The 72,089-nt window shown below is 37.3% G+C and overlaps 1 long non-coding RNA gene across 3 annotated transcripts; it reads left to right on the forward strand.

Annotated features, from left to right (window-relative positions):
• Window positions 1–27,113: 27,113 nt before the first annotated feature.
• On the forward strand, window positions 27,114–30,112 carry LOC113349851. Of its 3 annotated transcripts, none has more exons than XR_003360418.1 (4): window positions 27,114–27,191; window positions 27,308–27,747; window positions 28,055–28,416; window positions 28,672–30,112. It is a non-coding gene; the product is annotated as an uncharacterized LOC113349851 (long non-coding RNA). The 3 variants fall into 3 exon arrangements; XR_003360419.1 differs by having other exon boundaries at window positions 28,708–30,112; XR_003360417.1 differs by lacking the exons at window positions 28,055–28,416; window positions 28,672–30,112 and having other exon boundaries at window positions 27,308–27,891.
• Window positions 30,113–72,089: the final 41,977 nt, after the last annotated feature.

Consider the following 72,089-nt stretch of genomic DNA (forward strand, 5'->3'; position numbering starts at 1 on the left):
CGACCGAGCTATGCTCTAATACTATGTCTTCCCATACTTTTGACTATGTTAAGTGTCTTGGTTTTTCCTCAAAGGATAACTCCTTAGTTGATTCTTACGAATCCAGAGAAAGGGACGAGGCAATTGACAAGATGTCAGAAGTAGAAAGGAATCTCACTAGAACCAAAGAAAATTCAACAGAGACGATTGATTTACACAATCATTCTAAACTATTGTATGAATTTGAGAAGTCTCTTAGTGTAGAACGTGAACTCTATAAAATCATTGAATCCTTCTCCAACAATATTAAAAGACTCACTCAAGAAAATATGCTATAACAAGAAAAGATTAGTATCCTTGAGAATATTTTTAAAGAGGGAACAACTAGAGAAAAACGTTTGATTGAGACACCTCTCCGATTTTAACAACCTTCATGTTGAAACATAGAATATTGCTGCATCTCTTCACCTAGCCTTGTAGGTGGGGCAAAACGAGTTGCTGGTTTTAACGGAATTGAGGAGACGACCGTACGGAGGAAACTCCTTGAACCAAGCGAACTGTCAAACCTCACACAGATGCACTGCAATAAGGGAGTGCTTTGAATTCGAGAGATTAATCGTTAGTAGTCCGGCCTAAACCAAGACAATGGCCGTTCTAGAGTAAATTCGGTCGCAAGAGAGGATGGGTCGATCTGTAGGAGGGAAGCTGAGAAATGTGTGAGATCAATGTTGATCGAAGATTGTAGGTGTGTTATGTATTCTGAAAATAAGATAAAATATGAGTGATTGAATTTGCTTAGACGTTGAGTTGTTAATCTCGTGTTGTCTGCTTGATGTAAGATTGTCATGTCCTTCAATCATGATTCAGAGGCTTATTCATATTGCTAGAATTGTAAACACCATGATCCCGTGAAGTGTGACAGTTGATGGGATCAAAGAGTGGAGAAATGGAAATCGTGTGTTAAAACCAGTTGCTCAACGTGCAGAGACTTGGTCGATTTTCCATCTACTACTTTGTTAACTCCTTCAACTGATTGCACGATTTGCTCACATTCCCATCGTGTGTATGAACACACGTGTCGTAGACCGGCATACCAAAACCCTAGTTAATATCCCCCGATGTAACATGATTTATGTCTCGTGACTATGGAGTCTGCAAGGCAGACGTGTATTTAGTTAGTCAGTTGCTGACTTCATGGGACGATGAGTCCATATATTGCTGAATTGAACATGATTTGCAAATGTTCTGAAATTCATAAATTGAACATGTCTGTTGAGACAGAGGTATAATTCTCAAGTAAACGTAGATAGTTAAGGTTCATTCGATGAATTATTGAATATTGAGAGTTGAACCAATATTCCTTGGTTTGAGCAAATATTGCTCATCTGAGCAAATGTTGCTCGTTTGATGAATAATTGTGAGCGTGTGACCAGATAAAATACTAAATTAAGATACTGGAAATTTACTTGATCATGAGATCAACGTAAAATTATTAGCGTTTGAATCTGGGATTATGAACCTTGGATTCGAACCCTAATTTGATCAATTCATGGTTTATTGAAAATTAACCATGGAATGAAGGAGGTACCGGCTACGTGGGATGATGAATCCATCATATAGCGCCCAGATGCTCAAGTGAGAAAAATACCAAAGTCTCTTGAAGACGTTGAAAGGATGATTAAATATTGGTTTAATCATTTATTAAAATATTGCTCGTCTGAGCCTTAGGTGATAAAAACTAATTAATTATGACGGGATGAGGGACCTACCAAGGGGTCACGAGACCAGCCCTGGGTGGTCACGTGATCGAATGACGATCGTTTTATGAAGTTCCAAAATTATTTGGAAGAGTTTGAACCTAATATGAACAAATTAGGTCAAATGATAAAAATATGTGGGACCGGCCTTTTGCAAGCCAAGGAGCCAACCTTGGTCGGTCAAGGTAATATGCTCGCTTCACCAAAGTGTTCGTGTCTTAGTCCTGAGAATTTTAATATTTTCTGATGTGCATTTGAGCAATCATTTGGGAAAATATGAAGAAATCAGGGGTTTTTGCTGAAACAAAGGAAACTTCATGAGATGAAGGAAAAATAATAATAAAACGAAGGAATCATGAAGTGTGGGACCGGCCATGGTCAAGGCATGACCAGCCGGCCCGGTCCCATAGCATTTTTCTTAATTTTATTATATTTTTCATGATTTTATGAAAATATCATGAAATCAAGAAGTTTATTGAAATAAAGGAATTTTCATTGAAGTGAAGGAGTTTCCATGAGATGAAGGAAACAAATAATATAATAATAATAAAATAAGGGCATGTGGGACTGGCTTGGGCATGGTCGGCCGGCTAAGGCCCAGTCCCGTGAGTTTTCCCTAATTTTATGTATTATTTCCATGATTTGAAAGAATTTTCATAATTTGAAGGAAATACCATGAAATCAAGGAATTTCATGGGATCAAGAAACATAAAAATAGTGATAATAAAATAAAGGGTGTGTGGGACTAGCTAAGGCATGACCGGCCGACTAGGGGTTGGTCCTACGAGTTTCCTTAATTTTATCTTATTTTTTCATGGTTTGAAGGAAATACCATGAGATTAGGGAAATAATAATAAAATAATGAGGAATCATGAAGTGTGGGACCGGCCATGACTAGGGCATCGCCGGACGTCTAGTAGACACGGTCCCACAACACCTTTCTTAATTTTATATTATTTCTTTGATGTGAAGGAAACACCACGGAACTGAGGAGTTTCCTTAAAACGAAGGATATTTGTTCAAATAAAGGGATTTTCATGAGATCAAGGAAAATAATAAAAAAATATGATAAAATATAAAATTGGGTGTGGGACTGATCACGGCACGACCGGCCGGCCGGTGGGCACAGTCCCCCAGCGTCTTGGTTAATATTTAATTATTTATTATTTTCTTTCCTTTTTTGCATAGGTTCATTGTCCCGTCGTGTTTTGAGAGGTTCGTTCGTGAAATCAGATGCTCGTTAGTGCATTATTGTTGAGTACATTTGCATCATTTGTGTCGGGGCTTACTCGAAGGTAGCTCAGATGCCCGTACGTTGAATATTTATTACTAACCCATGGAGCTCTGTTGAGAAAACCATGAATTGAAGTAACGAAATATTATGAAAAACATTGAATATTTTTTCAAGGATTCAGTGAATGACTCTAATGATTAGGAATAGTTAACTGATGGCTCTATACTAGTACGATCATCTAGGAGTATTAATTATTCAGGAGTTAAGTGATATGAGCTTGTTGAAGCGTCATATTTCTTCTATACATTCAGGGAAAACATTGTTGCATCCTGAAGACGTTATTGTTCTATACTAGCAGGCAAGCTGTCTAGGAGCCGTCTAATCTTGCGATTCTATATGGAAGTGATCACTGAAGTTGATCAGTATTCATTAGATAATCCGTTGCCTCAGCTGAGAGACTACACATCTACATATACTCTGAGAGATAGTATTCTCAATCAGAGATTCTCTTGGCATGAGTTTTCACGCTTTCGATAAGACATGAGCCTCAATACTCGTCTGATTGCTAGATCATGAGCATATATAATTATGGGTTTACGATTTTATCCCTTGTCGAAAATCCACCATCTACAAGCCCAAAAACAGTCTATCTCCTTGACAAAGGGAAACACTGTAATGAGAAATTCTTCTGTGTCACGTGTTGATGCTCAATATGAGTTCCCTGACATGAAGAAAAACTTACCAAAGGAATTCCCTGCAAAATACAAACAGAAAACATCCAAACGGGACATTGGATTGAAGCAGTTACCTGTTAACAATTCACTTCCACAAACTTGTTCCTTATGTAGGAAAGAGAATCACTATGTTATCCATTATTTTGCTAGGAGGAAACAAATCACTAAACTTCATAATTTGATTCTCTCTACTGTCAATGGAGTAAATAGTCAGTCGACTACTGTAGTGAATCGCATGCCCACAGAAAACCAGAAACCTTATAAAAATGATCTCTTTTCTAGAAATCATCACAGGGTACAAGTGCATTCTAATAGTATAAATTGTGCTGCTAATGAACACATTCCCTGTGCTTATAAGAATGATTCTGGTAAATCTAAGTCTAGAAAATGGATCCCTCGTTATCCTGATCCTCTTGAACCAATCGCAAGAGGTCCTAGATTTAGTACTTAGAGAAAGACCTCTGACGGATATGCTAAACAAACTGCGTCTTACTCTTCTGGGATGAGTGTCAATCGAAGAAAGAAGAATAAACAAAGACAATGTTCATTTAATGAGATGAGGGCTCATACTTGTGTAAACTAATCACAAAGTCGAAATCTCACCTACAAAAAAAATAGTTGTATGAGAATTGAATAGGTATACTTTTGGCAAAGTGTCTCTGATTATCTAGCTATTTTCTTATCGTTCTTAGATAGATTGTCAGTCAAACACTTTTGCATAAGTATTTCATTTTGCGTGTTCTTTTCATTACTTCTTTCTCGTACTTCATTCTTGCTTTAGACCTTAGAGTTAAGATGCATGGGTTTTGTGCACACTATCTTCAACAAATAGCCTTTTTAGCTAGGTCTCTGTGGACCCTCCTTCCTATGGGTATACGTACGGTCTCTAGGTTCTTTCACAAACCGTGCTTGTAAACCCTAAGTCTGTTAGATATCATCTATATACCCTTCCTATTGAGTTGAGATATCTCACTCTAGGCCTTTTATTATCAATGGCGTCTTCTTCTTGCACCTCAGATGTACCTGAAGACTTCGTTGATAATACGGTTTATTTTGAGTTCGATAAAGAGAAGAGAACATTTGTTGAAGTTGAAAGGTATTTTCCTCATTCTCCTGACTCCTACTCAGATATTGAGGAAGTTGAAGAGATTTCAGATGAAGTGGTTGTTAACTTTCTCAAAAACTTTGAGGATGCAAAACAACAATTTGTTGATACAATGAAGTATCTTGATATGGTAAGAACTGAGTTGAAGAAGGTTAATTCTGACCTTGTTCTCATGAAAACTCATGTAAAGTAACTTCTCAACAAGGATATCCACTCTAAAGAAGCATAGGATGCTGTCAATCACACTCTCAAAAATCTCAAGTTTGAGGATCCCGAATCAGCTGTTTGATGTTTAGCTTGTATCCGTTTTTGGCTTGGTGATCTTATAATGTCTAGTAAATCTTCTTATGAGAATATTATTCTTGTTTTGTTTAGAAGAATAACTAGAGTTTTGAATAGCCATTATTGTGAATACACATAGCTATGTCCAACGTTTTCATCTTCATGTTTTTAGGTTTATTTGTTTAAATTCGAAAAATTTGTTTTCGAAGATGATGATTGCAGTACTAATATTTATGGTTTTATATATTGCAATATGTTATGGGATATGTGTTTGCGTCCGTGAACTATTATTGTCCCATACGATATCAAAAGTTATCTCGTTTATATGTCGATATGCATGTATTGATAAAAGAATGAATGAACTTTTGACAAACAAAAGTTAAGCCTATTATGTCAATTCTTTGATGGAATATAGGTTAAAATCTTTTGTTTACAAGGATTATGTCTATTGTATATCGTTATGCAAATAGTGATGGATAATAGAATGAATCCTTGTATATTCCGCAGTATTGATCTTTTTCTTTTTTTTTCTTTTTTTTTTTGATACGATCAGCGCAGGAATTGAACCCGCAACCTATAGGTTGGGAGCCCAATCACAACATTGATTTTCCCTGATCCATATTTTATGTATATACTGTGTGGCTCCATAAGTCTTATTGTGTGAGCATTTCCAACTAAACTAATCATAAATTCGTTTGTGATTATTTTGGTTGTGTATTCCGATTAGATTAATCATGGGTTCTCCTGTGGTTAATTTGATTGAGAATTTTTGGATAACAAAATCATTTTTTGGTTTTTGGTGTCCAAAGGAATCCTTCTTTTCTTGTAAAAGTAAGGTCGCTCTTGTTGTTCTTTCGGGAATGACATGAAATGGGGGAGAGTTCTTTTGAACTTGCGCTTACTTTCCATATCTTTGTGGGGAGTGCGGATGTGGAATATTTGAGGAGTTATCTTGCATCTTTATAAACTCCGTGATGAATGCATTTAGCTTCGGCTTGATGATTGCATCAAAACAAAGTTGATATGTACTTTTCTTTGGTCTTAAAGTGTTTCCATGAGAATTTCATTAGGATCCCGTTTTCGTACCTTTGCCAATTTTATTGATAGAAAGGGGGAAAATTAATATGTAGTTCACACTACAAATACATATGGTTTATGTGTTTTACAAATCATTATGTAAGGGGGAGTGGTTTTCGTGTTGAGACGAAGTATTGACTAAGGGGGAGTGATACATATCACCATAGTATTATTGACGAAGTTGTGATATGAAAACTTTGATGTTGTGTAATAATACTATGACATTGTATAACAATGATCGAGGGCTTTTGTTTTCTCATTCTTATGGCTACGGAACTTCAACAACGATGATGCTAAACTTAAAACCTTTGGAATCATTGGAGTACTTGGAAGTGACGAAGATTTCGAGTAATGTTGAAGCACCAAGGAAATCAAGCATGTGGACGAGAAGCTACAAAGTTTTTATCTATTTTGTAATCCATATGTATTGATAGTTTTTCCACTAAAATTGACAAAGGAGGAGATTGTTAGAGCATTTCTCGGTCGAACTCGCATGCGTTTCTATCTCAAGCATGTTTGTCAATATTAGTGATCAAAACTATATGTCTTGATTTCTAGTTTACTTATGACTAAGTCTCGGACTAAGATAGTCAAGTGTAGTTGAAGCTCCGGACTCCATGGCGATCATCTTACGAAGATGAAGAACTACTCGAGGAACCGGTGGAACTTCATCCAACTAAAATGTATGTGGAGACTTGAACTTATCTATAACTCAAAAGTATATTTTATCTCCTACTCTTGAAACAAAATCGTTTAAGTATGATAGTTTTCATTCATACACATTTGCTATTTCAAGCCGAGTTTACTCGCCTATCTTTTTCTCGAAATATGTGTTGGTAAGCTTTCGCTTTAACCATTTTCATCTTTACCCGTGACGAAATTCATGATGACATTTCAATCTTGAAAATAGCTTTGATGACGATAGTCGTGAATAACGATTGTTATAACATTATAGAAGAATGTTTCAATGGTTGAAATGTAGAGTTGAAATTACCATATATGGATATAAGCATATATAGTGTGTTTGCATATTAGTGTATAAATACATGTATTGGAAGCCAAGTGCGTGCATATGTGTGCATGCGGTATTGGTGAAGGAGACAGGTTGAGTACACGTACCCGTACGCGTTGATGAGCACTCAAGTGTGACGCATTTTCACCCATAACTACATTCGCTATGACTAATTTAATCACTAATAATCTTGTTTTAAGTCTTTTCAAGCAGATAAGCTCTTTTGGAAAAATAGCTCGAAAAAGTGTTAAAGGCAACCAGAGGAACTGATAAAGGCTCCCATCATTTCAGATACGGGCACCCAATAATTTATGGGAGATCTCAAAGATTTAAGGAAAAGATATCTTCTTGCCTACTATACAAGAAGTTTTCATATCTTGAAGTTAAAAGAGATAATATATTGATGAGTTTGTTTTTATTGAAAAGGAGAAAGAAAATCTGTGGTTTTATTTATAAATAAAAAAAGATAATATCCCCAGGATTTCATTCTAGCAAATAGAGGAAGATGTGTGATAAATGGAGAAAGAAATTATTCCTGAGATATCTTTCGTTAAAGAGAAGATCTGGTGGAGTTATGGAAGAATATTTTGAAAAGATGTTTGAGTAATGGGTTGTTGTGTATAAATAGGGTGCTAATAGGACCAAACAGGCATCGAGAGTTGGGAGAAGAACAGAGGGTTGCAGAACAGATTTCTCTGTTGCTGCAGAGAAGAAGAAGAAGAACACTTGACGCCTACAGACTGTCGCAGAGAACTGTCGTTTATTAACAGTACTCGTAACAGTCAGTTTGGCACACTTGCTTTGAATTTGTCACAATTTCTTGTAACGGTGACGTCTGTAACGCCAATACAGCGCTGCAAATTCACTATGTTATTACTCTTCTTCAATAAAAACACCTTTTGAGCTATGAATTATATTTTTGAGCGTGTTTCCAACCTAATGAGCTAAACCCCAACACTGGGACGACGGAGGAAGCCGAATTTCATACATGGGTAAATTTATTTTATTTTCTATATGACTTTTGCACTAATTAAAATAGAATTATGATTTGAATTAATTAGTTATTATTTTATTTGATGGGTCATGCTTGCTTAAATGTTTGATGTCCCATGCTTACGATTTATAACTAATATTTTGGGAATCTACTTTGGCAAAATAAGAGTCGATATTATTTTTATTGAGCGATAATTATTGAGAATGAGTAATTGAGCCTTATGATATGAATTCGGTGGAATCCTAGTCCCAGTAGCTCTCTTTTATTATTTTCATTAAACCTTTAAATTTAGTCTTCACAAATCTTAGAGTTCGAATCTTATATTACTACAACAACAATTAAAAATCACATCATGCGTACCCACAAAAGTTTTTATACCGAAAATTTCTGCTGGAGTTTGTAAGTTTGCAAACTAGTAAACCAATCACCTTAGGTACGCGTACCCATGGTAGTTTTTGAACCGAAAATTTCTGTTGAGTTTATAAACTCAAACCGGTAGCTAAGATACGCATACCCGTACGCGTACTCAAGCTGGTGATATCTCAAATCGGTAGTTCATGAACTTAAGACAATAAATTATAAGTAATGCAATCTTTTCAAACCATGTCTATATTGTTCATGAATTGATTCAAGTGTATCAAACCGATTTTGTTTCAATTATGTCTATGAATAAAGACCTAAGCAATTGAACAACTTTTCAACTAGTTCCTATGAGTCATTTGAACTAGTTATGAGAAAGATGAATACGGTTAATATGAAAGTGCTCATATGGCTAACCATTGGTTAACTATTTGTGAACCAACTAATTGTACACGTTTAGGTACGGTTACTCAAACCTAAATGAATACATTTCATTTGTGTGTCTGACAAGCTAAGTTTCCATCTAATAGTTGAAATATATTAGCTTGGTTGAATCATATTTTTCATCTAACGGTGAATATTGAATGCTTTATTACCAAGGTAACTTAGATTGCAAACCCTAATTTGAAAACTATATAAAGGAGACATCTAGCATATGGAAAAACTAATCCCCACACCTCCTGTGTGATACTAGCTGGTTTGCTAGAGTCGATTCTCCTTTAACCTTAGGTTTCTTCTCGAGACCCTGTAGGTTAACGATTGAAAGACTTCATTGGGATTGTGAAGCCAGACGAAACTACTTTTCTTGTAGTTGAGCGATCTGATCTTGCCATTTTTTATCGTACAAGTTCAACTGAATAATTGGCTTGAGATTATATCTCCGATGGGGCAAGATAAAAAGAAATCACAAACATCTTCGTCTCATCGTTTGTGATTCCACAATACCTAGTTTCGTTACCATACGATTTAGATTATTGTGAGGTGATTGATAATACTAGGTTGTTCTTCGGGAATATAAGATCGGTGTATCAATTAGTTCATGTTCACCTTGATTTATCAAAATACGGAACAAAAACTCTTGGGTGTTTCTGTGGGAGAAAAATTTATTCAATTCTATAGACTTTTCTGTGTGAGACAGATTTGTCTATCAAGTCTTCGACTTTGGGTCGTAGAAACTCTTAGTTGTGGGTGAGATCAGCTAAGGGAATCAAGTGCGTAGTATCCTGCTGGGATCAGAGACGTAGGAGCATAACTGTACCTTGGATCGATGTGAGATTTGTTGGGGTTCAACTACAGTCCAGACCGAAGTTAGTTTGGAGTAGGCTAGTGTCTGTAGCGGCTTAATACAGTGTGGTGTTCAATCTGGACTAGGTCCTGAGGTATTTCTGCATTTGCGGTTTCCTAGTTAACAAAATTTCTGGTGTCTGTGTTATTTCTATTCCGCATTATATTTTGTTATATAATTGAAATATCACAGGTTGTGCGTTGTATCGATCAATTGTAAAATCCAACCTTTGGTTGTTGATTAGAAATTGATTGATCCTTGGACATTGGTCTTCGGTACCATCCAAGTTTATATCTCTTGTATTTAATCAAGACTCGTAGATTTGCTTGAGTAAGAATTAAATCAAGAGATAGAGATATAAAACTCTTTGATATACTTTTCTATTGATTGAGTCTAACTGTCTATTTGATTCTCATAAAAGTATATTGGAGTTTTTCCATACAGATTGCTAATCGAAATATTGGGTGAGGTTGTTAGACCCCCGCTTTTTTACAAGGAAGTTTGGACAACAAGGAATTTCCAAAACCGAAAATATTCTCAAGATATGCAATATATTCCAGATTCGGTTTCCATAATTCCTGGAAATGCTTTATCCAAATATTGACCGAAAATATTTTGGAAAATCTCCAACAAGTAAATGCACATTACTAATTTTCCTTTTCCTAAAATAAAATTAAAAACCTTAAATAAAAGATTCTCAATTTATTTTATTCGATCTGGGATTTTCTTCCTTTAGCTATTAAGGAATAACTTTGAACAATTAAAGATTAGTGTTACTGCATATGTTCAAAGTATGTCGACATCCTTACTTTGTAAGTCCTCTTTCATACTTACAATCTTGAAACCGATTTGCCACAGTTCCAAACAAGTTTAGAATTGGTTCATATGACTTTCAAGAACTATGTGATTGATCAAGAACACTCAATCACCAAACATGGGTTTCACGGTTCTACCAAAACAAGTTTCGGTTCTACCTCCATATGAGTACTTTGCATAGTCACGCTAGCTACCAAAAATTCGGTTGACTAGGTACTAGGATCGGTTCCCCACGTATATATCGTATCTAACTTGTACTTGCTGCACATATCTATAGGATCGATTCCCCTTTGCCTAAAAACGTGTTGCACATGTCCATATGATCGGTTCCCCTTTCTATTAAAAACTTGTTGCACCTCATACAAGGATCGATTCCCCTTTATGACAGGTTGCACCTCTTACGAGGATCGGTTCCCCTTTACCCAGAGTCGGTCATACTAATAACACAAAATCGATCATACCATCTCAGGTGATTACTTAAGATCGGTTTCACTAATAAAAGTCATATCAATACAAAAGTCAGGCCTTTGTGAATAGTTTTACCAAGAACATAAACAAGTCATGAGCGGTTATACTAATCACACATATTGGTAGTTCAAAAGATATGCAATGAATAACAATACCAATTATGCCTGGCGATTTCTCTTTCGATTCACAAAACAAGTTCATGAATTTACTTCCTTAAAAAAATGTAAAACATTGTTTCCTAGGATGAAAACTTCACCTTATACCCATACATAATTACAATAGCATTCAAACGACTATGTCGATGTCTTATATACAAAGTTTAATGGTTAAGCAATAAACCTCGTATTGTATTCCTTAATACTATGTCTAACTAGAGTATAATCATTCATGCTTCGCAGTTTTGTTTTCAATATGCACGACTTGAAAGATACGTGGGAATAAAACAGTTCAAGTCAAATATCACTAACCTCAAGCGGAAGGATGATGTTGTCGTTGTAGATCCTTGCTTCTTCACTTCTTCAAGTCTTCAAGCTAACCTATACGAAGTTGACTCTAGTACATAATCAATCGACTCTTTAAATGAGTTTTGGCTCACTAAAATATGACAGCCAAACTTGACATACCAACGCTTGGTGGGTTCAACCGAGCTATGCTCTAACATAGACGCTGATGTGAGCATCCTTATTATTTTGTTGTGCATTAATTCCACTGCTTTGATGAAATTTGCATCTACGAATGGTATAATGAAGTAGAAATGTTGTATGGATGTCACATTCACTTTGCAGAGATGTCAGACGACAGCTATGAGACTGCTTCAATTGATGAAGAGGAGGAGTCAGTGATTAAGAACACTCCGAACACGAATGATGAATTTTTCGTAATTCAGTATAGACCAGAAAAACATCTTCCAGGCTCTTCATTCTGTCTTCTTTCCAATCCCAGTGACATTAGTCAGAGAAAGTTGGTGTCTCCTCAAGCAATAATTCGGTTATGTCTACAAGGAGAATATTATTCTGCTTCACTTGTAGAATTTAAGCTTTCTCGAAGACCTTTAGCAAAATTTTCTGGATGGTCAACACATATGCTGGGTCATGACCACGTTCGAGCCATGTTAGATCGCGCGCAAGTGATAGAGGCCATTCAAGCAGCTGTAAACCTGTTTATTTATCATGAGGTGTGAGGTATAGTAGCCTTGCTTTCTCGTTGGTGTATTTCTGCTCACACCTTTATATGCATATGGGGAGAGTTTTCCATCACCTTGGAGGATGTGGCAGTTTTGTTGCATCTCCATGTTATAGGTAGCCTTCCTGGAGAGTTGTTAGCAGAAGAAATGGATATGTCTAAAATTCTGACAACCAAGATGCACGAACTTCACAAAATCTCCAGCAAATGTTATTATGCCAAATGGTTGAGACATTGGTGGCCGAGAGATAAGGTTACCGACAGGCCTGCTGACGGTACGTTAACCATTGTCGTTTTCTTATCTTTGTGGTTGTCCAGAGACGTCCTTGAAGATAGTAGAATTTGTTGAAACCGTTCGTCATTCCTTTTTCCATTAAGATGGATAAAGGTGAGAGAGTTCCCGTTGGTAGTCTGTTCTTGGGATCGTAGTTTGGTAATTTAGACTCCTTGGTCGTAGACTCCGGCATCTCTAACGGCTTCATGAAAATTGAATCTTATGTTAATTCAATGCTCCTCCAAGCATTATTGTGTAAGCATTTCAAGAATTATGCACCCACTCCTCGTAGCATCTTGCAAGGTCCAAACGTTGATGTGCGTCGTGCTCTCTTGGAGAAAGACAATGCCAAAATCATGTGTTGGTCTACAAAACAACCTCGATCCAAGGTGAGCCTTGTTGATTTATTAGACAATGAATCTGAATTTAACTTTCATCCATGGACATCCGTTCCTCCTCCCGTTTCTCAGTTGATCACCTTTAATGCTGGAGAAAAAATCACATTTAAGTCTGGTACAAACCTCAGTGAAGGTGAAAGATCTTTTATGTTGAGTTGTACTCCCAGCCATTTGGTGTCCATAATAGGAGGAAACTTTTTTGTGGAAGAGTATAATATTGACAGAGCAGCACGTCAGATGGGCCTTGACCAGTGTGTTCCAAACGTTTGAAGAAATAAACCATCAGTTGAACAAATCAAGTCTCATTTAGATTTCACGTACGTGGATGAATGTGAGTATCTTTTTTCTTGCTTTTACCGAGTCGCATATGCAACCCCAGGTTATATAGACTTCTGGAATGAGCAACTTGAGCGTCTACATACTCTTGTCATGGTTGTTCAATCCACGGAACAAGAACCCCCTACTGTTGAGATGATTTCTACTCGACCGAGGTTGAAGTATCCCTCTGGTGATAAACGAAAAATTCTTCCGGAATGCTCACAAGTAAGTACTTTTCTCATGATTTTTATAAACATATGATAATTGCATATTAATTATTTCATCAACTTTATCACAGGATGAACATGTCGTGAAACCTCGGATCAATGTGGACTTCGTGGAAGTGGAAGAAAATTCCGGGGAGACCAGAAGAAAAACTTATAGAATGTTTCCAAACGTTATTAATTCTCCATCCGCTTCTTTGGTTAGTTGTAAACACCTCTTCCATCTTAACATTTTCTTATTCGTACAATTAGGATTGTGAAACAAATATTTATTACCTTGTTTCAGGATTTTTCTCCATCAAGTCTTGACGGTCTTCAATTCGTTGTTGCTGGACAAGAAGTTCCTGAATCGAGTGTTGAAGAAGAAGTTGATGTAAGTACTTCCTCGCATAATAATTCATGTTACTTCTTAAACGAAATGATAATGATTGCTATGGATGTATCCAGGAGGATATTTTCATGGATAAAGAAGGAACGTACGACGCTCATTCTTCTTCGAAAGGCAATGAGGAAGAAGATTCCCAAAATTCAAGACCGAATGAAAGAAATGATGTTCCTAATGGAAATACTGTCAATTCTGACTCTTCGAACGCTTCAGAGACCACCCAAGTAAGTATCCATCTTCACATTGTCTTCATAGAAGCATGAACTTGTTGATTCGTGGATGAATGCATGAGAATCCATATGAATTGACGAAAAGTTTTACCGAGATACGTCACCAGAAAATTCAGAACTCAATCTTTTAGCAAAAACGCCATAAAATCTTCACCCGTCATCATATTTTTGCGGCCCGCCTTGTTTTCTTATGCCCAGGAAATTTCCTATCTTTCGAAAAGAAGATCTTTGGATTTTGAGCATGTTAGGAGTCGAAAGCGACGAAACAGTAAACTTCCAGGAAGTTTTCATAAAATTTTCAGTTGTCATGTAGTTCGATGTTTCAACCATATGTTTCTGCTATTTTATTCAATTAATGTGAATTTTGGATGTGTTGTAAAGGACATTCATACGAAGATAATTACATATGACTCAACCTTAGATTCCTTACCAATTGCTCCAAGATTGTCGTCTTCTACATGGCAGTGTCAAATCTCCTCAGACGAGCTCGTTGTCTTTACGTTATTTGCTTGCGTCTTGAATGCATGATGAAGAAATTTGATGATACTAGTTTACTTACATTATGAACTTTATGATTGAAACTTGAGTTCCAAGATTGAGATATTCTAACTCATACAATTGTTGCATTAGGTGCAAAACGATGGAGTTGAAAATAACTGAGCCAATAATGATGTTTTGAGCGATATTGTGAATCAAAATGATGACACAACCTTCTATGCACATCAGGGTCATGAAGAGGTTGTTACTGAAGTTGTTGAAGAGACGGAAACCTAAGATGTTGTTGCTCCAAAGATAGAAGAAACTGGTCCAACGGTTAAGACTCGTATGGTGGTGCATGAATACCCTAATACAAGGATTGCTTTTGGTCCTCCATTCGGTGAGTTACTCCCGTACCATGAGCTAGTTGGTGTATTTAGTGTTCCCACTGGATATGCTGGCATGTATGAGAAGTTATGGAAGAGGTGTGGTCATATCATCATTACCAAAGACGCAAAACGCACTTACTTCTTAACAATTCAAGTAGGAACCATCTTGCATGTTATAGATGATATACGAACCAGATCTAGAAGTACTGTTACTCAATATGTACACTTTGATTGGGAGTACAACTTGGAGAATTCTGAGAAACTTGGCTTCAATGTGAAGTGGATTCGTCAAAGAATCAACATTATCAAGGACGTACGTGAGAAGAACATACCCTTTCCCAGTGATGTTGTGGTGGATAAGGAGGCCAATGTTGCTAGATTGACCGAAGAGCTAGAGTTGGAGAATGCGGCTTTGCAAGTCTTGAAGAATGCAGAGGAGCATAAATCTTACTTCGTCGATTTCCTATAGTTTTCCTTCCATGATCTCTTGATCATTAAAATTATGAGAGACGCGAGGCTTTATTTTTGGTTTTGATTTTTTGATTGATTTTGGATAAGTAGATGATTGAGTTTCTTTTGGATTTCAAAGACATTTTCTTTAAGTAAAATGAACTTTAATTAATTTCTGAATTCAAGTACTGAATGCAAGTATTGCAAAAGCTTTGGAGGAATTGAAAATACAGTGAAAGAAAATCCTAAATGCCAAATCCAGATATTTTTGGGTGTTCGTGCCTCAAACACCTGATACCTCGAACGTCCAATATCTCAGACGTCAAATGATTTGAGCCAATTCTCATGTATTATTGCCACGTTCGCTTGCCATCCATGTTGACTAATTTGTAGTATCCACCGGCCACAGATTTAGTGATCATGAAAGGTCTCTCCCAGTTGGAGTTCCTTGCAGAATGAAGATTACGCTTAGTTTCTTTGAGAACTAGATCTCCTTCGTGAAATTTGTTAGGCTTGATCGTCGTGCTCTGAATGTCTTCTGCTGGTTCGGCGTTCCTTTCACAGTGGGATTCCATGCTTATGCAGGCATCAAAGCTTTCCAATTTTGTGGAACATGTGGACACTCGTGCAAAGGAGAATAGCTATTCCTTGTTGTGTTTGGACATTATTTCAGCAATGAATGTCCCGATGAGATGCTCAATCCAGAGAGGTTACAGATTTAACCACTTAGTAAAATATTGTTGTGGCAAAGATACCCCTTCATAACGTCTTGTAATGGCAGAGTTACTAATAGGATTGAGTCCCAGGACTAGGAGAGCATGTTTGAAAATATGTGGCATGGACGTATAAGAAGAAATGAGACTTTCCTGAGTGCGGAATATCCTGATAAATGCCAATGCATCTTCTTAAGGCTCTTGTTCAACTCCATCATAGTTTGGAATTGCTCCAAATTCTTTGTTGATGGAACATCTATTGAATCTTCTGAATCAGAGTTTTCCTCGTCTGAGAGGGGTGTAGACACCTCATCAGTAGTCATCTTTTCGGCGTGTATCCATGCTCGTCCGAGAACCATGCCATACCCTGGATCTTCCCGGATTATGTAAAACTTGGTTTCTGTCCAGTTCGACATTGCTTTAACCTTGAGAGTAATGTACCCATAAACATCCTTGGGCGCTCCTTCATGATCCATGATTGAGATAGGAGAATGAGTAGCTTCTTGTCGAGTGATACCAGCAGCTCTGAAGGTTTTCAACGGGATGCCATTGACAGCGGTGCCAACGTCGATCAACACTCGCTTGAATTCGTTTCCTTTGAGATGGACCGTGGTGAGAAATCCCCAGTCGTACATCTCCTTGTTTGTGAGTGGAGGTTCAGGGAATGTTTATGAATTGATAGACGTTTCCCTGACAAGATGTGATTTAATGCAACAAACATGTCTTTCCTTTGAGCCTTTGATAGTACAGCAATTCACAGACATGCTCTATTAAGGATTGAACTGCTTCCTTGACAGGTGGTTCAGAGAGAGTGAAAGTCCTGACCGGGAGAGGGCCTCTATGTACTCCTTCAGTCCCCAGGTTAAGCTCTCCTGATTCGAACATGCTATTCAAAATCTTGCAGTCACTCGTAGGATGATTGACGAATCTATGAAAGCGATAATAACGAAGATTTTCCATTTCCTCTTCAGTTGATTCTTTCCTGACATATGGTAATTTGATTGCACCATCCTGGATCCAGACTTCTAGCAGTTCGATCACCTCTTCAATGGGAAAAGGAAAGTTAGGTTATGTTTGATCAGTTTCCGTGCGCTGGTCCAGGGCTTGTGCATTCCGGGTTTGGTTATCTTTTCTTTGTGCTTTTGGAGGGGCTGGAGGAGCGTGCTTGTGTTGTGCCTCGGCTTTCCGTTTGCTTCCTTCTGCAACAACGTTTGTGGAAGGTTGGAGGCTGTATTGCTTGTTGATCAAGCATCTGCTACCTTGAGTTTCTCGTGGTTCCTCGGCTTTTGTAGTTTTTTTTCTCTTTCCAGTAAAGCAGGTGCGGTAGTTGCTGATCGCTTGGATGCTTCATGAAGTTATGAGAAAGTCTGGAATCAGAGATTTTCCAGTAAAGCTCTGTAGACTGGGATCATTCCGTTTATGCACAAGTCTACAAGTTGCTGCTTTGTGACATTTGGACCATGACAGTCCAGATCCTGAACTCTGAATATTTTCACATAATCATTGGGATGTCCACTTCTCCTTTGAAACATCCTTCCCATATCAGAGAGAGTGACTTGCTCTAAAACAAAGAAGTACTTCTGTAGAAAGCATTAATCATCTCTCCCCAACTGGCAATGCTTCCTGGTGCGATGTTAGTGTACCAGGTGTATGCTCTGCCTGTCAAAGACTTTGAAAATTCCTTCAGACGAACGACATGGTTGTGTTCATGCTCTCCCAATGACTCTAAAAATCGAGAAACATATTCCCGAGCATTTCCCGTTGCATTATAAAGTGTGAATGTAGGAGAAGTGTAGCCTTTCAGAAGAGGAATTCTCTGTGTAGCGGTAGGATGCAGAGGTTGGTGACAGTGGACAGAAGATGTATTGTATTTTCCTCGATCCTCCAAAAAGCTCTCCAGGTCTTCACGAGTGATGAAACTTGCAGGTTCCTTTGCTGGTGGGTTATTTGCAGCCTTGCGGACTTCATCATCATCTACGACATGGATGGGAGAGACTTCAGGATCAGCAATCGAGGATGTTTCCTTAGATTTTCCTTTCTCCGATCGGCGTTGGTCCTAAGTTTTCTCATACGATATATTGTCAATGAGAGTTTGGAGATAAGTACATAACTCTTTCTGTGTTGCAGCCATGTCAGCAGGGACGAAGCCAGGACTTATATGATATGGGGTCGAACGAATTTTGTTCCGGTAATCACTTTTTTTTTGATCAATATGGATCTACATGGTATACTTGCTTGCCACTTTGACAATAGTATGTAAATCCCATTCTAGATACATCAATTGTCGAAAGAATTAGGCACATTGATGCTAATAATGAGAAACAAGGACATTGTATACCAAAACAACTAGGTATTTCGTGTTTCCTCCGCTATGATGATGGTTGTTACACCTTAATTCCCATACCACTATCTTCTAATCCATTATCATTTACGTTTTTTTAGTTCTCATCGTAAGAATTTTGTTATATGAAAAGGAATAAAGAAGATTCAAAGTGGTACGTTTACATTTTAAACCCATTAATGTCATAAGGATTTCGGTTATGCTATATAATTTGCACCTCCATACATAAAATTAAAAACTACCCAAGTTGTTTTTCATAGAATTTCAAAATTTCGTGGGTGCAAGTGACCCCCCTTTCACCCACTTTCTTCCGTCCCTTCATGTCAGTCGGATTTCTGGCGAGAACTTCCTGAACCTTCATAAGATCAGCTATGGTGGGTGGATTTTCTCTGACTTCTTCAGGAGACTGGCCGAACAGAGGATTATTTATGGAGTCAGTACCATCGTTTGCGGCATTAACAGAGGTGGTCATTGGAGAACCGACACTAGGAGGAGTAGTAGTGACATATAGCATGACATTGCTGGACGTAGGAGTGGTGTTAGCGGTACCACTAGAGCCCGCAATGTGGAAAGGGGTAGAACTAGCAGTGACAGTACCACTACATCTTGCAATGTTGGTATTGGGTATTGAACCCGGTTAGCAACTGAACCATATCTAAGATTGACCATCTTTGTGAATTGAGATTGCAACCGAGAGACTAATCTCCCACTGTGGTCGCCAATCTGTTTATGAGAGAAAACAATCTACTGGTTTTTGAGGAAAAGTGATGAAACGAGGGTCGATTCCTCGAATGAGAAAATTGCTTTAACATTTTGTAAACAGATGCACTGCACGGGAGTGATTTGAGTTCGAGAGATCAATCTATAGGACTCCGGCCTAAACAAAAAAAATGGTCGTTCTAGAGTTAATTCGGTCATAAGAGAGGATAGGTCGATCTGTAAGAGGGAAGCTGAGAAGTGTGTGAGATCAATGATGATCAAAGGATTGTGAATGTGTTGTAGGTTTCTGCAAATTGATGAACTGTTGAGTTCGAATAAGTTTGAATTATGCTCTATCGAGAGTGATTGTTCATATGAGAATTCTTGTGATAATTTCCGTATATCCGTGTTTTCTTTTAGTCATAAATTCAGAAACTTATTTATATTGCCAGAATGTAGACACATTGATCTCTAGTAAGTGCGACGGTTTCTCGATTGAAAGAATGGGAAAGCGGGAAATCGTGGTCCCCCTCAACTTGATTGTCCACTCACTACTTTGCTAACTCCCTCAACTTCTTGCACGACTTACTCACATCTCTCATCGTGGGTGAACACACGTTCCATAGGCCGCCAGACCAAAAACCTAGTTAATATCCCCCCATGTGACATGATTGATATCTCATGATTGTGGAGTCTGCAAGGAAGACGTGTATTTGATTAGTCAGTTGTTGAATTGATTGGACAATGAGTCTTTGTGTTGATGAGTCGATCATAATTGAAAAATGCTCTAGGATTGATGGGTTGAGCATATATGTTGAGACAAATATATAGTTCTCGAAAGAATGTTGATATCGATATGATGAATATTGATAGTCTGAGAAAATATTGCTTATCCGAGCAAATATTGCTCGTTTGATGAGTTATTGAATATTGATAGTTGAATCAATATTGCTAGTCTGAGCAAATAATGCTCATTTGATGAATTATAAAAATATTGATAGTTGAATAAATATTTCTAGTCTGAGTAAATAGTGCTCATTTGATGAATTATCAAATATTGATAGTTGAATCAATATTTCTAGTCTGAAATTATCAAATATTGATAGTTGAATCAATATTTCTAGTCTGAGCAAATATTGCTCGTATGAGCTAATAGTGCTCATTTGATGAATTATCAAATATTGATAGTTGAATCAATATTTATGGAGCAAATATTGCTCGTTTAATGATTATTGATAGAACGACCAAATAAAATATTAATTTAAAATAATGGCAGCTAGTTAAAATACAATTAATTAAAATGTTGATTGCTGGATCAACATAAAAACATTGGAGTTTGAACCTGTTCAGAATTATGCTTTGCATAGCATTTGGTTAGAAACCCTAGTTTTGATCAATTACTGATCAATTGATGATTTATTGGAAATCAATGAGTGAGAGGGACCGGCTACATGGGATGATGTGTAGCGCCCCCAAATCTAGCAGCTGACTAATCCAAGAGATTAACTAAATAAAGAGACACTAAGAATCTAAATCAACTAATTAGAGATTCAATAAAGAAATCTGCTTCAAAACTTAACCCAAAACTAGCCCCACTCTGAAATATATATATATATATATATATATATATATATATATATATATATATATATATATATATATATATATAAAGAACTCCTCTCAAATGATACATATACAATAGTCATACGGTTTACAAATAGAATATACAATATAATAAACATAGCCGAAGTTAACCAACTAATGAACTCAACTTTTGAAGCTTTCGCTCTGCAACTCTGATCTGTCTCTGAAACTCAAAGTGGGAATGGGTGAGCACATCATCCCTAAAACGGGTGCCCAGTAAAAATAATATTTAACTTTCAAGAAATCATGGGCAAGACTTGGAAAACAATACATGTTTTCCCAAACATCAAAAAGGGACCAAGTCACTGAAATAAACAAACATGTATATGGACAAACTCCTTCTTCAAACAATCTATAATATTGATGTTGTTTTGTTCCACACCTAATAGGTAATATTGATGTCGTTTTGTTCCACACCTCATAAGCATAAAAATTGAAAGTAAATAGGTATAAATGTGAAGGAGCGTATCATATATACCATATGTGAAAATTCTTATTTCCCATAACAATTCATAATAACAAACAAAACATTACAAGTCCTTTCCAAACCATGAAAATATTAAAAGAATCAAAAGAACAATCATAATACAAACTAAACAATGCATGGAATGCACAAACTGACAATGCATGAGTTTTGTTAAACATAAACTTTTATAAAATAAACAACAATGGTTTCAAATGAGTTAAATATAAACTCCCACCTCTTTTGATGACAAGCCACGCCTACCTCGAGATCCACGATCCATTGGTTCATCCTTTGAATCGATCTTTGTTAATAAAGACTAGCTATTAATAACACAAGAACTCTAAGAATATTGTCAGAATGCTCATGCAAGGCTCATAACATATTGTCATATAAATCTATAGTTTTAGGCTAAGTGAACTATCTTATGGTTCTACACCTTTTTATTATCTGTCTTTAGCATGTCTAAGGTTTACTAATTCAATTGGATTAGTTCTATAGTCCAATAGATAAGACTTATGAAAATCTACAACTTTGTAGAAGGAACCAAAGGCTAATTCGGACCCCAAAGGTCCAATTCATGTTCCATAGGAATACTGGTTCTAAGTCCAAACCCAACAAACTGGTCCGTTAAACTAAGGTCCAGTCCATTCTGAGTCAACTAACGGTCAATGGTGTGAACTAACAGTCAATGTCTGGTCAAAGGGTCACGGTTAGGTCAAATGGTCAAGGCCAGGTCCTGGTCAAATGATCAAACTCTTAAATCGGTCAACTGGGTCAACTCAGGTCAAGACAATGAACTCGGTGAGTCAACACGATTCAACTCATTCAGATACTAGGTCAAACAAGTTCGTTAAGATAAGTCAGCTAGCTGACCTGATACAGTCCATTGCATAGGCCAAGGGTACTGTTGCACCATAATGGTGTATCACTGTAACTCCAAAACTCTATTACAAGCATTCTTCCAACTCTTAACTAAACAACAACAATTCAATCATTCTAACGTAATTCTATAGTTCAATACAATTATAATTTAAGATTACCTGGAATTGCAGTACAAGCAACGTTCATTCTCTAATCAAACATGACCTAAACCACGATCAAAATCTGACTTCTCCACTCAACAACAACCATCCTTACCCTCTTCTTGTCCTGAACCATTAACAACTTCGCCTGCAACAGCTCATACATCTCATATCCACAACCACCAACATTACAGCGTCTTATTCAACATCATATTCACTAGATCAACACCTTCATCAATTCATACAGATTCAAACACAAGTTAAACTACAATTGCAGTTGTAATATCACTACCAACTTCTTCCATACCAACATCATCTCAACTCAAATAACATCCATCTTCATTACCACCAGTACAACAACATCAACAAATATGCAATACTCCTTACATATATTAACTACAATCACAACTAACTCATTTCAACTCTAATATCATTAACAACCTCATAAACCCAAAATTGAAGTGAATAACTAAACTGGATTTGTTGAGAATAAACAATTATGTCAAGATGGCTTTCCTCAAACAACTGAATCGGATTCTTCTTCTCACTTTGATTTTGATTTACCAACACATCTTAAGACTACTCAGAACTCATCAGTACAACTCAATTTATACCCAAAACCTTCAACCTATCACTGGTTCTCATAACACCCTAAAATAAATCCCTAATCTTTCCTTCTCACACTCGAGTTCAAAGTATTAATCCAAATCCCCAATTCAATCAAACCCATCCTTTAATTACTTGATAACATCCTCAATTTCACCCAATCCCTCGGTCAACCCAAGAACCCTAATTTCTCAATTGCTCTTCTTCTCTGAAACCCTAATCTTCAAATTGACACAATATCTTCTTCTTTTATTCAGGCTCTCGAAACCCATCTTCAACTATTATCTCCAATCAAGACTACACCAAATAATAGAATCCCTACCTTCGATTTACAGAAACAACACTATTATCTTCTTTCCGTTCTCAATCAAACACATCATAATCACTTACTCCTTCGAACCATCAAACTACATACTTTCTAATAATCATTCACCTCAAATTTACGCTCAACCGAAATCGACAGAAAGAGAAGAAGAGGAAGAACATAGAAGAAGAGAAAAGAAGAAAGAAGAAGAAAGGGAAAGAAGACAAGGCTGCTAATAGGGGGTACCAAATTTTTTGGGGTTGTACCAATCCCTTACCAATATGTATTTTGTCCTATATGCATATTGGTACACCCCCAAGTAATTTGGCACCCCCTATTGGCAATCTTGAAAGAAGAAGATAAGAATGAATTATTCTCGATCGGTTTGGTGAAGATATGGCCAACCAACTTTTACCGAGGCACCCATAAGGGATGCCAGGGCGACTAAACTGTAAAATGACTATTATACCCTTCAAAAAAATCTGATGATATCTTTTTCGTCCGGTATCTGATTGACACGTTCGAGTAGCCTATTTCGCATAACCTTTCGAGATTTATCCAATGGTACTAGTTTCATATCTAGATCGTTGTTAGATTAATTTCTATTGATTAATGTTCGAGTTACACTAATCGAGTCATTAACGACTAAAACGTCTCATGACTAGTCTAATAACGTTGACGAGCTTGAGGGTCCTTACATGATGGACCGACCATGTAGCGCCAAAATGATCGAATGAGCAAACACCAAAGTCATTTGCAGACCAGTTGGTGAAAGAATGATTAAATGATGATTTAATCATTTATTAAAATAGTGCTCGTCTGAGCATTAGGTAATAAAACCTAATTATGGAGAGATGAGGGACCGACCAAAAGGGTATGGAACCAGCCCTTGGTGGTCGTAGGACAAATTGATGGTCGTTTGATCAAATCCCAAGTTGTTTGGAAAGAGTTTGAACCTAATATGAATTGTAGAAGATCAAATTAGGTCAAAAATATGAAGATGTGTGGGACCGGCTCCTTGCAAGCCAAAGGGACGACCTTAGTCGGTCAAGGTGGCATGTCCGCGTCACGATATTGCTCGTGGCTCAATTATGAGAGTTTTGATATTTTCTGACGTGCGTTCGAGCAATATTTTGGATTTTCAGAAGAGTTTGATCTTGACTGAAACTCTCAATTTTGCTCGAATGAGCAAGTAAAACTTTGCTCGTGCGATCAATATTTTAATGTTTGCCGTGAGAAGCCTAGTCGGTCATGTGATCATTTGACTTCTTGGCTTTTTGGTAGTTTGAGCAATATTTGTGAAATATGGAAAAATTAGGGTTTTTGCTCAAACGAGAGAGTTTCATGAGATGAGAGTTGAAATAATAATAATAAAATAAGGAGGTTGCGGTACCGGCCACGGCTAGGACATGATCGGCCAGCTGGTGGGCCCGGTCCCCTGATACTCTTCCCTATTTTATATTATTCTCATCGTGTGAGGAAATATAGATAAACTAAGAGTTTTGCTCGAATAAAGGAGTATTCATGAGATTAGGAAAAATAATAAATGGAGAGGCGTGGGACCGGCCGATGGGCCCGGTCCCCAGGGCACCCCTTTATTTATTTTAATACTATTATTTTTCTTCCCTATTTTGCATAGGTTTCCTCGTTCGTTGATGCGCGTCATTTACACAACAAATTAATTAACTTCTTTTCACACAATTAACTGGTAATATAATAGTAAGGAGTTCGTTCCCACGAAGAGCAATGAGCTTTTAGTTGTTAAATAGTAACCGAAAAGGGGTTTTTAGATTTTAAATTAAACTAATTAATAAAAGAAAATAATAAAACTTTTTTGTAAACAATGAGAAGAAAGATGACTGGGGAATCATTCGCCAGCACTGAACTGAAACTTAATTAAATACAATTTTATTTCTTGTTGAGCTTATATTGTTACCAACCGTAAAATAGCAATAAGCTCTGTTATCCCCCGGATTCCTATTATCACTGGATACGGAATTGCTCGACTACTAGTTTCTATCCAACTAACCTACCAAGAATAAGCTCTCGAGGTGTCAATTAATTGAATGCTTTACACTCTATGAATCAGGTTGATCCTAGCATCAGAGGCATAGGCTTGGCCCGCTTACTAATGTTATCTTTATACACAATTGCTTAACAGAATCCCTCTGTCAGCTCTTGCGATTTACTACTTATGTAAAGAATTGAGTGACAATTACACGTATCACCAATCCCAATACTAGTAAAAGAAATATTGATTGGTTAATTTAATTGATCACTTTAAATAACCCCTCAATATTCTTAATCAATAAAAATAATAAAGATAATCAATAGTAGAAATAAAACTTAAAATAAACTTGGTTTTAGAAATTAAGACTTCATTATCAGGACTTTGAAATCATCCCTAATCAGAGATAAATTAAATAGACATAACTAAAATATTTACGAAAGAAGTAAAGTAAGAGTGTCAATGGATGTCCGAAAAATCCGTTATCTGTTGGTATTTGTATCAAAAAATACGAATTATATCCGAGATTTAATACCGGATTCGGATATCCGAAAAAGATATTCAAAAGTATGTGGCAACGGATACAAATATGGATACAACATTATTCGTATCCGAGATATCCATATCCAGTAATACATAATGAATATGTGTTCGGTATATACCGTACATAGTTGTCTTAATTAAACCTAGCTAGCCCTAGAAACCCATTAGAGTTTAAAAGTCAACAAAGTTTCCGTCTCCCCGTGCAATCTCCAAATTCAGTCTATTCTCTATAAACCGAAAGTCTTTTCTCCATGAATCTCATACTGTTTCCATGTTTTCCCATAAATCTTCATTTTCTTCTTTCAGTCTCCTTATTTCTCCTCAAGTCTCAACTCTCAATTTCAAACAGTCTTGAAGAACCTAATGAAATAGTGAGTAAGATTCGTACGAGTATTGTGTGATATATGCTTTATGTTTCATTCTTGTTGTTTTTGCATGTTTCAAACTTTTGTACTTTTGATAGTTCGCATTTGTCTGTTACATTTTCAATTAGAGTTGTTTGATGTTTTCTATAGTTAATGCATTTGTTATCAAGTATTTGGTTTTCAAACTTCTGATCTGTGACTATGATATTTTCGGATCGGATAATTATCCGAAATCCGGAAATATATCGGGTAAGAATTTCGGTATAAAAAAAATGATATCCGATCGGATATCGAATCTAATTCGAATGCTAAAAACAATTTTCAGATATGAACTCGGATATAGTGATATCCGCATTCGAACACATCCATTTACACCCTTAGAGCTTCTTCGATGGCATGTACGTGGATATAAATAAATTTCAAAATCCACTTAGGATACACATCCATTTTCTCTAAAATTATTCTTCAACCATGATGTCCTAAACCAATGTATGGATGACTTTGGGTAGACAATGTCAAGGCGAATGTCTAATAAAACCTTGTCTACCATCCTAGTCAACTTTGATATATGAACTAACCATTTTTAGCTCTAATAAAACCTTAATTATGGAAAATCTCCCCTCCTTTAAAACACTAAGTCATATGAGCTTCCACGTTGCACGGTGAGTGTGACACCCTCCTCAAATTAAATGAGATAAAAGCTTTCACACTGAACAATTCTGAAGAGGACAAGTGGCTGGATTCTATTGGTCGGAGCATTAAAATTCGAATTACACTCTGTTTACACCTTATATTTAACTGGTCGTTTGTAACTCTGTTAGCCAAAACTTGGGCATGCAAAACTTACACGTAGATTTTCAGCTAAATAATTACTTACACTTGGTTCACACCAAATACTTAACTAGACGGTACTCAGGTCCGTTAGGTATACAATACACACGTCCTTCAAACTCTAAACCTAAGAAAACTAAAACCAGAATAAACCCACGCCTCGGTGTCGTCTCATCTTCTCTTTCACCACCGCCGATTTCACTCTTTATCTCTCTTAGGGTTTGTTATCTCCTTCATTCGCCGCTCCTTCTCAGATCAGTTCTTATCCTTTTTTTTTCCTTATACTGCAGGGATGCAGATTTGATATTGTTGATGTTTATTTCTTCTTTTTGCAGTTTATGTGAGAGATGAGCAGCTACTGCGGCTGTCGAGTTTAAATCAAGAGAAATCAGAGATTTCGGTTTGTAAAAGCGTGATCTGAGAGCTGATGCTGAATTCAAGATGGGTGTATCTACAACAAGAATTGGAGATGTTCATAGGGAAGTGGTTTTGATGGGTGATATTTCTGGGTTGATTTGGATTCAACAGAAAAGAATATCCTGGAGCCTTTTCGTGCCGAAACCATACTGCTTAAGGTAACCCTATTTAAATTGGTTTTGATTTTTGAAAATTTGGTGTTCTTTTTTGTTTGTGACATGATTTAGAGTCCGCGGTGTGGTGAGAAGCTTTGGTGTGATTCGAATTTGGTTTTGGCAGCAAGATGATACAAGTTCAAATGAAGTTGAGCATAACTTTTGTCTGCCGGAGAACCATGGAATACTGAATAATTTTAATTGTGAGAATCCCTTGGTATTCATTGATTTTTAACTACAACTCTGTACTTGAATGCAAGAATTGAATGAATTAAATGATTAAGCATTTACTTCTTTGTACAATGTACATAATATTAAGAGATAATTTAGAGTCCGTTAGGTAGTGAGAGGCTTGGGTGTTATTCGAATTTGGTTTTGATAGAAAGATGATACAACTTACAAGTTGATATGAAGTTGGACATAATTTTTTTCTACTGGAGAACCATGAATTATTGAATACCATTGTTAAGTGGATCAGATTTCGTGTTAACTGCTGTGCAACCCCTGCAGATGAGATTCTTAGTATCTGTCTGATTGATACTGGAAATGTCTTTCGTTATAAAAGAATATCGGATTGGAGTGCAATTAATTCCTGTTCCATGCCATAGCACCAGCAACTTCACTTTAAGCATTGGTGCTCTAGATCGGGCATACAACCATGCAAATAAGCAAGGACTACAGGTTCATGGAGTTCTCTTTCCCAATCCTGCAATTCCAGCTGGTATGAGTCAGGAAATTATAGACAGCTTAGTGGAATTTCGTAGGAGAAAAACATCCACATCATTTGGGATTAAATATTTTTGGGTCAACATATGGAGATGAGGAGTTCGTTAGCATGGTCGAGGTTCTTGATTCAATGGATTTTGATAAGAGTAAGGTTCATATTGTTTCTGGACTATCCAGTTTTAATTTACTTCTTTGGGAGATTGAACAAGCATGGAATATATTCTTTTAACACTCTTCTCTTGATTCAGTTATTTTTGTTTTTTCCTGCAAGAGTTTATGTCCAGTACTTGAGTCTATGTCCTGGGATAAAATATCGTTTCATATTTTGTTAAGTTTTGAAGTCAAGTGAATTTTTTTTCTTCTTCTTTAATTTGAATGTCCGTTGTTTTGATTGTTTTAAGCTATTGTTGACTCTTGCTTTCGGTACTCGACCAAAGGCCTGAGGATGATCGGGATCATTATGGAAACAAGAAGATGGACCTTGCTGGTCCTTTACTTGGAGTCCTATTCCAGAATCTGTTCAGGAAGTTAACAAGGGATATCGGAGGCTATGTTCAGAGGTGGGTTGATAATTGTAACTTGTTTCCGATTGAATGAGGAGTTTAATGGGTTCAGGTGGTGTTAACTGTTGTCATCAGTTGGAGGACATGGTATGGCTAGAAGTCAGAGTTATATTTGACAGAGAGAATGCTCAAGATTGCAGCCGAGAGTTCTGCGAGGAGAATGAGATATGAGAACAAATGGCGTAATTGAAGTGTGCAACTGGAATGGGTGCAGATGTAGATGCCGCGTGTTTTTATGAATGTTTTGAATGGCATTGTGAATAACGGGTTAGTGGTTTGTTTGGTGAACTGATTTAGATGAATGTTAGGTTCCACAGGTCAAGAAATGGTGAGTTCAGATGAGTTGACCTTGAAGGGTTTTGATGAATTTCAAGTAAAGATGCAGCTACAGTCTTTAGCTGAGATAAGAAGCCACAGAAAGTGTTATTGGTGTTGCAGTGTGGTTATACATGGGGTTATGCAGGTCTGAGTCTGACAATGGTGTTGACGGATGTGCTGTTACAAGGTAGAGAAGACAATAGTCTTAAGTTTGTTATGAAGCTGAGGTGGATGGCAGATTGGAATTGAGATGTGTTGTTAATGAAGAGGGAGTGAGTAGCAGTGAAAATGGTAGACAGTGGAGGGATGGCAATGGAAAAGGATTTACGGTTACTGTTGCAGAGATGAGTCTATGGTGGTTATGTAGCTGATTGTGGCGCTGAAACAAATGGGTATTGCAGCTGAGGAGTTGGTGGTTACTGTCATTACTGGGAATGATAGAATGTATGAATGAAATCAATACATGGAGAGTACAAGATAAGTGCATTGTTTTGATCTGAAATTACAGGGAAAGAAATCTGTGAAGATTAAGATCACTGGTGATTGAACCTACAGAATGAGCTTAGATATTTGCATTTCTGGAAAAGTTATGCACTGCAGTTCACGGAACTGACAGGCCTAAATCATTCAGATTACTCAGTTGACTCCCTGACTGAGCTGTTCTTACTCGGTGACTAACTCACCATACACCTTGACTGAATTGACTCAGTTTACCGGTGATCGGCTCTAGAAACCCGTGTGCCTACAATACTTCTATGCCCCGAACATAATATCTGCATAAATGATGGTAGATGGTTTACGTCTATGCCCCGAACATAATATCTGCATGAATGATGGTAGATGGTTTTCGGGTCTTCCGGGAGCGTAGCATGGACACAAGTTAGGTTAATTAATCATGTTTATGCTGCATCTGATGCATTTGCATTATTTATTTATTTTTGACACGGATGCATTTGCATTATTGACATCTACATGCGGTGATAATTGGAAACCAAAATTTAATTGAGGACTTATTAAAAATCAATGTTCGGGAACTTATCAATTTTCATTTTGTCGAGAAGAAAAACAACTTAGTCGCAGGGTATAACAAAAAAATGACAAATTATTTTGTTACTCGCCACACCAAATCAAAAATGCATCGCTAAGAAATCAAAAATGTATCGCGACGGGATGAGGCGAAACCGCGCAACACCAAATGAAAAATGCATAGTAAAAAATGCTTCGAAACGGGTAGAGGCGAAACTTAGGCATACCAACTACTCCCTACTTTCTAAAAAATTGACTTGTTTGGTTTTCACAAAAATTAAGAAAACTAATCATTGGAGCCACTTTCCATGTTTTTTACTAATCTATCCTTTGGTCCCCACTCATTTGTTATTAGAGAAAGAGGAAAGAGAAGTGGTCCCTTTTTTGTATTAGGAGAGAAAATGGAGAGAGAGAAGTGTTCCCTGAATGGGTATAGTAGTAAAATCATAGCATTTGACTTTCCACATATGGAAACAAGCCTACTTTTTTGACATACCCAAAAAAGGAACCTGCCTATTCTTTAGAAACGGAGGGAGTAATAAGTATGCTTTGGACGCGGCGAGGCGAAGCCTAGCCACACCAAATCAAAAATCTTAAACGACAGGACGGGGCGAGGCGAAGCAGTGCCATACCAAATCCAAAATGCATCGCGACGGTGGGGGCGAAGCCCCAAAAATAATAATGGTGAATGGTTTAAGGATCCGCCCGGTACGTAGCACGGGCACAAAATCTAGTAAAATTGATACTAATTAAAAGAAGAGGTTAAATGCAATACTGTTGGAGATGGATTTTTTTTCTCTCCCTAATTTTAAGGAAAAATATATTGAGGATGTTCTATTTGTGTTGCCACATATGAAAAACACACAATGACAGTCGGAGAATCTCTTAGAATAAAGAAAAAGAAAAAAAATATTTTATGTTTTGTCTTGTCTTGTAGCTAGAGAAAAAAAAATGGGAGAAAAAGTTACTTTTTTTTTGGGTTTTGACTATTATTTATCCTCGCGTTTTTAGGGGCCACTCAAAAGGATTTAGGGGCCAACAATAAAACAAAAAAGGTCACCCAAAGGGAAAATGTAGCCAGCCCTTATCTCGCGTAATTCGTAATGGCGAAATTACCCTTATATATTCGGAGGATATGATAACATTGTTATCCTCGGATTGTAATCGGAAGCCAAAATATTACCCAGACTTCCGATTGTAGTCGGTGCAGTATTAGAATGATTTCTGTTTCATTTTTTCCATTTCTTTTTCATTTTTGAGTTGTTAGAGTTATAGAGAAGAATGTGAAGGAAAAAAGGGAAAACCCATTTTATCACTACAAAAATGGATGGATATGAAGAAGAAGGTGAGAATCATGGCGAAGAACAAAATGTTGAGGGTTCACGACCGTTTAGAGAAGACAATTTGGGGTATATGATCCAAACTTTTGTGGAGAGGAAAACCTAGACGACCCTTTCATGGAAGAAAATGGAGAATCGCCTGATATTGAAGCTAACGATGCATGTAAAACACAGGTATTGTGTTAAGAAACTCAAATACTCGATTTGCATGTGTTTGTGTGCTTTTGTAAACAAGAAAAACCGATTATTGCATGCATTGAATGCCATGAACTACCCAGATTCGGTAGATAATTTCTCGAATAAACTTACGAATATAACACACTGAGTACCAAATATGTATATTCGGTAGTTCCAAGATAGTAGTTTACTGCCGAATATGAGAAAAAACCCCAAACTGGTTTTCCAAAAAAATCTACATTCGATAGTTATGTAGAGTTATTTACCTCCGAATGGCCCCAAAAACGAATTCCTCAAAAAATTTCAAAACTCAGTATTCTTATCCTTTACAATCGGTAATAGTTTAACATTATTTGACTGCCGAATATAACAGTGGCCTCAAAATAAAATTTCCGAAAAATTTAAAATCGGATGTTTATCGATTAAAGTTATCTCTCGGTTATTTATATTCGACTGTTTTACTATATATTTTAGATTCCGATTATATCATTTTTTGCACTCAGTAAACTGTGTACATTCATTTGCATAAATCGGGTGTTTTGGGTAACCGATAGGATTCCGAATATAGTATATTCGGCAGTTTTACTTATTTAATAACCTCCGATTATTGTATAATAATTTGTTGCTTTCATATGCAGGCCGTTGAAGAGTTTGTTGATGATTTCTATTTGAGGCCCGACACTTCCCTATACTATGCAAACGATTTGGTATACTCATTACTACTTTTCTTTTTCAAAATTTATATGTTAAATGGTTATGCTTATTAGATTTGTTTTGTTTTATGCACGTTTAGACATTTGGAAGTAAGAAGGAGGCAAAGGAATGGCTTATGAACAAGGAAAAAGATAACATGTGCGTGGTAGTTCAAAATAATCATGTTAGTGACACTCGATTTGAAATGATTTGTGAGCGAGGTGGGACGCGAAAGAGTCACGAGGGAAAGAATAGTAAGTACGTACGGAAGACGAATATGAAATACCGAAGCAATACCAAGAAGATAGGATGCCCATTTAAGATTGTCTTCTATAATCCCGATGGTATTAAAGGTAAAGAGTATAAAATGTATAAAGTTGATAACGGTTGTCACAACCATGATGATCCGTTGGATTTAATTGGACATGTAATGGTTTCCAAGTTAAAACCACATCAAATGCAGACGGTGAGGTCTATGCGGATCCAAAAAGCGAGTGCGATCTTAAGTAAAATAAAGGCGGACGACCCAGACAACTTGTCTTCTTTGTCTACAATTAAGTCGGCCCTAGCTACGATCAAAAGTACTGAATGGGATGGTAGAACGGTCATGCAACAATCGGAGTGGTTAGCAGAGTTACACGGATACACCTTGAGAAGGGAAGAAAAGGATGGTATAGTGGTTCGTATTTTCTTGGCACATCCCGAAATGATCCAATTGGCTCAATGCTTTCATCAAATTTTGTTGATAGATGCTACTTATAAGACAAACAAGTATAACATGCCGTTGTTGAACATTGCTTGCCATACTTCGGACAAAAACACGTTTACGATTGCATGGGGTTTAATGGATCATGATAACAATGTGAGTTTCATTTGGATGTAGGAGACGTTGAGGTCCATTTATAACGGTGATAATTTTCCAAGGGTTATTGTAACGGATAACGATCAAGCCTTAATGCATGCAATAGCGGTAGTGTTTCCGGAAGCCCAAAACTTGCAATGTACGTGGCACATTCAATGCAATCTCAAAACCAATTGCCATCATCATTTCCAAGCTAAAAGACCAAGGAAGGGTACCAAGAGGTCAAAGGAAGAGGATGAGCGCATTAGTAAATTAACCGTGGAAGAACGTAAGGAAGAGGATAGACTATTTGAAGAAAAGTGGAAGGAGGATGGAATTATTTGGAAAATATTTATGAAAGCATGGGAAAAAATCGTTTGGTCGATGACCGAGGAAATTTACGAATGTAACTTGAAGAACTTTGAGGATGAATACGGCACGGACTACCCAAAACCGGTTGAGTATTGTAAAAAACAATGGTTAACGATTAAGGAGAGGTTTGTGTTTGCATGGACATATGAATATCGTAACTTCAAGAACGAGGCGACAAGCATTGCGGAGGGGTCTCATGGTCGACTAAAGAAAATACTAATTGGTAGTCAAAGTGAAGTTGTGTCGATCCAAGAAGCAATCCATGAATTCACCAATCGTGATCTCGTAAAGATTAGGAAATGTATGCAATTTAGTGTACACCAATTCCCGATGGAACATATTAAGGAAAAATTGCTTCTAAGGGGAGTTGTTCATAAAGTTTCAAGATGGGCTATAAATCGCATGATGAAACAATTGAAGTTATATAAAACTTATGATGACGAGAATACGGTTTGTGTTTGCAAGGATATGATAGGTATTGGACTCCCGTGTCGTCATAAGTTGGGTAGGTATGTTGAAGTGATTGACATCATGATATTCACCCATTTTGGAAGCAATTAAATTTCACTCCGAACACCCCGGTAGTTGATGGTCCGTCTTTCTTGGAGTCGGAATTGTGTGCACGAATAGCCGAGCGTTACGCTACATCAAACGGCACCAAAAAGCAAATATTGATGCATAATTTGGAGGAAGCCCTTCACCCTTTTAAGGGAGGTTGATGAACCTATTAAGCAAAAGAACACCGGTAGGCCGAACACCGAAGTGTCGAGGACCATCCAAAGAAAAGAGTTGAAGGAGTATTTGTCTAATAAAAGAATATTGTCTAGGCACGAGCGTTCGGAAGCCGAATTTGAAGATGAGCCGGAACCTAAGAAAAGAGGTCGTCCAAGAAATGATCAAAGTGGACCAACCACCCAGAAAGTAAGGCCAAGATCTCTACAGAGCCTTCTCAAGTAAGTCAACCCAATGTTGTCGAAGAAGTTGTTGAGCAAATGAACGCCTCGCAACAAACCCAATCAATGGAAATTCTTACTATAAAGAGGACAAAGGTACTCTTCGTTGCCCTAGAGATCTTAATGGAAGACCAAATCGATCCACATATACAATATACAAAGAGTATTTGGAACAACTCCCTCCACTTATCATTCCATTTGTTTTGTCGACCGACGAGGTTGATGGGGATGGAAATTGTGGGTTTCACGTTGCTACGGAACAAATGGGTTACTTTAGAGAGGCGGATATCGAAGATGTCACCCAATGCCAATATTTAAGAAATAAGATGGCGGTACAACTAGTGAAGGACAAGGGTTTTTATTGGAGATGATGAGGCAGGAGATAGATACGACAAAGAACAAGAGTTCAAAGACTTAGTTGCGCGTGTGAAGTGCCGAAAGGGATTGAAGACAATCGGATCCAAGTATTGGATGACAATGCCTAAATTTGGATATCTCCTAGCGGACGTTTTGAATTGCGTGGTACATTTTGTTCCTCCTATGTATGGACTTAGCATGACGTTTGCACCCACAAGAACGGCTTGCGACGAGTCGGTTAAAGATAGAAGAATCGTAATGGCATTTGTGAATGAAATGCATTTTATCGGTTTAAGAGTAAAGAAAGATTGTCCGTTACCTCCGTTGAGTAAGTGGCACGATTACTTCCCGATGAACCATTGCAAGGATTGGGTGAAACAATATGAGTCCAACATGGTTGATTGGGATCGCGTTATGGACCACAACTTTCCCCGAGTTACTCGAATTGATCCCCTCGGATGATGACGATGTTTGATCGTTTTTTTTTCGAACATGTAATTTGTACAAGTTTTTTGGAAACTTTTTTGTGAAGATATATGATTTAATCGGTCGCAAAAATACAATGTTGTCTCCCGAATGTAGGAATCGGGCTCTTTGGTACACGTTTTGATTCCGAATATTATAATCGGTTGGTAATGATACACGTTTTGATTCTGAATATTATAATCGGTAGAACTCTTAAATATCTATCTACCGATTTGGTGGGTATTTCGAGGCACGGCTATAATTTTTTTTGAAACTATGTAATCGGAACAACAGTATTATAACACTTCAATCCGATTAATCATATTCGGGAATTCCATATTTTATCAAACCGCCGATTAATATTAAAAATTTGAATTTACAGCACTCAAACATCACATGTTATTCTTTTTTCCCAGTCCGAGATGCAACAATCAACGCGGCTTCGAAATGTAGAAACGACTCTCCTCTCCACTTGGAATAAGCATCTTGTGCCGCAAACCTGTCGTCTCTGTGCCTAGCAAGAATACGGTTGTACTCGGTGCACAATTTTATAACATGGTGCACCCTTGAAGAAACATGGGATGGTTCATAATTGTGGCGTGGCTTCTTGTACTTACCAACAAAAGGACCCAATGAAACGTTAATCCAAAATATACGATCGTCCTGCTGTTCTTTGGGTAGATCTTTCACAATGTAATAATTTTTTATCCATTCGGTCTCTTCCTCAACTTGTTTTAATCTTTCTCTATGATGGAATTGTTCTTCACCTCGCTTCTTAGCCTTGATTTCCTCTTCCTCCTCCTTCGTTGCCACTAACGATGGTTTAATTTTTTTGGGTTGTTTGTTCCTTTTTTGTATTTCTTCTTCCATTGCTGCAATTGATGTAGTTGTTCGCTTGCATCTTCGAAGTATGTTGTCGATTGATGATGGACTTGCCATTGAAAAGGTTTTTCATTCTGATTTTTTACTCAATAATAACTGAGAGGGGTTACCCTCCTTATATAGATTAGAGTTCCAACGGCTCTAATTTTTGAAAATATGGCCGTTGAGGTTTCTGAAAATATGGCCGTTGAGGTTTCGTATCAATGATGCACTACAATCGGTTGCTAACGATACACGTATTCCCTCCGAATAAGACATTCGGTAGCGAACTTAAATTTTTATCTACCGATTAGGTTGGTATTTCTAAACACGACTATATTATTCGGAGGATAATTTTTTTGTAAAGTCCCGAATGTACGATGGCCCAAAAATCAGAATTTGGGAAAAACTGATACTTTTCAAATTTTGAACTTGAAATAATCGGAAGTTAACTTAGTTACCCAAACTTCCGAATATGGGTTGTCTAACCTTCTATATTGGCCCTTGGAACCACCTAGAGCCATGGCATGGTTTGTTTTGAACTTGTAATATTCGGAGGATAATTTTTTTTTAAAGTCCCGAATGTACGATGGCCCAAAAATCAGAATTTGGGAAAAACTGATACTTTTCAAATTTTGAACTTGAAATAATCGGAAGTTAACTTAGTTACCAAACTTCCGAATATGGGTTGTCTAACCTTCTATATTGGCCCTTGGAACCACCTAGAGCCATGGCATGGTTTGTTTTGAACTTGTAATATTCGGAGGATAATTTTTTTTGTAAAGTCCCGAATGTACGATGGCCCAAAAATCAGAATTTGGGAAAAACTGATACTTTTCAAATTTTGAACTTGAAATAATCGGAAGTTAACTTAGTTACCAAACTTCCGAATATGGGTTGTCTAACCTTCTATATTGGCCCTTGGAACCACCTAGAGCCATGGCATGGTTTGTTTTGAACTTGTAATATTCGGAGGATAATTTTTTTTGTAAAGTCCCGAATGTACGATGGCCCAAAAATCAGAATTTGGGAAAAACTGATACTTTTCAAATTTTGAACTTGAAATAATCGGAAGTTAACTTAGTTACCAAACTTCCGAATATGGGTTCTAACCTTCTATATTGGCCCTTGGAACCACCTAGAGCCATGGCATGGTTTGTTTTGAACTTGTAATATTCGGAGGATAATTTTTTTTGTAAAGTCCCGAATGTACGATGGCCCAAAAATCAGAATTTGGGAAAAACTGATACTTTTCAAATTTTGAACTTGAAATAATCGGAAGTTAACTTAGTTACCAAACTTCCGAATATGGGTGTCTAACCTTCTATATTGGCCCTTGGAACCACCTAGAGCCATGGCATGGTTTGTTTTGAACTTGTAATATTCGGAGGATAATTTTTTTTTAAAGTCCCGAATGTACGATGGCCCAAAAATCAGAATTTGGGAAAAACTGATACTTTTCAAATTTTGAACTTGAAATAATCGGAAGTTAACTTAGTTACCAAACTTCCGAATATGGGTGTCTAACCTTCTATATTGGCCCTTGGAACCACCTAGAGCCATGGCATGGTTTGTTTTGAACTTGTAATATTCGGAGGATAATTTTTTTTGTAAAGTCCCGAATGTACGATGGCCCAAAAATCAGAATTTGGGAAAAACTGATACTTTTCAAATTTTGAACTTGAAATAATCGGAAGTTAACTTAGTTACCAAAATTTCCGAATGTACCACACAAATCATTGTCATTTGAACTTGTCTAACTTAGTTACCCAAACTTCCGAATGTACAACACAAATCATTGTCATTTATCTACTCTTCTTTACTTTACGACCGTGACTACCTCCCAGTCCTGCACACCACGGGTTTGAGCACCTTCAGTTGGAGCACTTCTTCAGCTCTCGATGAAGCTCGAGTTCTTTTACCCGTCTTTGATACTGCCACCTTGGGCGGATGCCTCTTCGTGACTTTCTCCCCAAACTGGGAAGCATAATCTTCGTTATCCATATTATCAACTAGATCTCTAGCCTCTTTGATCTTCTCAGCTGGCATGGGATCTCCGCTCTTCAGGCATGCAGTTAACATTTTGGAAACACGCTTGAACCTATTCACCTGTTTTTTATACGTAATGACATAACATCAAACGGTAATTACCTAAGATTTATAGGAATAATATAAAATGAACAAAAATATAAGAACACGCACCAGTCTATCATAACCAGCTGGTTTGTCTTTGATGATACAATTATAACTTGAACCCGCCGCAGTAGTGTTGGATATGATTTCACGGATAACCAAAGGATGTGATACCTTGTTATACCAACTCATATAGTCTGGAGAATTTTCATCACCTCGGGTGGTTCGTCTACCAGTGTCGATAATGAAGTCATTCCTCTTATCCCAGTTATCAAGAACAGTAGGTGGGCCTGTGTGAACAATCGTGAGATTATCACCACTAGAAGAGCACAACTCCAACTCCAATTTGTAGTAATCCCCCATTTTCTCCACAGGTTGATGTTATATACCCGTGTTGTCGCATCACCCTAGAGGGGTTATACATCACATATCCTGTGGGGTGCCACAATGGTCCAAAATAAAGGGACAAGTCCGACCGACCATTTATATGCCCACTGGCTCGATCTTCCTTGTATGGATCAAAGCATACGTCCGAGGCCTTCAATTGGTCCAAAATCTCCCTCATGCGAATCAACTGCTGCTCTTTTGTCCTAGAACGGTTGTCTTCAAATATACTTTGTTCCTCTAGGAGTACCTTTGCACCACCCCGGGTTCTCTCCGGCCAACTTCAGGATAGGGAAGTGGTCATAGATCCATGCCTATATACATAAGAAACCAAGTTTTAGTAAATAGATTGTGTATATTCGGTAGTAATTTCCAAACATTATTTCCGATTATATAATCGGAAATAAAACTGAGTACCTATCCACCGAATAACCAACATTCGGAAAAGAGATGGATCATTTCCTACCGAATATGCGTCATTTGGAGTTCAGTAACCTATAGTTTTTCTGGCCTGTATATTCGGTCTAATATCAAATGAATATTTCCGATATATAATCGGAAAAAAAAAAGTACCTATCCACCGAAAACCAACATTCGGAAACAGAGATGGATCATTTCCTACCGAATATGCGTCATTTGGAGTTCAGTAACCTATAGTTTTTCTGGCCTGTATATTCGGTTCTAATATCAAAAGAATATTTCCGATATTATAATCGGAAACAAAAAATAAGTACTAGCCACCGAATAACCAACATTCGGAAAAAGAGATGGATCATTTCCTACCGAATATGCGTCATTTGGAGTTATGAATATGCATCATATGTATTGTCTACCGAATAACTATAGAGTGAGTTATAGAGTTAAAGAAAAAACCTGCAATAGAGCCACGTTCCCGGCAACTTGGCAGGTTCCTAGCCTCGAAGCCTTTCTCAACTCTTCCATCAAGAATGCTAGGCATGCCGTGCCCCAAGAATAGTCACCGACTTCATGGAGAGGATCCAAAAGTTGTATAAGGTTGGCGTCGATCCGGTTGCCAGAAGTATTGGGGAATATGACACATCCCAATACACAAAGGAGATATGCGGTGCAGCGTGGTTCACTTGCTCATCAGTTAACGTTCCATTCTTTTCCTTCTCCAAGGTGCCTCGGAACATATTCATCAAAGCTGTAATGTTGATCTGTCTTGTTCTGTAACTTGCATGCCTCCTAAACTCTGCTGTTGTTGTCTCTTCATCCCAACCTAAGCACTTTTTAGTTAGAGCATAAAGTTGTGCCCAACTTAACTGCTTTGTGTAGTTAAACTTCACAGCTGTGCCTTGGTCGGGAAGGTTAAGAATCTGCACAACATCATCCGGGGTAATCGTCATCTCCCCAAACGGCATATGGAAAGTATCGGTCTCAGGATACATTCTCTCCACGAACGCCGATATGGACACACGATCATGTTCCAACAATGAATTCTCGGCGGCATTAGCTAACCCCGAGTTGGCAACAATTGACTTGAACCTTTCACATTCACCGGATAAAGGCCACGCAAGCATTTTTGTTGGTGAGGCGGTAGGTTTGAGTAGACGGACCGCATCTTGATGATCCTATTAAAGTACATAAAAAAATCCTTAATACAAATATTACGATATAACACATAGACAATACATTAATAAAAAATAGTAATTTTATTACCTCGGTTTCGTATATTTCTCTGGCCCATGAGTCTTTGTATCCAAATAGCAATTTCCCTCCATCCGCTGGTAGCCCAAGGATTGTGCCTGCTGGAATACCCTTCTTCTTCAAGTGCTGAGGGACAAGATGTGATGTTTTCTTAGCAATATCCTTCTTTACACCATCTTTTCCTTTTTTGGCTTTTTGGGTACCACTTGGTTGTCCTTATTCTTCTACTCTTGGCACTGGATCAACTGGTTCAATTTCATGGTGGGGTGTAACTTGTGGAGCAGTTGGTTCTGCACTTTGTTGAGCGGCTTGTTCAACACTTGGTTGCACCCCTTGTTCACTGCCTTGTTTTTCTACACTTTGTTCAACACTTGGTTGCACTCCTTGTTGACTGCTTTGTTCTTCTAAGCTTTGTTGAGCACTTGAATTATCTTTGGCACTCCTTTCCCTCCTAGCACTAGCTGTCACTTTCTTCCTCCTTTCTCGACTTTGTCTAAACAACAAAGAAAGGAACAATATTTACAAACTATACAATCGGAAGACAAAGTATGGAAATATAACCCGAATGTACACATTCGGAAGTAAGAAGACACATAATGTTCCCGAATACAAAATAATCGAAAGCTAACTAAACATATTTACAACCGAATATGCATCAATTGGAGTTCAGAAGCTCTAAATTTTTCATCCTACACAATCGGAAGACAAAGTACACAACTATAACCCGAATAAACAAATTCGGAAGTAAGAAGACACATATTTTTCCCGAATGAAAAACAATCGGAATATAACTAAACATGTTTACAACCGAATATTCATCAACTGGAGTTCAGAAACTCTAAAATTTTATCATACACAATCGGAGGTATAAAACATTATATTGTACTCCGAATAAATACTGGCCCCAAAATGGGATTTTTCCTATATCAGAAATTTTGAGATTTTTTCAATATATATATTCGGTAGTGAGTGTACTTCCGAATACTGTGTGTCTACTTAAATATATTCGGGAGCAAAAAAATTCATTAAACTACCGATTATTACCAGTTTGTATCCAGGAAGATATGGCCAACAATATTCGGCAGATAACCAACAAATATTTCTCCCGAATACTGTCGATGTTCTTGAGAAATGAAGAACACGACTACATTCGGAAGTAAATAAGCATGAATATCTCCCGAATCTGGATAAATAACCGAAAACCCTAGAAATTGTTTTTCTCGATTCGTCGAATTAAAGCGAAATAAACCCCAAAAATGATAGATTCTTACGTAATTGGGGCCATTTGAAGTTGACGAAGTGTTTGACTATCGGAATCGCCACCACCGACTACATTGCCGGGTACTTCTTCTTCGCGTTCTTCTTCATTTGCAGCAAGAATTTCTTTATTTCTTGCTAAAATCCCAATCTTTGGATCGATACCCCGAGCAACATTTTTGGTTCTAGGTCTGTGGGTTTCATTTCCCTTATCTATTGTTTTATAAACGAATCGACGATGTTTTGATTTTACGATTCGCGGCGATGTTTCGGTTGAACGAGGGAAAGTTTTTTTTCTTCCACAATCGGAAGATAATATGAAACTGGAAGAAGAAGAATTGAAATGAGTAAAAAAAATTTTGATTTGATTTTTATACAGTTTTACTAGAAGGCCATTTATGTAACTTCAATATCATATGGGATACCCCTTAACTAGAGTCTTTGGCTGGGTATAAATTGATGGCCCCTAAATCCTTTCGGGTGGCCCCTAAAAACGCTGGATTATTTATAGCCTTCAAAAACCCTGGGAAATCCAAAATTGGTGTTGATAATTAGGTGCGGTGTATTCTAGTAGCGTGCGTATGATTTCCGATCCTCTGAGGAACCCTTGTATCTTCATATGCACCGTCGATCTATCCAGACTCGATGCTCCGCAATACACAAAATCATCACCTTCCTCTCTACGAGTCATAGCTTGGGCAGAAGTACTGTAAACACAACCCCACCACACGTCTTCTCGCCTATTATCTTTTGCTGCACGTGAAGTAGGAGATTGGACCGGTCCCACTGTGACGTCATTCATTAAATCTTCGCACCAGTAGTTCACCGTCTTTTATCGTAACTTCCAAATGCCAATAGCAGCAAACTCATTCTCCATCTCCAGCAACCACCTTCTCATCAGCGTTCTCTCCTAAAGAGACTATATATTCTCTGCGTAAACTCGACCTCCACCTATCATAGCAGCGGCAATACATTCCCCTGTTTTTACTCATTGATATTTTCATCACCACTGTCATGATAATGGAAGCATCGTCTTTCTCCCCTGACTTCTGCCATTGATCCAAACCCATTGCTGAGCTCTGTCACCCATCACCCATGATCACGAACTTCTCTGTCCAACTCGAACTCAAATTTTCTTCTAAATTATCATCATGAGCTCCCATCGATCACCAATAATCAGCATCAACTATTAGCAGCGAACATCAGCATCGTCCATTGATCTTTTTTCACCAGCGCTGTCGATATTATTGACAGCAAACTCCATTCCCTTCATCGCAGATACATCTTCCTGTTCTTCCTTTTCTTCCTCATTAATAAATCACCGAAGCCCCATCATCAATCTTCAATCTTCACCTCACTGTCATGCATTTATCAGCTTCATCCTTCGTCAACAGCATCAATCCATCATGATCACAGCAAAATCTATCCATTCTTCCCTGTCGAGTGTCATGTCCCAGCCTTGACAGCCCTGAGTAACTTGTGGGTGTAGCAAGAATGTATCCGTACAGCAGTAATAATTCTAGTTTAAATTTAATTATCTGTTTTTGACGTGGGAGATACAACCACGTGTAAGGCTGTTAGCCGTTAGGTCTTAGACTTTAGGGTTTTTAGTTGCTTTAAAGTCTAAAACGATTTTGTAAGAGAGGTAGAGAATGAGAAAATAGATCTGAGGCTATGCTCTGTTGAGCGTAGAAGTGACTAAACGAATCGTGTCTTCCCTGGTCATATGTGTAATCACCTTAGTCTTGTCAATATCAAGTACGATTCTTGATAGTTAGTATCACCCAGTCGATTCTGTACCACAACAATGACTGGTGTTTTGAAAGATGCGGATGCTAGAACAGTAGAGATCTCTCTCATGCTGCAACAACTAAAGGATTTACATCATAAAGAAGCTGAAGCTCGTCAGGCAACAACAACAACTCAACAGGAATCATTAAAGGCCTTGATAGCCTTATCCACATGATCCAAGGTACAGTTTCAAAAAAATTTCAACCACATAACCCAAGCCTTACCCATTCCACCTTCACCTGAAACACCACCAAACTTCGGCCGTTCTGGTCACTCTGAAAACCATAATAATGAAGCTACAAGTCATAGTAACTTCTTCAAAACCCCCAAAATCGATTTTCCTAAATTTGGTGGTGACAACCCTAGAGCTTGGATCCGCAAATGTGATCGTTTCTTTCAGCTCAAAGACGTTCCTGAATCACAACAACTTGAATTTGCAGCTATTCATTTGGCCAAACCGGTAAACCCACACTTTCTTGGTCCGAGTTTTCTTTTGCTATTTGTCAACGTTTTGAAGATTTAGCTAGTGAAAATTTTGTTGGTTGTTTTAATAAGTTATCCCAAACTGACTATGTGGAGAATTACTTTGAGAAATTTGAAACCCTTAAGGCTCTGATGCTTCTCCATCAGCCTCATCTGAAAGAGGACTACTTCGTCATGAGTTTTTTAAGTGTATTAAAGGAGAAAAATTCTACTCTTTATAGGGTTTAGAATTGGGCATCCACGAACCTGTTTAAAGATTGCGAGCCCTACATTCCTTTTTCCTCTCTGATATCTTTTATATCTTAAGACTGCTTAATGAGATTGTGAATTTCACTCACAAAAAACCAGTTGTTTATAACTGTTCTCTAAGCATCATGTATTTGGATGGAAAATATGTCAATATGATTGTTAAGCCATCAATCAAGGAAAAAGAGAAATCTCCAGTAACTCCTTCCTTGAAAAGAAAGAGGAAGAATACAAGAAAGCCAAGGGATGTCCCTTCTAACTCTCAGAAGTTTTCCGATGTTCTTGATGAGTTGAAGGAAGTAATAAAGGAGATTAGTGAAATAAAGGCTTGCGTTTTATGATCTTTGGAAATTCAGAAGGCCCTGGTTCGACATCATCAGCCAAGACGGTTTGTTGGTATTGACTCCTTCCTCCATGAACCTATATTCCAATGGCTGTTGACGACAAGGAGTTCGGGAATGATAATGAATTTCTCAAAGATATTGTTGCCTAATATGTCTTCTTTTTAGTTTAGTTGGAAGAATAACTAGTGCTTGAATAGCAATGATTGTGACTACACATAGCTATTATATTTTTCATCTTCTTGTTTTTTTTAGGTTTATTGATATTAAATTCTAAAAATATTTGGAGGATAATGGTTTTGCAGTATTTAATCTTTATGATTTGTTATATTTCAATTTGTTACGAGATATTGGTGTTTACGTCCGTGAACTATGTTGTCCCATATTTTGTCAAAAGTAAAGTCGTTCATGATCGGTATTCATGTATTGATTTAAGGATGAATAGACTATTGACATATACAAAAGTTAAGCCTATATTGTCAATTCTTTGATGGAAGATAGGTTAAAATCTTTTGTGTTCAAGGATTATGTCTATTAAAAATCGTTATGCAAATAGTGATGGAAGATAGAATGAATCCTTGTGTATTCCACAATATTGATCCTCACTGATCCATATTTTATGTAATACTGTGAGGCTCTGTAATGTGTCTTATGTTGAGCACGATACAACCAAGTTGATTATTTTTTTGATTAGCTTTGTTGGTTGTTCCGTAAGGTACTTTATGTTGAGCATTCTTGAACTAAATTAATCATCTTGTTTGGTTATTTAGTCATTACTCCATAAGTCTTTTTATGTCGAGCAAAACAAATGATAATTAAATTGATTACTTTTATAATTAGTTTGATTGTGTATTCCAATTAGATTAGTTATGGGTTCTCTTGTAATTAATCTAGTTGAGTATTTTCATACTCTGTAAGATTCCTCTTATGTTGAGTATATAAACAAATATACTATTCATTTTTTGATGGGTTTGTTAGTCGTATGCTCCGTAAGTTCTCTTACGTCGAGCGTAATCAATTAAGTTGATCACTTTTGTGTTTAATTTGATTGCGTATTCTGGTTAAATTAATCACGGGTTTACTTGTGATTAATTTGATTGAGATTTTGGATACAGAAAATCATTCTCATGGTTTTTAGCTTCCAATAAAAATCCTTCTTTTCTTTTGAAATTAAGGTCGCTCTTGTTGTTCCCTTGGGAATGACATCAAATGGGGGAGAGTTCTTTTGAACTTGTGCTTAATGGTCATATCTTGAGGGGTGTGCGGCTGTGGAATTTTAAAGGGGTTATCTTGTATCTTTTAAACTCCTTGATGAATGCTATTAGCTTCAGCTATATGATTGCATCTAAATTAGATGGTATGTATTTTTTTTCTTTTAGACATGAAATGTCTCTTACGGAAATTTCATTATGATCCCGTTCTTGTACCTTTGCCAATTTTATTGACAAAAAGGGGGAGAATTAATATGTAGTTCATACTACAAATACATATGGTTTTCGGATTATTGTGTAAGGGGGAGTGGTTTCCATGTGAGATGGAGTATTGACTAAGAGGGAGTGATACATATGACCGTGGTATTATTGTTGAAGTTGTGATACAATTGCACTTTGACACTGTGTAATAATACTATGACACTGTATATCAATGATCGAGACCGATGCTTTCTCATTGTTATAGCTACGGATCTTCAACAACGGTGATGCTAAACTTACAACCTTTGGGATCATTGGAGTACTTGGAAGTGACGAAGATTTCGAGAAATGTTGAATATTATACATGTGGAATAGGAGCTACTAAAGTTTCTCTATCTTTTTTGTATTCCATATGTATTGATAGTTTTTTCACTAAAATTGACAAAGGGGGAGATTGTTAGAGCATTGCTCGGTCGAACTCGCATGCGTTGATATCTCAAGCATGTTTGTCAATGTTATTGATCAAAACTATAAGTATTGATTTCTAGTCTACTATAGCTAAGTCTCGGACTAGGATAAAAAGTGTAGTTGAGCTCAAGGACTTCATGGCGATTCATCATACAAGAAGAAGAACTACTCAAGGAACCGGTGGAAATTCTCGAGAAAAAAGTTATGTGAAGACTTAAACTTATCTGTTACTCAAAAGTCTGTCTACTCTATCTCCTACTTCTTGAGACAAAAAGTCATATGCTATATATATACTTAGATTATACACATTTGGTATTTCGAGCCGAGTATACCTCGCCTATCTATATCTCGAAATATGTGTTGGTAAGCGTTTCGCTTCGACCATGTTTATATTTACCTAGTGACGAAAGTCATGATATGTTTCAATCACTTTGAAAATTGCTTTGACGAGAAATGGTGTAACAATTATATAACATCCTCTAAGAATGTTTCAATGGTTGGAATGAGAGTTTAGATTACATAACCAATGATGGACATAAGTATTGTTGTGGAAACACATATGGGCATAAGTCATATTCCTTGAACCAAAGTTTGCGAACTTTGTTGATCAAGAGAAACCGGAAGAATGGCTTGTTGCCAAGTCCGCGAACTCAGTCCGCGAACTGCCGAACTTCTCATCCCGAGAAATTCTGCTGGAGTTGAAAAACTTGTTACGTGAGTACCAGTCTGCGAACCCAGTCCGCGAACCGGCGGAAAGTCTTTGCCGAGATTTTCTGCTGGAGTTTGTAAACTCTGCCCGATTGCTTAAGTCCGCGAACCTAGTGTGCGAACTTAAGAAGGTTATATATCTGAAGATGATTTCTGAACTTAAACTTATAAAGACTAAGGAATGCAAATTGCAAACCGTGGCTATAAAGTTCATGAACCGATTCAAGTGAATCAAATCATATTTGCTTCATTTGTGTCTTGTGTAGTACATAATATTTCTTTGCAATTGAACAACTCTCTAACTAGTTCATTTGAGTCACTTGAACTAGTTATGGTGAAGAAGAATATGGTTGGTATGAAATGCTCATATGGCTAACCTCTTGGTTAACTATTGTTGAACCAACAATGTACACGTTTGGGTACGTTTAACAAACCTAGAAACGTACATTTCATTTGTGTATAACAAGCTAAATTTTCGATCTAACGGTTGAGAAATATTAGCTTGAATCTAAATCAGGTTTTCATCTAACGGTGGATAATGTTTGCTTTGTGACCAAGGAGAAACCCTGATTTGAAAGACTATATAAGGGGACATCTAGCAACTCTGCAAAACTAATCCCCACACCTCACATGTGATACTAGTTTGCGTGCTAGAGTCGTTTCTCCTTTAACCTTTGGTTTTCTTCTTCTAAAACCAGGTTAACGACTTAAAAACTTCATTGGGATTGTGAAGCCAGACCGATACTACTTTTATCGTAGTTGTGTGATCTGATCTTGCATCTTCTATCGTACGAGTACAATCAGATTGATTGGCTTGAGATTAATATCTCTGATAGGCAAGATATAAAAAGTAGTCACAAACATCTTCGTCTCATTGTTTGTGATTCCGCAACATCTTGTTTCGCTACCATACGATTAAGATTGTTGTGAGGTGATTGATTTATCTAGGTTGTTCTTCGGGAATATAAGACCGGATTATCAATTGGTTCCTGTTCACCTTGATTATTATCAAAAGACGGAATAAAAACTTTAGGGTTTTTCTGTGGGAGACAGATTGGTCCTTTGATAGACTTGTCTGTATGAGACAGATTTGTTTATTGTTAAAGCCTGCGATTTTGGGTCGTAGCAACTCTTACTTGTGGGTGAGATCAGCTAAGGGAATCAAGTGCGCAGTATCCTGCTGGGATCAGAGGCGTAGGGAGTACAACTGTACCTTGGATCAGTGGGATACTGATTGGGGTTCAACTACAGTCCAGTCCGAAGTTAGCTTGGAGTAGGCTAGTGCCTGTAGCGGATTAATACAGTGTGTGTTCAATCTGGACTATGTCCCGGGGTTTTTCTGCATTTGCGGTTTCCTCGTTAACAAAATTTCTGGTGTCTGTGTTATTTCAGTTTCCGCATTATATTGTTTTATCTTTATAATTGAAATAATACAGGTCGTGCGTTTGATCATAAATTAGAGTAGTCCAACCTTTGGTTGTTGATTGTCATTAATTGATCCTTGGATATTGGTCTTTGGTACCATCCAAGTTATTCTCTGTGTTTGATTAAAGACTCGCTGATTTCTATTTGCTCGAGTAAATCAAAACAAGAGAGAGATATTAACTCGAGATACTTTTACCTAGATTGAGTCTGACTGTCTAGTTGATTCTCTAGAAAGTATTTCGGAGTTAGTCCATACAGATTTCTAAGCGAAACATTGGGTGGTGTTGTTAGACCCCCGATTTTTCAAGGTTTAACTCTCAACAAGCAAGTTTTGATGACAGAAAAAGTGTTTATCTCGCTCGAGAAAAACGCCTTGAGGCTGATTTAGCTGCTGCTCTTGATAAAATCAAGATGCTATAAGATGACTTGAAAAATTTCAATACTAGTTCAAGCAAATTAACCACTATGCTAGGAGCAAGTAAAAATCATCGTGATTCACGAGGATTAGGCTATAAGGGAATAGATGCTCCAAGTATTAGCAAAGAGGTAAAATTTGTCAAGGCTAGTGATTCTTCTCAACAAAAGGTTTCCACTGATGGAAAAAGTGAAATACCTTCACCGGCAGTTAAAGTTCACAAGAGCAATATATATCAACCTCCAAAGACAACACATACAGATCAAGGTAAGAACATTCCTTATGTTTGCCATTATTTCGGAAATAAAGGTCACCTGGAAAGGAGATGTCGTTTCCGTATAAGGAATGAGAAACTTCATGATGTTCTTGTTTGGGCATCACAAGAAGTTGTGAAACCAAGATCATACGTTAATACTAATCCTCTTAACGCTACAGGTTGTAACTGTCCAACCTTTAGGCAAAGGAATCATTGCTGTGATAAACCTAGATTTGCCTATAAACATCATATGAAGCCTTTTCACAATCATAATGGTTATCAAAGTGTAACTTCGTAAAGACGAATACAAGATCTGATTCTCCTAATTGGAGAAAGACTAACTTGCAAAAGAATAGTCAATCCAATTATCTTTCGGGAAATCTCGAAGAGAGTAAGGGGAAGAAGGTTTCAGTTGTTTCTAAACGCACTCATAAGTGGGTTCCAAAGAAAGTCAATGACGCTTTGAGTTTGAAAAAGAATGATATTCTAGAAAATTCCATGGCTATGGAGAATGCAGTATCCATGATGTTGGAACTTAAAGAGTTCTTTGGATGTAAAAGGTTCTAAAAGAGATCTCTTTCATGATAATCCAAAAGTCACTTGTGGTGAGCAAGACATTTTTCACCTCAACACAACTTGACTGTATTGTAAGTGCATCCTCACCAAGGAATGCCATGTTATGTATACGGTGAGGGATGCACGAAATTTGTGGCGCACAGATTATGTTCGGTAAGGCTGTTGAATTCAACTGGATTCTTCTAAAAAGGTATGTCTATAAACTTGAGCAAGATTTATGTTTTTATTTGCTTAGAGAACTTATAATGATCCACGTACCTTTCTTATCGATCATTTCTACCTAACTTGATCTGTGTTTAAGGTTCTTAATTGTTTAGGTTTGAAAATAATAGTTCGGGATGTTTGGACTATATGGTACACATACCAGGTATGCATAACATCATTTAAAATTAAAATCCAGGGGTTTAAGTACGCATACCCGTTTGCATACTGCTCCAGGATATGAAAATTCGTTTGCAAACCCGTATGCATACTTGACGTCAATATTCGGTAAATTTGTTTTGGCCGTAACTTCTTCATACGAACTCGGAATGACCTCATTTTTTTTGCATTATCTTTATATTTGAATTCTATCCAAAATGGTGATGAGAAATCCTAAATTTGAATGATCTGAGGTTGGTATTTGTCCCGTATCTTATTTTTGAGTAATTTGCTCTGTTTCGTCGCACTTGTTCTACTTCTGTTCGACTTGGGCACTTGGATTCTTGGAGTAATTCTCTTATAAGCTCATTTGTATCTTTTGAAAAAATGATGTTGGTGAATCACAAAGAAGGAAGTTCAAGAATAGGCAGTAGTACGCATTGCTATGGGATTCTTGAATGTTCACAATCATTTTATGTGAACTATGATGCATGGTATTTAATGACTTTGTATGTTCTTATTTATTAATAAAATATTTTTATACGCCTTTGGTAACCACTCTTGGTGTAAATCCATGCGAAAAAGATTGATTCTACCTTCAAAGGGAAAAGATTTTTTTTGCAGTATTAATATTTATTGGTTTTATATATTGCAATTTGTTATGGGATATGTGTATTTGCGTCCGTGAACTATTATTGTCCCATACGTGGTCAAAAGTTATCTCTTTCGTATGTCGATATGCAAGTATTGATAAAAGATCGAATGAACTTTTTACAAACAAAAACTGAACCTATTATGTCATTATGCAAATAACTGATGGAAGATAGGATGAATTTTTGTCTACAAAGATTATGTCTATTGTATATCATTGTGCAAATAGTGATGGAATATAGAATGAATCCTTGTCTATTCCGCAGTATTGGTCGATCTCCGATCCACATTTTTGTGTATATACCGTGTTTCTCCATAAGGTTCCTTATGTTTGAGCATGACCAACTAAATTGATCATTCTTGTTTGGTTATTTTAGTTGTTGCTCCGTAAGTTCTCTTATGTGGAGCATGACCAATTGAATTGATCACTTTTGTGGTTAATTTGGTTGTGTATTCCAATTAAATTAATCGTGGGTTTTCTTGTGGTTAATTTAATTGAGTATTTTGGATTCAAATTCATATTCGTATGTGATTTTTTATGTCCAAAGAAATCCTTCTTTTCTTGTGAAAGTAAGGACGCTCTTGTTGTTCTTTCGGGAATGACATTTTATGGGGGAGAGTTCTTAATTGAGCTTGCGCTTAATTTCCAAATATTTATGGGGAGTGCGGCTGTGGAATATTATAGGGGTTATTTTGTATCTTTATGAACTCCTTGATGAAAGCATTGAGCTTCGGCCATATGATTGCATCTAAAAAGTTGATATGTGCTTTCTTTTGGTCATGAAAATCTCTATGGGAATTTCATTAGGATCCCACTAATTTTCGTACCTTTTCCAATTTTCTTGACAAAAAGGGGGAGAATTAATGTGTAGTTCACACTACAAATACATATGGTTTTCGGATAATTATGTAAGGGGGAGTGGTTTCCATGTGAGATGGAGTATTGAATAAGGGAGAGTGATACATATCACCATAGTATTGTTGTCGAAGTTGTGATATAATTGAACTTTGATGTTATATAAACAATACTATGACACTGTGTAACAATGATTGAGAATTCTTGTTTTCTCATTGTTATAGCTACGGATTTTCAACAATGATGATACTAAACTTACAACCTTTGGGATCATTGGAGTACTTGGAAGTGACGAAGATTTCAAGTAATGCTGAAGAACCAAGAAGATCAGGCATGTGGAAGAGAAGCTACAAAAGTTTATTTATCTATTTTTGTATTCCATATGTATCGATACTTTTCTCACTAAAATTGACAAAGGGGGGGATTGTTAGAGAACTGATCGGTCGAACTCACATGCGTTTCTATCTCAAGCATGTTTGTCATCGTTAGTGATCAAAACTATAAGTCTTGATTTCTAGTCTACTTATAGATAAGTCTCGCACTAGGATAAAAAGTGTAGTTGAGCTCAAGACTCCATGACGATCATCATACAAAAACGAAGAACTACTCAAGGAACTGGTGGAACTTCATCGACTAAAAGGTATGTCGAGACTTGAACCTATATTCACTCAAAAGTCTATCTACTCTATCTCTTATCTTGAGACAAAAGTCGTTTTGCTATATAGACTTTGATTATACACAATTGCTATTTCGAGCCGAGTTTATCTCGCTTATCTATTTCTTGAAATATGTGTTGGTAAGCTTTCGCTTTGGCCAAGTTCATCTTTACTAGTGACAAAAGTCATATTAAGTTTCAATTACCTGAAAATTGCTTTGGCGAAAAATTGTGTGTGAACAACAACTATATAACGTCCTCTAAGAATGTTTCAATGATTGAAATGAGAGTTTAGATTATATAACCATGGTTGGATATAAACATTGTATGGTAACTCATACGTGTATAAGTCCTTATTCCTTGAACCAAAGTATGCGTACTTTGCTGCTCAGGAAAACCGGAACTAGAGTCCGCGTACCAAGTCCGCATACTGTCGGAAGTTTACATCCCGTGAATTTCTGCAGGAGTTTGTGAACTGTAAACAAACTTATTCCGGGTACTTAAGTCCGCGTACCAGTATGCGTACTTAAGTTGGTTATTTTCTAAAAACGATTATTCGTGAACTTAAACTTATATAAACTAAGGAATGAAAGTTTGCAAACCGTGGCTATAAAGTTCATGAATCGATTCGAGTGAATCGATTCGAGTGAATCAAATCTTTTTTTCTTCGATTGTGTCTTGTATACTTCTATAAGATCTAAGCAATTGAACAACTCTCTAACTAGTTCATTAGTTATTTGAACTAGTTATGGTAAAGAAGAATATGGTTGATATGAAGGTTCTCATATGGCTAACCATTTGGTTAACTACTGTTGAACCAACTAAGTGTACATGTTTGGGTAAGGCTACACAAACCTAAATAAATGTGCATTTCATTTGTGTGTAACAAGCTAAGTTTCGATCTAACGGTTGAAAGATATTATCTTGAATCTAATCAGGTTTTCATTTAACGGTGAATATTGAATTGTTTGTTACTAAGCTAACATTGATTGCAAAACCTGATTTGAAAGACTATATAAAGGAGAACTCTAGCAACTGGGAAACCTAATCCCCACACCTCCTGTGTGATACTAGTTGTATTAGCTAGAGTCGATTCTCCTTTAACCTTAGGTTTCTATCGAGACCCTGTAGGTTAACGACTTGAAGACTTCATTGGGATTGTGAAGCCAGACCAATACTATTTTTCTTGTAGTTGTGTGATCTGATCTTGTTGTTTCTATCGTACTAAGTACAATCATAAGATTGGCTTGAGATTGATTTCTCCGATAGGCAATATATAAAAGAAGTCACAAACATCTTCGTCTCATCGTTTGTGATTCCGCAATATCTTCTTTCGCTAGTCGATTAAGATTATTGTGAGGTGATTGATAATTCTAGGTTGTTCTTCGGGAATATAAGTCCTGGTTATCAATTGGTTCATGTTCACCTTGATTTATCAAAAGACAGAACAAAAACTCGTAGGTATTTCCGTGGGAGACATATTTATCTATTACCGTAGACTTTTCTGTGTGACACAAATTTGTTTATTAAAGTCTTCGACTTTGGGTCGTAGCAACTCTTAGTTGTGGGTGAGATCATCTAAGAGAATCAAGTGTGTAGTATCTTGCTGGGATCAGATACATAAGGAGAACAACTGTATCTTGGATCAGTGTGAGATTGATTAGAGTTCAATTACATTCCAGACCGAAGTTAGTTGTAGTAGGATAGTGTCTGTAGCGGCTTAATACAGAGTGTGTTCAATCTGGACTAGGTTCCGGGGTTTTTCTGCATTTTTGGTTTCCTCGTTAACAAAACTTCTGGTGTCTGTGTTGTTTCTTTTCCGCATTATATTTTGTTATATAATTGAAATATCATAGGTTGTGCATTGAATCGATCAATTGGGAAATCCAACCTTTGATTGTTGATTGAAATTGATTGATCCTTGAACATTGGTCTTTGGTACCGTTCAAGTGATTTCTCTTTTATTCAATTAGACTCGCAGATTTCTATTTCATATTGAATCGAGAAAGTGAGATATAACTCTTTGATATACTTTTATTAAGATTGAGTCTGACTGTCTAGTTGATTCTCTTAAAAGTATACTGGAGTTAGTCCATACAGATTGCTAATCGAAATATTGGGTGTGGTTGTTAGACCCCCCCTTTTTCAATAGTTTTTCAAATCAAGTTTGATTACAATCGAAGCTAAGATAACTTAGTAACAAAGCAATTGACATTCACCGTTAGATGAACTCCTGATATAAGATTCAAGCTAAGTCTGCTTAGAAAATAAGCAATCAATCTCCATCGTTAGATGTCATTAACTTGATACACACAAATTAAATACACTTATATTTAGATATGGATGAACCGTACCTAAATGTGTAGAACCGTTGGCTCTATAAAAGTTAACAGAAGTTAGACATATGAACACTTTAAGTTTAGCCATATTCATCTAACAATACTATATCAAATATGATGATCAATCAATCATGATAGATAATCAAATAAATCTAAATGTGTTTCAAGAGAGTTGTTCAAATGTTCACTATCTCATAGAAATATACATGAACAAAACCATATTCAGATTGGTTTGTAGTAATACAAAGTACTTATACAAGAACCAATTCGTGAAAATATGACACGGTTTGCAAAACAAGTTTGCATACCTTATTTCATTAAAGTTCCAGGAACTTTAGTTCGCAAACTGAGTTCACAAACGAGCCTGAGTTCATGAGTATTAATTGTCATACTTACTGATTTTAGAACCTAACAACTGTGTTTCAAAAAGAGTACGTGAACCACAGTTCCAGACTTACCTAGTCTTAGCCGTTCACAAACTACAGTTTCGAACCTTTGGCAGTTAAACCCGTTCGCAAACACAGTTCGCAAACAAGAGTTCCGGACCTGAAATAGTATTCGCAGTTCGCATACAAGGTACACAACAATGGTAATCTTACACATACCACTAGCTTCAAGTAATTTTCAAGTGATTAATCGACTAATACGAAACTTCTCAAGTTAACATCAAATGATTGTCTCACACAAATCATGTAAGATGTTCAAGGTAATTTTCACATGATCATCTTGACTTAATATTTAGTTTCCAACAAATAAATTGTATACAACTAAACTTGTCAAGTAGATGATGAACTTAAGCTAAAGCTAAAAAGCTTCTGTTGATGGTGGTTTTTAGTTCAGGGATAAAGTTGTAAACCCTGCATTTAATGCTCCGTCATTCTGCAAAGAAATTGAGCCATTTAAAAGTGATGAGTGCTCAGGCCTCTCTACTTACATATGTATTGAGCAATTCAGTGTATTTATATGAAATTATCCAGAATGGTGCATGTAGCAACAATCCCAAACATTATGTAAATTTTATTAATCTCTCGCCTGCATAATTCATTAATATATGGCTTATTGAATATTTTTCCTATGCTATGTTTCCCGGTTGAATCCTTAATATTGATATGACATGACAATTAGTGTTCACTCGTAGCTGAACATCATGAATTTCCCGAAGTATCAAGATTAAGGTCTGCATGAAAGTACTCAGTCAGAAGACGCACTAACTTCTCTCTGAGAATAAAATTAAATAATTTTGTGTCAACACAAAGAATTTATCAAAATTGATCAATTTTTTGATAACTCACAAGATTCAAATTTTGACCTAATTAATTTGCAAAATTAGGCTTTTCCCCCCATGCGCAATATCTCGAACCCTATTGGTCGACACCAAACCTAGGTAAGTTAGGAAATTAATCCGCCATGGACTAGCAGGAGCAAAATCCTACCAAAGGTAGAAAACAAGAGGTAAAAGAGGAACTGCGGCAAGTAAAATCAGCAGTAAAGAGAGGCTTCGTCACGCCACTTGGTCGGCCAATCTTCTCCAGCAGGCGCCGCCCGTGGCCGACCGGCCACACTCCATGTTGCCGCTTGTCGTCCCCTTTCCCATCGACCAATCAGATCGCTTTAAACGCACCACAAGCACTTTAAAATAAAGGTAGAAGTTGGTTGGTCGACGCGCTTAATTCCTTAAGGAATTGAATATAGGCTGCCCATGTCGGTCTCAAAAAACCATCACGGCCATACGTTTTGGCCGATCGATTTATCAAATCTAGCCAACTCCTAACATGGTCGGACAAGCACCATCATGCACACCGATAAGCCCACTAATGCTTAGGACAATCGGAGTCCTTCCAACTCGCAAGCGGAGCCACTAAACTATTACTCAAAGTAGGTTGGCCGCGTGATTTACAAAACCCTAATTTATATTAGCAGCACTACATTGATGCCGCAAAAAGATCTTGGCCGCCCAACTTCGCTAGCCGAATCGACCGGCCTAGATCCAATCATAAGTGATCAACAAGATACGGCTACGCTCACTGGCGGGCCTATCATCATTCCCACCGATCGGAATTCATACGACACGCCAGCAACATCCTTCATCGCCGACCAAAAACATCTTAGTCGCACGGATAAAAAGGGTTAAATAGTATTAAGACTGCATATGGAAGTCTTACATTAATCGTGAGCGTCCAACTTCGCCGGCCTAATTGGTCGGCATAGATTTAATCCTAGCTGACGGACAAGGCACGGATGGACTCACCAGCGGCCCAGCTATTATGATGGCCGATCGAACAACTTCTAGCACGCACTAACACCAAAAACCGTTAGCCCAAAGTAGGTTGGCCACACGGCTTTTTAAAAAACCTAAATTGAATCAACGACAGCCATTAACTGCCGCAAATCATCTCGGCAGTCCAACTTCGCCAGATGAATCGGCCGGCCTAAATCCTATTTTAGATAGCCAACAACATGTGGCCATGATCAATGGCCAACCCTCTTCCATAAGACGCAATCGGCCAATCCGCGGCTTGCCCATATGGCTCCCAAAAGATCGCCCAAAGATGGATGACCACGCTTCTTGTAGGACTCTTGAATAAATTAGAGGCAACCAATAACTGCCGCAAATCATCTCAGCCATCCAATTTGGCTATCCAATTTAATCGGTCTAGATTTAACTTGGACCGACCAATAGGATGTCAAAATGGCTACCAACCATCACTCTCCTATATGGACCGACCGACCTGCCTTTGGAATGCATAAATAGTTCCCAGCAACATCCTGAAAGTGGCCGGTCCTGCTCTTTTTAAGACACTAGGTTTCGCGACCAACCAAGACAGGCTCAATATAACGATGGTTCACATGCATCGATTATTTTGAGATACTTGCTCAAAAGCGATGCTTTGCATGCATCGAATACATACGATATTTTATGAGTATCGACTTCAAAAATAACTTAGTTATTTAACCTAATAGCGTCACATGCTATTATTAACGGCAAGTCTCATTATCTGACTCGTCACACATGACTACCCGCTGCCTAGATTGCGCGTGATTGGTCAGAATAATTAGGCAAGACCCACTCAGCAACTTGCTACATATTTTCCACGAAAATACTCGAGATATCATGTCACAAACTGGGTGATGTTTATTAGGGTATTGGTCTGGCGGTTTACAGTGTGCGGCGCACAATGCGCCCATTACGAGAAAGTGTCAGGAAAAGGCGGACGGTTAATAGCAGTAAGAGAGTAGTGGGTGTAAGGCTGACCAGTCTTACCTCATGATGGAAACGTGATGGTCACCAATTTTTACACAACCCCACTTCTCCACTACTTAATTCTCTCAACTTATTACGAGATCAGGGTACGCTCAATCATGACTTGTATAAATAGGTTTTCAACCTGTTTCGACAAAAACCAAGTGTTATCAACAAAAGTATCCAGAAAAACACTAAGAACTAATAGCTTACATTCTGAAAGCCAGTTCATATTCTGATACAAGTTATAAATCAACCACACCTTCATAATTTAATATTTTGATCTCAATACTTTCTTTGCTTCCCTCCCTAAGATCAACCCTTCTCCTTCATTTTGTGACCGAAGCAAGACTGGAACGACCATTTCTTGGTTTAAGCCATGATTGTACAGATTGATCTCTCGAATCTAGAGTACTCCCGTGCAGTGCATTTGTTTAGGGTTTAGATTCATTTCTTATCAACACACCCAAATTTACCAAAACCAGCAGAATCAGTTTTTACCCCAAAACAACTGGCGAGCACAGTGGGAGATTAATCTCTCGGTTGCAAAATCAATCCAAAATTTTCATTCCGGTTTTCTCAACTTCAAGAGGGTGGATCTTAGATCTTATTCGATCATTAACCAAAATTCATTTCAGTCACCAATTCCAACTTTCCTTTTTGTGATGTACCCGAGTCAGCCAAACTCTTCCAAAATCACGAAAGCTCGAAATCCAATCACAATGGAAGGTATCACGAAAATGCTGGAAAACGTTGTCACAAACCAGGACAATATCGTCAAGCTGCAAAATGAGACGCTTTGTCTCCTAAAAAGTATGGCAAACCGGTTGTGGAAAGAATCAGTAAACATTCGCTCGGAGAACGCCACCAATTTTAGAAGTGATACAAAAAATGTTGAATCTTTGTTTGAGGACTATGCCTCCGTAAACGACAGTGCAAACAGAGTACGTGGCCGCATCGGACGGGAGCAGAAAGGAAATGACCAACTAAACTCATCCAACGACAAGGAAATTTCACAAGACTAAGGAAAAAGACCTTCCAGGTGCGTCACAATATTTTCAAGATAAGGGTAAGGAGCCGTCCTATGAAGCTTTGTTGAGAAACTTGTATCTCCGGACCCTCGCAGAAGTTCAGATAGTTGACCAACAGTCTGCAGCCACGACCGCTCTAACCTTACTAAAAAGAGAAGCACCTGAAGAAGGGGAAATCTACCAAGACACCTATGAGGAAGGGGACTGCGCCAATGAACAATATTTAGTACAACCACTTCACATTGCTGTCACCGATGCAGGGCCTTCAAGGGAAGTTGATCAAAACTATAAGTCTTGATTTCTAGTCTACTATAGCTAAGTCTCGGACTAGGATAAAAAGTGTAGTTGAGCTCAAGAACTCCATGGCGATCATCATACAAGACGAAGAACTACTCAAGGAACTGGTGGAACTTCATCGACTAAAAGGTATGTGGCGACTTGAACTTATCTATCACTCAAAAGTCTATCTACTCTATCTCCTATCTTGAGACAAAAGTCGTTTTGCTATATATATTCTGATTATACACATTTGTTATTTCGAGCCTAGTTTATCTCGCTTATCTATTTCTCGAAATATGTGTTGGTAAGCTTTCGCTTTGGCCAAGTTCATCTTAACCTAGTGACGAAAGTAATGATATGTTTCAATCACTTTGAAAATGGCTTTGACGAAAAATGGTTTGTGAATAACAACTATATAACGTCCTCTAAGAATGTTTCAATGATTGAAATGAGAGTTTAGATTATATAACCAATGTTGGATATAAGCATTATGTGGTAACACATATATGTATAAGTTCTTATTCCTTGAACCAAAGTATGCGTACTTTGTTGATCAGGAAAACAGGAACAAGAGCCCGCGACACAGTCCCGAGAAAATCTGCTGGAGTTTGTAAACTCCTTCCGGGAACTTAAATCTGCGAACTTAGTACGCGTACTTGAGATGGTTATATCTAAAGACGATTATTTTTTAACTTATATTTATATTAACTAAGGAATGCAATTTTCAAACCGTGGCTATAAAGTTCATGAATCGATTCGAGTGAATCAAATCGTTTTTGCTTCGATTGTGTCTTGTATACTTTTATAAGATCTTAGCAATTGAACAACTTTCTAACTAGTTCATTTGAGTCATTTGAAATAGTTATGGTGAAGAAAAATATGGTTCATATGAAAGTGCTCATATGGCTAACCATTTGGTTAACTATTGTTGAACCAACAAATGTACATGTTTGGGTACGGTTACACAAACCTAAAAACGTGCATTTCATTTGTGTGTAACAATCTAAGTTTTCGATCCAACGGTTGAAAGATATTAGCTTGAATCTAATCAGGTTTTCATCTAACGATGAATATTGAATGCTTTGTTACTAAGCTAACATTGATTGCAAACCCTTATTTGAAAGACTATATAAGGGAGAACTCTAGCAACTGGGAAACCTAATCCCGACACCTCCTGTGTGATACTAGTTGTATAAGCTATAGTCGATTCTACTTTAACCTTAGGTTTCTTCTTGTAAACCAGGTTAACGACTTGAAGACTTCATTGGGATTGTGAAGCCAAACCGATACTACTTTCTTGTAGTTGTGTGATCTGATCTTGCTCATTCTATCGTGTTGAGTAAAATTGTAACGATTGGCTTGAGATTGATATCTCCGATAGGCAAGATATAAAAGTAGTCACAAACATATTCGTCTCATCGTTTGTGATTCCACAATATCTTCTTTCACCGCGTTGATTAAGATTATTGTGAGGTGATTGATAATTCTAGGCTGTTCTTTGGGAATATAAGTCCGGGTTATCAATTGGTTCTTGTTCACCTTGATTTATCAAAAGACGGAAAAAAAACTCGTAGCTATTTCTGTGGGAGACAAATTTATCTATTACCGTAGACTTTTCTGTGTGATACAAATTTTTTTATTTAAGTCTTCGACTTTGGGTCATAGCAACTCTTAGTTGTGGGTGAGATCAACTAAGGAAATCAAGTGCGTAGTATCATGTTGGGATCAGAGACGTAAGGAGCGCAACTGTACCTTGGATCAATGTGAGATTGATTGGGGTTCAAATACAGTTCAGACCGAAGTTAGTTTGTAGTAGGCTATGTCTGTAGCGTCTTAATACAGTGTGTGTTCAATCTGGACTAGGTCCCGGTGTTTTTCTGCATTTGCGGTTTCCTCGTTAACAAAATTGGGAGATTCAGGGAATTTTATAAACTTCCCCACTTCCAAATTACGGTTTAAAAAGTTGCCCCCGTTATTTTCAAATTTTCAAAACTGCCCCTCAGTTACAGAATCCGTCAAAAGTCAAATATTTATTGGTCAACCAAGTCAACACGTGGTCAAAACTCCACCGAATTTCCCAGTCTATCCCTTGGTCTTTATGACCTGTCGAGAGAGAGAGAGAGACTTTCATTTTCGCTCTTCTCTTTTAGGTTTCAGTTTAGCAGTGGCGATTGAGAGAGAGATTTGTAGATCATGATTGTTCTGCTATTTTAAGTGAAATCGAGAGTGATTGAGAGACTTAACTTGGGTGTTTGCTTGATTTGAAGATGAACGAAAACGAAAAGAGGAATAAGGTTACAGACAAGTTAGTTTTATCAAAACCCTAATTTTGATTGATTCTTTTTGATGATAATTTCTTCGTTTTGGTGATGATTCTGTAGATGAATGATGATGTTTATGTCATTGCATGATGAATATTCTACTTTATTCATCTGATTTTGTAACTTTTATATGTTTATAAAGTTAGGGTTTGTTAGAAATTGGGTTTGGGAATTTGTTAATAGTATTTGAGTTCACCAATCAATTTGTTTGAGTATATGATTTTGTTGAATTTATTTATGGATCTAATTTTAATTTGTTCTTCTTGATGTTGATTCAGTACACACAATCATCATGAGCTTAAACCGTTTGTTTTTATGTCTAGGTGAATCAATATTATCCTGCACTAATGATTGTAGTATCTGAAACACTATAGACCAACTAGTTAACAGTATTTGATGCATGCTATTGTTTATGTTTGTAATGTATTTTTTTTTTAATTTCTTGAATTTGGGTATGATTCTAATGTACTTTGTAGCTTATTTTTCAATGTTTCAGTGGAAATACACCATACAGGAATGTAAATTTTTATTGTAAACAAAGCCAGATTCAATTTATATTGAAAAACCTAAACAAAGATGAACTAAGCTTGAAGATGCTTGAGCAAAAGATTCACAGTAGGTTACAACTGGAAGATATTGAAACTGTTGATTTAATGTGGATGGACAATGGAGTTGGTTGTAGCTTAATGAGTGATCAGGACTGCTTCGCATTTTGGGAGAAAGCTGAAATGAATTGTAATGGTTGTTTAGAATTACAAGTAAAGATACTCAATCCAGAATGGGATACTTTGCAGGCCATTATGAACACATCTGAGAAGACTAGAGTGTCAAAGTCACCATCAGTTCCACTGAGAAGAAGCCCTAGACTGAAAGGTAAAGGAGTTACAAATTCTACTTCAAAGAATTTGTTTGGTGAGACAGGTGGTTCAAGTACCAAACCAGTTGTACTTGATAGTGATGAAGATGTAGAAACGGGAGCTGCTCAAGATGAAGATATTGAAAATAGTCAAAGTGATGAATACATTGAAGATTTTGGTGTATTTAATCATGATTATTGGGTAAATCAAGGAATGCTAGGTAGAGAAATGGGAGCTGCTCAAGCTGATGACTATGTTGTTGAACTTGAGAACATTTGTGAGGATGAGTGCAACCCTGTAGAGGACCCTGATGCTACACCAATATATGATAGTGATGAAGATAGTGATTGTATGAAGTATGATTCAGAAGAAGATAATGTTGATTCAAATGATGATGCAAAAGAAGATAGTGGTGATTCAAGTGATGATGGTGAACAAAACAATGATGAAGGTAACTGTTACACATTATTGATTTATTTTTTTTTGGTTTCCTTATTATGCTAACTCATGCTTTTTGTTGTTGTTTAGGTGATGTTGAGAACAAGGATGATGATCCTGAATGGTTCAAGAACTTTAAGGCTGAGAGGGCATTGAACTTCCCTGATGAAGTTATTGAACAAGGAGATAAGGGAAGAGATAAGGGAAAACATAATGGAGGTAACAGTTATATTGTACTAACTCATTTTCGTTACATTGCTTGTACTAACTCATTTTTGTTGTTGTTGTAGGTACTCTGAGATGAAAGATGATGATCCTGAATGGTTGAAGAATTTTAAAGCTGAGAGGGTAATGATCTTCCCTGAGGAAGAAGTTATTGAAGAAGAAGAGGAAGAATTGTTCTCATACCAAGAACATGATGAAACCATTGAAAACTTGACCCAATTCATCACTGATTTGAAGCCAGCAATAGATGGTCATCCTATGCCTCCTACCTTCATCTCAGACAGGCAGAAAGGCTTACTTGAAGTTGTTCCTGCTGTATTTCCTGGCAGGCCTCACAGATATTGTTGGAGGTATGTTGATTCCTTAGTTTTCTTGTATGTTCACTGCATCTTATGATTTTATTTAGGTTTATTGATATGTTTGTATGAAATACACTGCAGACACTTGTATAAGAACTTTAAAAAGTACTATAAAGGGCAAACTTTGAACAACCCATTGTGGAATGCTGCCAAACCATACAAAAGGCATCATTACTAGGTAATGTATATTTCCAAGCTACTTTCATTTTTTTATATGTAAACTTTTTTGCCTGTCATATGTAAACATTTTTTACTGTCATATGTAAACATTTTTGAGTGTTATATGCAGCAACACATGGATGCTTTGAAGGTTGAAAATCCAACAGCACATCAATACCTTTTGGATGCTGGTCCTCAGTCTTGATCAAGATCATTCTTTGATGACACTTGTAAATGTGAACACTTAAATAACAATTTTAGTGAGTCTTTTAATGCAATGATCCCACACATTAGGGACAAACCTATTTGTGGAATAGGAATCCTTTATAGTCAGTTGGTGAATGCTAAATGGCATGAAAGGAGGTAAGAAGCTGAAAAATGGCCAGATGAAGGTTTGGTTCCAAAGGCAATGAACTTGATAAAGAAGATGTGCAAGTTAACTGGTCCTTTTGATGTTAATCCATGTGTTTTTGGAAAATTATATGAAGTTGCATCTGTTCACAATTCTGTTTTCACTGTTAATTTGGAAGAAAAAACATGTTCTTGTTTTCAATGGCAACTGAGAGGGTTTGTATGCATACATGCAGTCTGTGCATTGAAAGGATACAGACCAAAATGGCATAAGTAAGTTCACTTTATACGTTTGTTTGTTTGTCTTTTTGCTCTTGTTAACTATTTACTTTTTGTGTTTGTTAACCATTTACTTTTGTTGTTGAACAGGTCAGCTCTCATTACTACTCTGTGGTAGCATTTAGAGCCACATATGAACCACATCTGAAACCATTGGTTGATGTCAAATAATGGGTCAATGAAAGCACTTTAAACTAGGTCTGAAACCAGTAAAGCACTATCTTGGTAGTTGTACATTTAATATTCACAATATTCTTCTTTATATAACATGTATGATTCCTTTAGGGTTTCATTTTTCATTTAACTTTATTGTTTGGTTGCAGGTAGAGATGGAGCTAAACCCTCTTACAAGTGGCAGGAAAACAGGAAGGCCTAGAGTTAAAAGAAGGAGGGTATATGATGAACCTCCACCACAGCCCAGAGTCTACAAATGCCGCAGGTGTGGGATTGGAGGCCACAACAGTAGAGGATATTCTGGTGGTGTTGTTGGGAAGAACTCTAAAGCACCTAGACAAAGAACTCAAGTTGATGGTGCAACTCTCACAAGCTTTGATAAACCTGCAACAACCTCTTCAAGATCTAAGAAGAGGAAATCATATGATACTCCAGGTGCATCTACTTCAAAACCAGCTGGAACTAAGAAGTAGAAAGTTTCTCAAAACTTTAGAAATGTTAGATCTGTTAAACAAAAAGTGAGCCAGACTATGACAGATCCTAAAGGAAAGACAAAGAAACCTAGCAAGGCAAAGAAAAACAAAAGTTGCAGTTTCCTTTTTTTTGGTATCTTTTATGAATGGTTAATTTGTGAACTTTAATTTATTGTAAGAATGTAACTGGTTGTGAACTTTGGTCTGTTTGAACATCTTTTATTATGATAGGATATGAAATGTAGTAAACTAAGTTCTTAAAGAAACTTCTTACATATTACATATGGAGGTTTTTTCCTAATTGCTTACATATGGCAGCCATTTGGGTTGCAGATTCTCTAACCCTGACTTTTGAATGTAGAGGGCATATGAAGCCCATCTAAAAGATTCACAATCTTGACAGGCAAGGTAAGCTATATTCTTATTGTGTTGATTTTTGCACATCTTCAGTATGAGTTTGGATTTGCAGGTTGTAGAAAAGCAAACATGATTATGCAGTGGACAATCATTGTAGCAGTGGTCTTCTTCTCCACAAGCACAACAACTTTTTGTTGATGGTAGCATAATGTCCTTGGATTTACAGTGGTCTAAAGCATCTTCAAACCATTCAAAGTAACTACAGGTTGGTATTGTGCACTTGAAGAACATTTTTTCATAGTTTTCAGTTGTTGTAGATCTAAGTAATGCTATCACACCAACACATGGAATATTCTTGCACCTAGAATACAACCAAGGACAGACTTGTGTGTCATGATTTCCTTGTTTACACATTGCACAATCAATCATGCCTTTTTTCCCTTATTCTTGATGTTGCTACTACTTGGAGATTCATTCTGACCACCACTCATTACTTATTTGCGTTTTCTAAGTTTGAATCTGATGAGTAACTTAAAAAAAATATGGTTTGATTGATATGAATGAATTAGGGTTCTTCTCTGGTTTTTATAGGGTGGAGAAGATGAAGATAGCCGATTTTTTGTCAGCTTAATCATGGTCGTTCATTTTTTTGTGTACAGGATCATGCCACGTGATTTCTGGCCGTTATGTTACCTGAATCCGTGTGAGTTGCACGTGCGAAACATTTCCATCCTTGTTACTGTTGTGTGTGTGAGATGCACGCTCGAGGGGTGTATATGTCATTTGTAAGGTGCCAGCTGACACTTAACCATCTTAACAAGCCGTTACCCGATTTTTGAAAAAACGGGGCACTTTTGAAAAGTTGGAAAAAACGGGGGCATTTTTTTTTGCTATATTCAAAAGTGGGGCACTTTATCAAAATTCCCAACAAAATTCTGGTGTCTGTGTTATTTCTTTTCTACATTATATTTTGTTATATAATTGAAATATCACAGGTAGTGCGTTAAGATCAATCAATTAGAATATCCAACCTTTGGTTGTTGATTTACATTGATTGACACTTGAACATTGGTCTTTGGTACTGTTCAAGTTATTTCACATAATAATCAGGCTCACGGATTTCTATCTGTTCGATTTGTTGATTACATTGTGAAATAGAGATATTATAACTCCTTGATATACTTTATTAAGATTGAGTCTAGTTGATACTCTTGAAAGTATATTGGAGTTAGTCCATACAGATTGCTAATCGAAATATTGGGCGTGGTTGTTGTACCCCCGCTTTTTCATAACTCTTCCATACTTGACCCCTGATTTTGAGGTTGTTGTTGCTGACATTGTTTTTGTTGAGGTTGAAATCCACTCAGACGATTGAAATTAGTTTGTTGAACTGCTCCTTGCTTGTTAGCATAGATAAAATTGGGGTGATCTCTCCATCCTGTATTGTAATGGTTTGAGTAGGGATCATGTCGTCTTTGCTGATTTGGAAAGACCGCATTAGCTTGCTCATTGGCGTCTTCGTAAACATGAGGAGAAGTTGGTACCACCACAAGTGCAATTTTTTGCATCATTTCTTCCATTTACCCATTTGTTGACGAAGTTCATCGACCTCGCTCACTTCATTTACTCCCCTTAAAAGCACATCTGAACCACGACTCAAGCATTGTTGCGAGTTCGCTGCCATGTTTTCAATTAACTCTCTAGCTTGTGCAACCGTCTTTTTCACTAGTCCACCACCACCCACAACGTCAAGAAGATTCCTATAATTTGCTTGGAGAACTTCGTAGAAGTATTGGATAATCATTGTGTCACTGAATTGGTGATGAGGGCAGCTTTTCACCAATCTCTTGTATTATTCCCAACATTTATACAAAGATTCTCCCACATTTTTCTTCATCCCACAAATCTCCTTGCGAACTTGAGTAGCTTTTGAAGCAGGAAAATATCTCTCTAAAAAGAGTTTCTTCAACCCGCTCCATGTTGTGACACTTCCGGAAGGAAAATAATAAAACCAATGCTTAGCACTATCCACCAAAGAGAATAGAAAAGCTTTCAACATTGCATCATCCGCACTAGTCTCCGCTAGAAGCCTGATCATGACAATGGTATGTAAGTCCATAAGATGCTTGTTTGGGTCTTCATTCACCATGCCATGGAACTTTTTGGTAACTCTTTAATCAACCTAGCTTGATCTTGAAGGTTGAGTTTGTTTGAATACGCAACTGTTACGTCTCAAGTTTGTGAGAAACCAAGTCCTTGAGTATACGATCACCCATTGCTTCTTCTTCTACGATTGGAACCTGTTGTTCTAGAACTTCTTCGTGGTGTAGAGTCTCGTCCTCTACTTCCAACTCTTGTTCTTCCGTATTGTCCAGGTTTTCTTGGAGTATTGTTCCTCTACGAGTAGTTATCCCGCACCTTGGATATTTCCAATTTTGGGGGCCAGATATTAGTATCTGAAAAACGATTCTCGCAAACAAGTCAGAAAAACGAAACAAGAAACAAAAAGCAAAGATATAAGCAAAAAAAAAAAAAAACTTAATAACAAGCTATATGCCTCCCCGACGGCGGGGCCAAAATTTTTAACGTTGTCGTATGCGTTAAAAATAAATTCACTTTCTTACTAAACCAAATATGAATGAAGTATGTGGTAAGAAAGAGTTTGTTCCCACATGGATCTAATTGTTGTTATTCTATTTTCAGTTTCTTAAGTAATTAAGGGGGAGTTTTCAGATTTGTATGCAAAACAATAATGATAATATAGAAAGAAAAGTAAATGTTAGAGAATAATCAAGAGTTGAGAATATTGGTCAAGGAGTTCATATTTAATCTTGAACAAGTGCTTGCATACATGATTAAAATTACGATTTAATCTCTTTTTTGATCAAAAGCCCTAGACTATCAAGAGAGAACGATAATCCGTTAATTTCCTAAGTTTATCAACACACACATTAGAATTGTGCATGTGAAATCTACCTAAAGAATAACCTAACGCTTTGCGCTAATTAAGTTCAATTCCTAGGAGCATTAAGTTTCAGAAATGGCTAATCAGTGCAATTATCATACATTGTGCATGAAAAATCGGAAAAAGGTCAAACTCTACGTATGATTACAAGAATGTATCACTACAAACTGTAATCATATCATGCTACTTGTATTTAGGGTTATCGCTTGATGATAAACCCTTTATTAGCTATGGAAATGGATGTAAGTCTAATTAATTGGCCACTTAACTAGACAAACATCTAAATCATATTGCAATACGTCAATCATGCAATTATGAAAAATAGTAGAAGCTCGAACGACAACAAATAAAGAAAACTAATGCATTAATCAAGCACAAGTTCTCTAAATCGGACTACATCCTTAACAAAAAATATAACATTTAGCTACTCATAGTTCTGGAGTTCATCAACATAATAAGTAAATGAATTAAAGAAGATGAAAAATAATGAAAGCAAACCCTAGTCACGGCTATCTCCAAAGCTCCAAGTAGAATACGTGATACCTCCAAAAATTTGTAGAAGTCTTCTTTTAATAGCTCTCTTGTGTCCAAAGTCCATCACCAAAAAGTCCACCAAGCCCATCAAACCCATGTGTGAAAATAGGCCAGTATAATCTCTGCTAAAAGGTGACCGCCGGAAAACTGGGGTCATAGCCGGAAGTTGGACGGGAAATGCCGGGAAAGTCATCTCAGGTGAACGGGAAAGTTGTCGTCGGCCACTGTTTAAACTAGCAGTCAACTATCAATGATGACAGTTGCTAACGGTCTTAGGGTCAATGGCTGAGTCAGGGCTGAGTCAGGGTCTAACTGGTACATGCTAAGGCCATTGTGCAATTTTGCACATGCCAAGATGGTGTCCTCCTAACCAAGATGAAATCATGATTTGCTGTGATGGTGCGTCCCTTGGAAATCCAGGCCCGGCTGGTGCTGGTGCTGGCGTTACTTTTCGTGATGCAAACGTAGCTGTTTTGGGAGTCCTCTGTGTTGGCCCAGGATTGCAGACAAACTTTTATGCGGAAGTGTGCGCAGTTATATATGGTGCTATGTTGGCCAAAAGGTGGAATTTTAGGAGTATCTACGTACAATCCGATTCGATGAGTTGCATTCAAGCTTTTCAAAATGAGGGTTTACCTTGACAATTAAATCAGAAGTGGAGATTGGCGAGGAGTTTCTACTCCAATATTCGCTACATTCATAAATATAGGGAAGTTAATTTTTCTGCAGATGCTTCGGCTAAGCAAGCATGCTTGCTAGATGAGGACATTTTTGAGTTTTATGAGGGGAGGCCAATTTCTATGCTTTTTGTAGAATGGCAGGGTGAGGTTTATTTCCGTTTTAAATAGGCTAGTTTTGTTGGTAGCCGATGGCTAGCTCATTATAGCCTAAGACCTGTACAGTTTTTGCTTTTTTAATCTGTTTTATTGACCGAGTAAAAAAAAAAACAATTTTGCACAGGCCATTCCTAGTGCTGCACCATCATGGCGCTTCACAGCTCCATCCAGATCCAGCCATGATGGTGCGACAATCCATAGCTGCTGCAGCTCAATTCATCATCTCTCTACCATTCTATTACACCACTGTCTTCTTAATATCATCATCACTAGATCCTGTAACATCCTTCCTTCCAGCTCATACGCAGCTCCATAACCTCAAACCATCCATCCACTAATGGAAACAGCTTGAACTCCACATTAGCTCATATTCCTACAATTCCAATTCTCAGTACTACCAACCAGTTGCTTCTCCATTACTCTCATATTCATTCTGTAGGTTCAACTCAACTGCAACTTCACATTCCCTGTAATCAATTCGTTCTCAGACTCAGGCCATATTCTTCTAACAGTTCTCCCTGCAGCTACACAGCTCTGTTACTTTATTACCAACTACAACTCCAACAGCCAACAACAGCATCCACTCTCAGCACTACCAGAACCTCCATATTTTCACAAGTCACAACTCCACTTCCATTTGAGCTCAAACTGAACTCATAGCATCATAGCCAGCTTCTGCAACTCGGCTAACATAAACTCAAAGCCATTCTTCCTTTCTCTTGTACGCTTCTGAAACATCACTTAAAACCAGCTCATTCTCAATCACTCACAGCTACACTACCTGCAATCCGTTACTGCCAACCCCGGAACAACACCAGCTCCCATTCTCACCAGAACTGCAGCTTTATCCATTCTCCATTTTTCTGTTCCATTACCACCGTATTTTCGTCTTCAATTCATCACCATCCAGCTCCTGCAATTCAACTCTTCTTCTCTGTAACCACCAGTAGCCTCAACATTCACCTGTCCTAATCATACATCTAAAGCAGCTTCCAAATAACCCCAGACCTTCACTCTTCTTCTCTCACGGACGGTACTGCCATCAATCTTCTCAGATCAACATCAATCCAACTTCTAATTCGTTACCAACAGCTCCAATCCACCACCAGATGAATCACTGCTCAGCCAAAACAGCACCACAGTTCATGCCTAATCTGCTGCCAAAATTTCTCACGAATCGAATTAAACTAAAACCCAAGCTAACCCATCCAGTAATTTCACAGCAACATTAATATCCTTTCATGAATCAAACCAGAATCATACCCATCTTCATTCTTCATCACAGAATCAACTTCAAACCCTAACTTCATACATTCATCAATTTGAACCTTCCCTTCTCAACAAATCTTTCCCATCTTCATCAAATTCCTTCTTTGTACTCACCACCAACAGTTCATCTCTGATTCCTGAATAACTCAGTCTCATGATGGTGCCGCCTCTACTCTCTTGATTTCAGGTGAAATTAGAAATAAAGCTCCTTTGAATTCTAGGGTTGTGCAAGGACATGCAAGTGTATATAGCCACCCGGTAGAGTAGATAAGGGCCAGCCACTTTCCCTAGCTTTTCTAGCCTAAGCTACAAAGGTTGGCTTGGCTTCAAATAACAGTTGCACAGGAAATGACGCTTTTGCTCCTTCTTGCTCCAAATAGACAATTTCTTCTTCCTTGAATTCTTCCACCAACATCAGCCGTCTTTCATTTCCCATATCCACTTCTTCTCTTCAATTTCTCTACAACACTAAAGTTGCCATGCTTTTCAGATAGATGAATTTGCATATCTAAAGTCGTCGTGCTTTTCAGACAAAAACGAAGAAATAAAAGCAAATAATTAGATAAAATTTCTCTCCGAATTAACACCTTTACGTGAGAAATGACGCTTCACCACTTCTTTTATTCCAAATGGCTCCAAAGTACCTAAAACTCAAAACTAGATACAAGATACATAATTTACAAAAAAAACTTAGCAAAGATAGCATAGACAATAGATAAATATCAAGGTGTTTTAGACACCTATCATTATTCCCTTCCATGATTGCGTGTTTCTTAGACTCGTATCTTGCTGGTAGAGATACGAGAATTTTCGTCACAATATCCTTTTGGGGAATAGTCTTTCCTAACACAAAATATGTGTTAGAGCACTGCTCGGTCGAACTCGCAAGCGTTGCTATCTCAAGCTTGTTTGTCAATGTTAGTGATCAAAACTATAAGTCTTGATTTCTAGTCTACTTATAGATGTCTCGTACTAGGATAGATTGTGTAGTTGTGCATTAGACTTCACGGCGTTCAACATTGAAGACGAAGAACTACTAAGGAGAGCTTGTGGAACTTCATCAACAAAAAGGTATGTGGAGACTGAAACTCATCTATCACTTGGAAAGTCTATTTATACTCTATCTCCTACATTGAGACATAAGTCGTGTTACGTTATAGTTTGCTATTATACACATTTGAGATTTCGAGTTGAGTTTAACTCGCTTACATATTTCTCGGAATATGTGTTGGCAAGCTTTCGCTTCGACCAAGTTCATCTTATATTCTTGACGAAAGTCAA

Source organism: Papaver somniferum, chromosome 2 (assembly GCF_003573695.1).
Source record: "Papaver somniferum cultivar HN1 chromosome 2, ASM357369v1, whole genome shotgun sequence".
In the NCBI taxonomy this organism is placed as follows: Eukaryota; Viridiplantae; Streptophyta; class Magnoliopsida; order Ranunculales; family Papaveraceae; genus Papaver; species Papaver somniferum.